The sequence below is a fragment of the Tamandua tetradactyla genome, chromosome 16, assembly GCF_023851605.1.
Source record: "Tamandua tetradactyla isolate mTamTet1 chromosome 16, mTamTet1.pri, whole genome shotgun sequence".
In the NCBI taxonomy this organism is placed as follows: Eukaryota; Metazoa; Chordata; class Mammalia; order Pilosa; family Myrmecophagidae; genus Tamandua; species Tamandua tetradactyla.
In genome coordinates this window covers 80553492-80624105 of record NC_135342.1, presented here as the reverse complement: position 1 = coordinate 80624105, position 70614 = coordinate 80553492, and the positions used below count along the sequence as shown (strand labels likewise).

At 54.7% G+C, this 70614-nt stretch overlaps 1 long non-coding RNA gene across 3 annotated transcripts; it reads right to left on the bottom strand.

The window, feature by feature from the left end:
• Window positions 1-24914: 24914 nt before the first annotated feature.
• On the bottom strand, window positions 24915-37870 carry LOC143660399 (uncharacterized). 3 transcript variants are annotated; one of them, XR_013164011.1, is made up of 4 exons: window positions 37357-37870; window positions 33546-33730; window positions 26171-26367; window positions 24915-25839 (listed from the first exon to the last, which is right to left on the bottom strand). It is a non-coding gene; the product is annotated as an uncharacterized LOC143660399 (long non-coding RNA). The 3 variants fall into 3 exon arrangements; XR_013164013.1 differs by lacking the exon at window positions 33546-33730 and adding an exon at window positions 26525-27054; XR_013164012.1 differs by having other exon boundaries at window positions 37660-37870.
• Window positions 37871-70614: the final 32744 nt, after the last annotated feature.

Here is a 70614-nt window from a genome sequence, read left to right as displayed (position 1 = left end):
TCAGGGATGAGTAAACTGAGGCAGGCACAGAGGGGGTATGCAGGATTCAAGGCCCAGGCAGCTGGAAGGACTTTGCTAACAGATTCAGGGACTGATTAAGCTCCTAAGGGCCCAAAACATGGAAAAGACAGCAGCAACCTTAAAATCCACCTTTTCAAAATTGCAGCCCAAACCCCACATGGCACCTGGCCTCCTTTCTCTGGTCTGTTTGGTTTTTCCAGGCCTTATAATCTCCTAACAGACTGTGTAATTTACCCATTATTTTCTGTATCTGGTGCCTAGAACAGCGCCTGACATTTAGAAGGTGTTTAATGATTACTTGTTGAATAAATGATTAGAACACCCTGTTCCTCATACGTAATTCAAAATAAAAACAACATAAATAGACTTTTCTTTCCTATTGTGCTTTTTCTGAATTTACGTATTGATCGACATTACATAGCTTTACTCAAGATTTTCTGATCATGGGGTTCCAGAAAGTTCACTTAAATTGAACTCTTCTTGCTTCTCTGTGGCCCCTGATTTCTGAGGGCCTCCAAGCCTGCTCCATGCACTGTGCTCCCCAGTTCTGTGAATGCCCACTGACCACCCCCTGCCCAGCTGAGCAAGTCAGACCCCTAAACCTGGGCCTTGCTCACTCCCCTTTCCCACCCTGAGCTCCATGTCCTTCCCCTAGAATCTGCTGCTCGGCAAGACCCTTCCCAGTTCCAAACAGCAAGCCCACTGGCCTTTTCCTTCCAGAGGAAAATCAAGCCAAGCCTTTAAATCCAAGCCCTATGTTCACGCCACATTGACTTCTCAGGCTGTCTGGGAGATGGCTGACCCTGTCCCCCGGCCCGCCTGCCACCCAAGCACCACCGTGATTTAATCCATCCCACATGAGGCCCTGGGAGACGCTGACCTTTGCCCATTAACCACAGACCCAGCGGCCCTGGCGGGAGAAGTACCGTCTGCCCCCTGATAACCCCCCAGACATAATTCAACTGGGCTCGCTCAGCCTGCGGAGATGGGGCGATAACAGTGCCCCCATTTAGGGGTCAAGTTAGCAGGGCACTGATGACAGCCCTTCCTGCCGACCACAAACAAAAAAAACCCACGAGCTGGGCTCCCTCAGCCCTTGGCTGGCCCCGCTCAGGCCTCTGCCTTCCCAGGGCGAGGAAATGGCAGGGGGTCCCCAGGACTGGGAGGAGATGCGACCCTGCAGATGAGGAGACCAGCAGTGGCCAGATCCCCCCAAGAAGTTTGTGGGGTGGAGGGAGGAGAGGCGTCCCATGTCATGGTGACTCAGCTAAGCAAGAACAGGCGCCCTGGTGCCCTGGTGCCCTGGTACCCTGGTGCCCTGGTGCCCCGGTGCCCTGGTGCCCTGGTGGGGGTTCTCAACTCTACAACCATGGTAGCGGCTTCGGGATGGGCTGGAAGAATTTTGGGGTGCATGAGAGAAGGAGCCAAGATTGCCTGGAGCAGGCCGTAGTGGAGCTGCCAGGGGGGGCTCAGAAGGTAGGGGGCTGCCACAGTCCCCAAAAAGAGGACTCCCAGGGCATGGGGCCGCTGCGTAGCTGTAGGAGCCCCAGAGCCTGGCCTGCACCCGTGGCTGCCCAGACCTTGATCAGCAGGCAATGAACGAACGAACCAAGGAGGAATGACACCGTGGAAGTTGAAATGCTTTGAAAGCATAAAATTCTGTACAAATGTCGTCTCCCCTGAGGGAACGAGACCCACGGGGCACCCCAGGGGAAGCTGTGCTTGACTCACTGTGGTTCTGAAACAGAGGAAAGGGTGCCACTCTTTTGAACCCCATTTCAGCAGTCAGGATTAAGACATTTAAAGATGCGCTGTCTGAGGTGGGGTCCCCGACCAGCAGCGGGGGGATCCCTGGGAGCTTATGAGAAATGCAGAGGCTCAGGCCCCACCCAGACCTGCTGAGACAGAGGCTGGGCCCGAGGCTGGTGAGCTGCGTCTCACCAGGTCCCCAGGAGATGCTCGTCAGATGCTGAGAACTTGTCTTCAGAGACAGAGCCCCAGGAAGTTTAGGGTGCCCAGTCCCGTTTATCTGCTGCGGCTGTTGCTGCTTTCGTAACGTGCCGGGTTTTCTTTATTCTCTGTACATTTCTAACATGTTTAGAAGCAGAGAGTATGACCCTTAAGTGCACATGTATATATACGTGAATACATGTACTGAATAGGAACATACACATATACTTAGAAACCCAGTATGCATAAAATTTCTTGATGTAGATGTTCTCATTCATTGCAACTCAATTTCTGGGTAGCAGTTTCCAGAACGCCGAACAGCAACGTTATTTTGAAGTCGCTATGCACGCATTCTTCTTTGCTTTTTTATAGTGCCCTACTGAAGTATAAAATATGTACAGAAAACATAATTAACCATAAAGCTCAACAAACACACCCATGCAAGTGGCCTCCACATCAAGAAACAGGATGTGCCCCCCCGGCCCCCTCGGACCCCCCCACCCTGCCCCCAGTGGGAAGCCCAACCTCCACATCTAACAGCCTAGATCTTAACCTCACACCACATTTCCTTCAAAGTTCTGGTTTTTCCCATATGATCACTTAGATGCCTCTCCAACAACACTCAATATACAACTATTTCAAACAAAAAAAATTCTGCCCCCGCCTTGCTGGGAATGGGCTCTGTGTGGGACCAGTAACTCTGGCCTGGCTGCTGGTCTGTGGCCGCTTGGTCCAGGCAGAGTCTGCCACTCAGGGCAAAGCCCCCATCTCTCTGGGAGAAACCCAGAAGAGAGAGACAGCCAGTGCTGCGGCAAGTCACAACCTCTCCAAACCTCAGTGTCCTCACCTGCAAAATGGGTGTCCTCTAGGGGCCTACCTCCCGGTGTCTGCAAGGTGAAACGAGCTGGCACGTCACCCCTGGCTGGGGGAAGACCGCACTGGGTGTGGGGGCTGGGGCGGGCGAGCTTGCATCCCCAAGCCTCAGCAACCCCAACTGTGAAATGGGCTTGCAGTCCCTGCAGGTGGGCGTGAAGGGAGAATTGTATTCATAGAATGGGCTGGCGTGGGGCATGTCCTGTCGCCGTCACCGCTGGTTTCCTCCAATACTGTTATCATCTCCCTGGCTGCCCAGTGTCACCTCCTGGGGGCAGGTGGTGGTCACCCACAGGGCAGCCGGGGAGGTCCAGGTCTCCCGGCACCCCCACCCCACCCAGGAGATAAAGTCTGACAAAGACCACCTGGGCTGGCTGTGTCAGTCCCGTGGCCTCTGGAGTAGGGATGTGTCAGCAGCCAGAGGCCAGCTCCCCTGGCAACAGATAACCCCAGGCCCCCTCTGAGATGGAGGAGACCCATGGAGGGGCTAGAGATCCCATGGGGTGCCCCCTGCACCGGGCGCAGTGGCTCTGCCCCTTCCCCGCTCCTGCCTCCCCTCCACCAGCTCCGGGGGATGCCCAGAGGCACTCATTTGAAGGCCTGAGCCCGGAAAGGCCAGTCCCCGGGCCCCTCAGCACATCATAAATCACCCCACCCGGATAATCCCCGGCAGTTTCACCTACAAATCGACCTCTCCTCTGTCTAGGACATTAGCCCCTTGGAATTCCACCTGCCTTTTAAGATCAGCCGAATTCGGGACCCAGCTATCTTACTTCTAGCCATTTGTTCTAAGGAAATCATTGGCAAAGAAGCAAGATTGCCGTAAAGCATCCCTAAATCGCCAGAGGCACAGGACAAAAACCATGTTTATGATTGTGGATACAGCAAATGTCTTACAGGGAGGGGAATGAATCCCCGGAACCAGGCGTGTCCGGGGTGGTGAAGCTGCTGTGACGCTGTGATGGTGGATACGTGACGTTATGTGTTGTCAACACCCACAGAGCCACACAACCCAGGCCTGCAGTGCACAGAGACCCTGAGTTAACAAAGACGTGTCAACATGGGTCCGTCAGTTATGATAATGCAGCTCACTGATGCAAGATGTTAACAATAAGGGAAACTGGAGATGCGAGGGGGAGTATATGAGAACTCTGTCCTTTTTGCTCAATTTTTCTGTAAACCTAAAGCCTCTCTAAAAGCTAAAGTCTATTCATTTTTTAAATGTCCTGCAATAATAACAGTGACGATAACCTCACCCACTGACTACTCGGGATTTGTTGAGAGTAGATGCAACAGCAATTTCCTTAAAACTCAAGCGGGTTTCCAGTGGAAGGACATGCAGCTGTAAGGAGGCAGGGCATGTGGAGCCCTGCGACAATGGGTCTTGAGAGCATTCTGCTGAGTGAAATGAGCCAGACACTTAAAGACAAATACCGCATGATCTTGCGTATACGAAATCCCTAGAAGAAGCAGACTTCATAGAGACACATGGCAGACCCGAGGCTCCAGGGGCTGGGGGAGGGGGCGAGGGGCAGTTAGTGCTTAGCAGGTGCCAAGGTTCTGCCTGAGGTGACGAAAACGTCGGGGTGGGGATGGCAGCGACAGTAGCATGGCATTGCGAGTGCAATTAATACAACTGAATTGTACACGCAAATGTGGTTAAAATGGGAACGTCTGAGTAGATACGTTACTCAAAAAAAAATTTTTTTAATAGTGTATTGCTTCATTACACAACGCATCCAGAGGGACTGGAAAATGTAAAGAAAGGGTTGGACACCCTGCCTGCCACACCACAGGTGCCACCATGTCCTCACTGGACAAAGGAGTCCTGCCAAGCCCACTGAGAAGAGCCCGGCCGGGGTGGCAGGGGAGAGGAGCCAGGGGTGGGGAGGCCCCAGTGCGGTGGCACTGCTGGCTGGACAGATGGGCGAGCCCCCCCGCAGGATTCCACGGCCCCGGGAGAGCAGAGCGCGCCTGCCCGGGCTGCCTCCCCTCTGCCGTCTCTCAGAGGCGATGCCCGCTCACAGTCTACCGCGGGGTGACAGACGGCCTCGGGACCCCACTTGCCCCTCCCTGCTGTGCCGACCCTCTGGGGGCTTCACCAAGCCCCCAATCATCTTCAAGATGGGTTCTGTTTGGGGTAAAGGGTGAGCACCCCAGATTTCCCTTCTGGAGCATCACACCCACACTCACGCGTGCACACACACACGTGTGCACGAGCGACTCCTGCCTCCAGTCACCAACTTTCAAAGCCTGGAACTCAGCAAGTCCAGCTGCCCGTGACTCAGCCAGATCACACGGCGAGACACTTAGTTTATTACAAACACTTTGTAAATCTTTCGTGGGCTCATGCTCAAGCAACAAAGGGGCCAAGGAGCCGACAGAGTTGTTTGGGACGAGGAGACTAGCTGAGCGCCACTCCCCAAGAAAGGCTACGTCATCCTGTCTTGGTCTGGTCCTGGCACCAGGCGACAGAGACCCCACCGTTTCCTGGGAAAGGCTGGCCAGTGATCCTTCTCCCCAAAGATCTTCAAAGGCCATCAGAAACAGTCGGGGGATTGGGACACTTGTGCCAAACACTCCACCTTCAAGCCATAAACTTCCTGTTAAGCAAAACAGAACAAGCTTCGTCCCGCTGAGCTCTGAAATGAATGTGGAAGCATCACGTGGCCAAGCCTCATAGCCCGCAGGCTCTCCAGGCCCGGCCTACAGAGAGAGCCGCTTGTCCTGGCCTCCCCTCGGGCACACGCATGCCTGTCTCAGACCCCACCCTTCACCCCCAGCCATCTCCGGGGAAATGACAAACACCGGATGGGACCCACGGGACCCCAGAGTCCGGATGCCCACCGACCAGGACTGTTTATGTCTGAGGCTGTCCCAGAAGACAAATGTGAGAATGCCTTTCCAGAACCTGGTGGCCGAGCGAGGTCCCCGTGCCAGGGAGGCAAACACAATGGAGCCGGGGGTAGCGGGGCGCAGAGGAAGGGCAGGGCTGGGCACAGCGGTCGTGGGAGACGGACGGGGCAGGACAGGCCCTTCCCTCCACTCCCTCTCCGGATGTGCAAGGGGCACCTTGGCTCCTTCCCCCTCACCTGGCACTTTTGTTCCACCAGTCACGCCTTCTTCCCCTAGACTCACCAAGGGGCGAGCCAGATCCAGGGCTGGCTTTGGCCATAATGACAAAGTTTGGGGCCGTGGACATTCGAGATGGACAGACAAGAACTTACTCATGGGAGTTACTGGTAAAGTACTTTCCAGAAGCAAACCCCTTCTTTATTCCAGCTCAGATGCTGTTGTCCCTTCCAAGGAAGTAAAAGATTTTTCCAAAGACAGAGGCAGGGTCTCTGAACCTATGCCCACGTATCTGCTGAGGCAATGCCCTCTCCAGACGGATCCAGGCTAGATTCTAGCCATGAGGGGTTATGGGACATGTGAATTCCCGTGAATCTGTGATCACGTCAGGTTCTGATGCAACGTCAGTATCACCAGTCTCACATCTTAATGAGAACCAAATTTCTTGGAATGTTGACCAAGATTTTCAAAATATGTGCCAACACACCAGTGTTTATTAAAAGCACATCTGCAAAGTGCTCTTGGTTAAAACTCATCCGTCCCAGAAAAATGGATTGATGTCTTTGTGAACCAAGAAAACGTGTCTTGGGTTTCCGGAAGTCCAGCTCTGGGTTGATCTTTGGGCCTCAAGTTCCTAATAAGTAGTAAGAGTTCTGCTTTTTCCTTAGCAGCATGACACAGGCACGTGACCGCGCTGCTCTCAGCCTCTCCTGTGCTGTCTGCACGCTGGAGGTAATGACAGGAGTTACTGCCCAACTGTGGGGCTGAGAATTAAATGAGATGAGTCACGTAAAACTCATAACCGTCCTCAGAGCCTCATCCATCCACATTAGAGGTTTACGTGTTGAGCTGTGTGTAACAGAGACCCAAGTAAACAAACATTTCATTCTTTCACTCTAAAAAGTCCAGACCCTGCTCTGCAAAAGCCCCGACGGCCTCCACCTTGCAGCTTCTCCCGGCAAGAAGTGTGTCCTCACTACAGAGCGCTCACCAAACCCCCGCCCGGCCCCCCCACCCCAATTTCCCCGCCCTGTACTCCCCAACCGTCATCACCACAGCCTGGTCCCTCTGCACCCCCCAATCCAGTCTCCCCACCCCAATGTCCCCACCCAGTCCCCCCCACCCTGGTCCCCCACAGCCAGGTGCCTCCCCTTCTGTTCCCCCCAGCATGGTCCCCAGACCCTCCCTGCCCGATCCCACCCCGAAGGGGAGGGAAAGGGACGCCCAGGCAGATGCACCTACATCGCCACTTCCCACTGTCCGGTGCTGGATCACATGGCCACACCTGGCTGCAAGGGATGCTGGGAAATGGAATCTTCCTTTTGAGCAGTCGTTCCTCTTGCTTCAAATGGGAGGGTTATTATGCAAAGCAAGGGAAGGTGGGCACTTCAGGTAACTGGCAGCCCCCACCCCCTTGGGAGGTAAGTCACTGCGTCTGACAGAGGCCGAGGCTGAGGCTCGTGGCTCCGGAGCACAGCTTCTTCTAAAGCTCTGGCTTATCCACTCAGCTGCCCCAGTCCCGAGCAGCTGCCGGGGGTGGGGACGTTGGCTCTGCACTGACACTTGGCGTTTCCCCCAAGAAGCAGTGCGGTCACTGGGGGGCCGGGGGTCAGCGGGAAGCATGGGGAGCCAGCGTCCACACGTCATGGGCCTTCCAAGGAAGAGAGACCACAACCTCCCGGGCTGGGAGTTCTCAGGAATGCAGCAGCTCCAAGGTGGGAGGCCGCCAGGGAGGCCCTTTAAGACATGGGTCATTTTTTCACCATCTCCAGGGATTAAAATAGCAGAGGGGGCCTCTGGAGAGAGCTGCGGCAGCCTCTGGGCTCTGGCCTGCGAGGGGCCCCTCCTAGCCCCCACTCACAGTGCCCAGTGGGGCAGGGGCTCGAGGACCACCAGCTTCCCAAGCCACACTGCACCCCAGAGGGAGGGTTGCAAAACAGACTGGCAGGGGAGCCGGGCAGAGGCAGGGGGGCCTGTGCGCTAAGCCCGGGACAGCTATGACCCCCTCCAGAGCCTCCTGCTCTTTGCTGTAAGGAGTTGGCACTACTGGCCCCTAACAGCTTTGCCCACATCATCAATTCGCAGCAACTGACAGCGGCCTAAAGAAATAGGGACTGTTACCCATTCCACGTCTTGGGAAGGAAATCAGGCAGAGGTGAGTCATGCTGTCCAGGTAAGCTCAGGCCCCTGCCTCCCAACAATGGCTGCCACTACCTGCCTCCTCTCCGGAAATTCTGGAGCCAGCCCTGGGGCAGGTTTTGGATGCTTAGAGATTTGGAATCTAAGACAGGTGTCTGTCGCATGGGGTGTTGCTTCCGACAGCCTGCGGGCAAGCCTCGACTCTGCTCCTTCCTGGCTGTGCATCGTCTACAGAGTCCCTTCCCCTCTCTGGGCCTCGATTTCCTCCCCCATAAGATGGGGTGGAGAGTGGTCACCCGTGAGGGCTGCCAGGAGAAAGCCACCTGGAGAGCAGTGACACGGCTGGCGTGGATGGCCTTGTCGAGGTCTGCCCAGCAGCCAGCCGAGGCCTCCTAAAGCTCTGTGTGCTTTACTGCACGCTGATGAGTGTAAGCAATTAAACACCAGAGCGCAGCCAGCAAAATCCAAACCGTAAAGACCCCACAGAACTGATGACCCAGTTTACTCGACAAAAATACTGCAAGGTATAAAGAGAAAAACAGTATCCTTCGAGAGGAAGAACCTGGCAAACGCCACCTGACCTCAGGGACCCAAACTAACATCACCAAGAAGGCGACAAGCTGACGCAATGTGCCACGGTCACAGCATCCCTCGGTGGGGTCCTCAACAGAGAGCAGACCCCGAATGCGATTGTGAGGCCATGCTAAGGCAAACCCACAATGAGAGCGTTCTACACAACTGCTGCTCCTCAAGAATGTCAGTGTCACAAAACGCACAGACTGAGGAATGTTCCAGATGAACGAGGAGTAAGGAGACGTGGTGACAAATTGCAGTGTGTGGTCCTGGACTGGACCCCGAACCAAAAAAAGAAAAAAAGCCAAAGGGCCTATTGAGACATCATAGCAGCAAGGGATAAAATCTGAACAGAAATGTGGGGTGATAGTAGGACTGGGTCAATGTTAGATTTCCTGATTTTGTTAATAAACTGTGGTTACGTAAAGTCCTTGTTCTTAAAGAAATGTTGCTCTGAAGAATCTTCCGAGCCTGTGAAGCAAGGAGCACGATGTCTTCAAATTACTCTCAACTGGTTTAGGAAAAAGATACATAGATTAGATAGATAGATGATAGACAGATAGATGATAGATAGATAGATAGATAGATAGATAGATAGATAGATAGATAGATAGAGATAGATAGATAGATAGATAGCTATCAATAGGCAGACACGGAGCCCGTGGTAAAGCTGAGCCTGTCCGCGTCAGCGTGGCAGCTTCCCAGGACCCCGCGGCAGGAAGCCGTCGGCCTGTTCAGGAGCCTGATTGTTGAGGAACGTGGACGGGACTGCCAGCCCCCGACCCCTTTATGCAGGCAATGAAACCTCCCCCCCTGGAATTTGATCCAGAGAAATCTATACCAAAGTGTATCCAAGTAGGTGGATGGCATTTTCTCTCCTTCCTTTCTCTTATCTGTATTCTTCTAATTTTTAAAAAATTTTCCTTCATAGCAAGAAAAGAGCAATGAAAGTAATTGTGAATTTTTAAAAAGACACAGAAATGCTTCCCCCCACTTGCTCCTGGAAGTCGGCTCAGGAGACCCACACAGCCCTTGGCATGGAATGTGGTCTCCTTTGGCCAGGCCCCCCACTGTCCCATGCCCCCAACCCCGTGCTCCCGTTCAGCCCATGTCTCCAGGTGACGCGTCACTAGAGATTTGCACGCCTCCTGGTGTCCGCTGGCAGCACGGGGCCACCGCGGCCCTGCTGGGAGACCCCGCTGCCGACAAGGCCCCTGGGAAACCCAGACGCCCCGCTTGCTGTGGCCGGCGTGGCACTGGCCCTGCCTGGCGCTGGCCTTTTCTATTTGGGACATTAGAGTCTGCAGGAAAGGCTCTGACCAAGAGAGGTTGCGCCCGCGGTGCCCTGAGCCCCTGTGAGCTCCACGGCCAGTGGCACCTCGAGCCTCCTGCAACGCAGGTGCTTGCGCCTCTCCCCCCACCCCAGCTGACCTTGGCTGTGGCACGGCAGCAGCCCTTGACCCCTCCCCACACCGGCCCTCCAAACGCCACCTGGCTGTCCACACCACTGCGTCCGCCCCGACGCAGCCCTCCAAGCCTACATCCCCACTCCTCTTTCGTTTACGTTTTTTCCTTACTGCGGCCCTTCTCATGTCCAACCCTCCCACTGTCGCCACCTTATCGCACCGAGACCGGCCACGGACACCAGTCCCTGATACCTCGTGTGAGTCACGGGATCAGAAGGCGATTGCTTTGGGGGCAGGAAGGCGGCGCAGTGCAAACTGAAGGGGAATGCTGGGTTCTGTAAGAAATGGTCGGGACGTGCATGGCCGCTTGACCCAAAAAAAATGCACTCTCATGTGAACAAGAATCCATGTGCAAGAATGACTGTTTGCAATCACCAAGAGGGCATCATACATCATTGGCAGGCTCACCCTACACCTGAGAATAATAACAATAATGATAATCATCACTCTCAGGCTCTGGCTCTGTGTCATGTGATATACTGAGTTTCCTACCTCAGATCCTCACCGTGACCTGAGAGCCACCATTGTCTTCACTTTATGTTGTTACATTTATAATGTTTCATATTATTTTATTCATATTAATGGCAGCTACCATTCTTATCTCCATTTTACAGAGGAGGAAATGAAGGCACAAAGAGGTTAAGTAACTTGCCCAGGGTCACACAGCATGGTTGGTCTTAATGGAGGAGCTCTGGTCCAGCCCTTGGCCATTGAGGCACAGAGTTCCAGGAAGTGGCTTATTCAGTATTTTAACCATTAAAATAAAAAAAAAGCAAAAAAATTTCTTGTCTATTGACAATCTAAAATTATTTCATGTTATCACCCAAGGACATAAGCTGGGCATTTTGGGAAATGCTGTGTGGTCCCACCTAACCCCCACAATGATGCTGTAAGGTGGGTTATTCTTATCATCCCTGTTTTATTGATGTGGAACTGGGGTTCAGAGAGGTCAAGTGACTCTCCTGATGTCACGAAGTAAGTGCTAAGCCAGAATAAGCATGAGGGCAACTGAATAAGCATGAGGGCTGATTCCTGGCAGAGTACGCCATAGCAGCATGGCGGCTGTGCCAGGACGGCCCTGAGAACCTCATAGTAGCTCTGCGGTGAGGGCTGAGAGGCCTCTGAGCATTTGCCCCTGGCACAGACCCAGAGCATCCTCCAGGCAGAATAAATTTAGAGCCACTTCCTGGAACTCTGTGCCTCAATGGCCAGGGGCTGGACCAGAGCTCCTCCATTAAGACCAACCATGCTGTGTGACCCTGGGCAAGTTACTTAACCTCTTTGTGCCTTCATTTCCTCCTCTGTAAAATGGAGATAAGAATGGTAGCTGCCATTAATATGAATAAAATAATATGAAACATTATAAATGTAACAACATAACAAAGTGAAGACAATGGTGGCTCTCAGGTCACGGTGAGGATCTGAGGTAGGAAACTCAGTATATCACATGACACAGAGCCAGAGCCTGAGAGTGATGATTATCATTATTGTTATTATTCTCAGGTGTAGGGTGGGAGCTAGAAAGATTACAAACTCTGGAGACCAAGAAAATTCTGGCTCAGCACTTACTGCGTGACATCAGGAGAGTCACTTGACCTCTCTGAACCCCAGTTCCACATCAATAAAACAGGGATGATAAGAATAACCCACCTTACAGCATCATTGTGGAGGTTAGGTGGGACCACACAGCATTTCCCAAAATGCCCAGCTTATGTTCTTGGGTGATAACATGAGATAATTTTAGGTTGTCAATAGACAAGCAATTTTTTTGCTTTTTTTTTATTTTAATGGTTAACATGCTTATTTCCACATTTATTAGAGGAAACCATGCCGAGCTATGATTTCAGACCCATCATCTTAAAGACAGTAGGATTAGGGCTGAGTTTCCTTTTGAAGGTACTAAAGAGTTTTCTAAAGTGCATCAAGCAAGGGGTCCGGGCGCCTGGGTGAGGCCCCTCCTTTCTCAGACAGCTCCCGAGGCCCTTTCCATGTGGCCTCCCCAAGGCTCCCCCACTGGGCTGAGCCCAGTTACCCACGGCGTGGCTCACTCCCTGATGCAGTCTTTCTCCTCCTTTCTTTCCTCTTTGTCTCACTTCCCCACTCCCTCTCTTGGGCTTTGTGGAACTTTCCTGTGGCTGCTTTATTAAGTGACCCCAGACTTAGTGACTTAAAACAATGCAAATGTATCATCTCATGCTCTGGAGCTCGGCAGTCCAATGTGGATCTCACTGGGCTAAAATCGAGGTGCTGGCAGGGCAGTTTCCCTCTGGGGGCTCTGGCAGGGAAGTCTGTTACCCGGCCTTTTCAGCTTCTAGAAGCCTCCCGCACTCCTTGACAAGTGGCCCTTTCCCTCCTCTTCAAAGCCGGCCTTGTACCGTCTTCAATCTTTCCCCGGCTGCCTCTTCCTTGCATCTTGAAGGGCCCTGGAACATGCTGGCCACCACCTAATCGGACATCTCCCATCTCAGGTCCCGAACTCCATCCCCTCTGCAAAGGCCCTTTGCTGTGAAGGTGCTGTCGTCCTGAGGTCATGGGGGTAGGACGTGGACTTTTTGGGGGTCCTCACTCTGCTGACCACAGGCTTTCCAGAATCATCTCCCAATAATCCACCTGCACCCATTGCCCTTGTCTCCAGCCCTGCTTCTGGGGGAGCTCCCTCCAACTCACCCCTGAGAACGCACGTCACCACCTGGCCCTTTTCGGCTGTTCTTCTAACAGCCTTGGGAGCCCACGTGACACCTCTGCGATTAATCTCACCCCACGCGTGTGGGATTCCTCGTAGGAGCCCAGAGCATCCACGGCCAGCCGAGCTTCCCAGCGGCTCGGGAATTTCAGCTGGCTGCTGCATGTCAGGTTTTCTTTCACAATTGATCCTGACAGCCTGTTTACGTAAAAGAATGATCCTGAATGAGATGATATTGGCTGCGTCTCCTTAAAACGCTCAGGGCCTCTCTGCCTCGGGTAGCTGGAACCCTCAGTTCCTTGGTTGAACCTGTATTCGGATCAGAGCAGACCCCCAGCTCGGGCTGAGGTGGGGAGGCCACAGGAAGTGGGGACCCCTGGTGTTGGAGGGGCGGGGGTTCCCCTAAGTTCATGGATTTTAGAGTGGTCAGACAGTCCTAGATTACAAACCCAGCTCTTCCACTTCCCAGCAGAGTGACCTCAGCAAGCCACGTGGTTTCTCCGAGCCTCCACTTTCCCACCTGCGGAAGGGGCGATGATATTTACCTCACGCCGGGGGAGTAACACCCTCTAGGACAGGCCACGAGCAGCCAGAGCAGGGGCCAGGCAGACACAGCCATTGTGGCCGCTCGGGTGTCCGTGGCCGATGACCAGCCCTGCCCACGGCATCGTGGACACCTGCACGGAAGGCACCCGGCGCTTAAAATGCGGGACACAGTCGAGAAATGGCAGCGGCCGTGATCACCCTGCCAAATGTCTTTAGGTCGCACCACTGCGCCGCGGAGGGAGCCCTTAGCTGGAGGCCAACTGGGCCTTTCCAAAAGCAAGTCCAAATCACAGCACGGCAAGGAGGCCCCCTGCGCGAACGAGGGGCGATGCACTCACAGCCAAGGCCGGGCTTGAGAAAAAGGCAGAGTTGGGTGCGGGGCTGGGATTTAGCTTGAAAGTCGGAGCACATGGTGCCTGAGGCTTGTACCCAACTGCTCAAGCGGAGCCTCGGGTCCTGGCACTGCTCCTAGGGACAGGGGGCCACATGGAGATGAGTCTCTGAAGCCAGAGTCCTCAAGAGGTTGGGAGGGCAGCTGGCCCAGGAACAACGGCCGTTCTGCTCTGGGAAGGAGGCCGGGAGGATGGGTCTGCTGGCCGCTCCGAACCTCGGGGAGGGACAGGGACGGTGTGACCCGGGGCACGGAGAGGGCAGCATCAGCGTCTGCGTGAGCTGCAGCCGAGCCCAGCTGCCCTGGTACCTCCCAGGGGACCTGCTCTCTACAGAGGCCCAGCCTGGCCCTGGAAACAATGTGGGATTCCTCGGCTCTGAGTCACTCCCGGGAGAGGGCCGGCAGGGACCGGTACACACGGCGGGTTCTTCTTTCCGCTCCGCGGGCCTGCAGGAGCATGGAGACGGGGCCTGGAGAGGGGATGGGTGCCCGACTCGGGGAGCCAGGCATGCAAACAAGGATGACAAAAGGACAGTATCAAGACCCAGCACCATCCTGGGCTGGAATCGTGGAGCCCGTCTTGCCCCCAACGAGCCCCAGAAACTCAAAGCTTGTCCTGTAGCAGCTCAGAGAAAACAAACAGAACAGCAGATTCACACATGATCACGAAACAAGGGGAGCCCCCTGTGGAGCTCCTGGGGCTGCGGGATCACTGGGTCCCCGAAAAGACACGTCCGTGACGTCCCGTACCTGTGAATGAGCCCTTATTTGGAAACAGGGTCTTTGCAGGTGAAATAAAGATAAGAGGAGCTCACGCTGGACCCAGATGGGTTCGAAACCCAAAGAGTAGTGGCCTGACAGGTAGAAGTGAGTGAGGACATGTTCCCCCGGGGAGGAGGCCAGGCGGAGGCGAGGCAGAAGTCAGAGCGGTGCAGCCACCAACCACGGAACGCCCGGGATGGGCCACCACCATCAGAAACCGGAAGAAGCAGAAGGAGACCCCTGGAGCCTTGGGAGGGAGCCTGGCCCACCAGCACCTGGATTTCGGAGTTCAGCCTCCAGAGCTGCAAGGGAACACAACCCTGCTGCTTTAAGCTGCCACATTTGGGGTGCTTTGCTAGGGCAGCCACAGCAAACTAATAGACCCTGAAAGTAGGTATTAGGCATCGTTCCCTCTTTACAGATGAGAAAGCTAGGGCTCAGAGAGGTTAAGCAACTTGCTCAAGGGTACACAGCCAGTGAGTGGTGGAGCCTGGACTCACACTCTGGTCTATGAGATGCTAAACGCCTTCAACACTTGGTGTATCCTCTGGTGCCTGTCATTAGCCCCAGGGAACAAAGCGAGTGGCCACCCAACACAGAAAAGCAGAAAGCGTTGTTGAGGAAGGAGGGCCTGAAACCAGGGCCAGGCCCATGGGCCGCTGGTGACTACTGCCCTCGGGCAGAGGGGATTTAACCTGGAGCAACCAGCCCTCATCGGACACTGGCAGCCTTCCAGAGTCTCACGTGGGGACCCAGGTGGACACCACCTAAGCAGACGCTGGCACTGGCTGCCCACCAGGACCAGCCTGTTTCAGTGCCCAGACAACTTGCATCAACCAGGGCTGGTGCCCCGTGCCTGGGAGCGTCATCAAGAAGTGCAGGAAATTGTTTCAGGCAAGTGCGAGGTGGGCTGGAGGCCGGCGGGTGGACAACGCTCCTCGGGGCAGCTCTCAGTCACCGATGGAGGACAGGTGCTGACTTGGAGCCCAGGTCCTTTCCCCCATGGGTGGGCTTCTCAGAGTCCCGGCTCCCACTCCCTCCCAAGGTCCCCAGCAGAATAGAGCTCCTGGCACCCTCAGGGGCTGCTGTCCTGCCTTTTCTCCCCATGGGCTGCCTTTCCACCTTACCCTTGCTGATGGCTCCTGCATCTCCCAAACAAGCAGCTTGCACCTGCAAAAAGGCTCTACTTTTGGAGGAAGCAAAACCAAGACACCAACATTCCCCATCAGGGCATGAGGACCTACGGTCGACCTCATGTAACAAATACTGAGCACCTGCTAAGAGCCCATGTGTGGTGATACAGCGGTGGACACAGGGCCTTGTGTAAGGGCAATTTCACACCAAGGCACCTCCTGCCGACTGGCCGATCGGCTGCCCAGGGAAGGAGGGGGTCACCTTATCTACCTTTTCTTAGGATGTGGGCTGTAGCTGGGCAGACCCACGGTTTCCGAATGGACCAACCCAATAAACAGACTTATAATAACTCAACTCACAAGAGACTGATACATATACTAGAACACAAATTTAGTGGAAGCTCTGCCTTTCCAGGGACTGAAGTTGCCCCAGATCCTGGGTGCCACCTTTTTGGCCTTTTGACATGGATATCAGATGACATTTGGATGAGCACAAACTCCTTCCAACAATCACAAAACTTTGATGGTTCTACTGTAAATCTGTCCCAAATGCTTCCCTTGTCTCCGTCACCTCCAGAGCAGGGGCCTTCTCCATCATGTCGACAGCTATAGTTTCAGGGCTTATAACACCGCTTGGCACTGAGTAGCTGTAAGAGTCAGGGTAACACCACCTGCTGTCACCGACAGACTCCCAAATTGCAATGGTTAGGCACAAGAGAAGTTTGTACCCCATGCATGTAACAGCCCAATCGGAGGTTCCTGCTCAGGGGTTGGTCCTGCCATGCAGTGATGCCAAGGCCCCATCTCCGGCCGGCTTGTGGCCCTGCTGTCCCCAGGGCGTCTGAGTCCTTGGCATTCAGCCAGCAGACTGGGCAAGACATGGGACCCGGACAAAGCTACCCCCTTCAGCACCTCGCCCAGGGGTAACAGCCATCTCCTCTGTGCACACCCCGTTGCTGAGACCCAGTCTGGGGCCTCGCAAGACACAAGGAAGACCAGGAAGTGCCCTCCCGGCAGACACTCAGGCAACATGGAAGGGACATTTTGGTGGCAGCTGGCCCTAAATGCATGTGAGATATTTGTCTGACTCATCAGTGGGTTATGAACTAATGAATGAACCAGGCAACCTTGGAGGTGAGAGCTCAGGCATGGGTGTGTCCACGTGGGCCTGCACCAGGGACCTCAGGATCACTCCTACCCCAGAAGAAGGATCCAGAGAGACTCCTCTTCTGAAAGGGTTCCCCTTCCGAGGACCCTGGCCTCTCCCCTCCCTACAGGTCATGGCACGCGGGTCACCCACTCATGAGGCCTCAGGGGGGTCTGGAGGCCAGCTCGCTGGTCTCTGCCTTCCCCGAATGGAAATGCAGGCCGGGACAGCATGGGGACACACGTGGGGCAAGTTTGTGAGGGAGGAGCCAGGCCTGGCCGCCTGACCCCCAGGCCGGAGCCGGGGCCTCTCAGGAGCGGCCGGGCCTGACTGTCCGGCTAATTGCTGCAGGCCCAGGCCTGTGGAGTGTCTGTGTGGGCGCCCGGTAAACATTTCCTCTTTGGGAGGGCAGGAAATGAAGGGATGACAAGGTCAGGTGACTTCACGGGGGCCCCTGCTGCCCTGCCTGTCGTGCGGGGCCGGGCCGGCCAGCTCACAGCCCCCTCGGAGGCGCCCCGCGGGGCTGGGTGGTGCACAGGCGGCGCAGTGGGGCCTCCTGGGCCCGGGGCCCTGGGCTTGAACTGCGCTCTGCTGCTTCCTGCTGGGTGCTCCCAGGAAAGTCACTCGACCTCTCTGAGCCTCATTTTCCTCATCTGCCATGTCCCCACCTGTGAGGCTGGGTGGAAGCACGCGGGCAAAGTCGCAGGCACAGGCCCCGGCACAGCAGGTGCTCGCTGGTGATTTCCGCTGAAAAGGTTATGTGCTAGCTTTCCCCTGCACGGCTGCCCACCTCCGCACACACCCACACGCTAATACACACGCACACTGAAACACACGCTCACATCCGCATGCTCACACCCACATTCACTTGAGTGCGAAGATGCCCCCAGAGCCTTGCAGAGACCTCAAGGCCCAGGGTGATGTGCTGAGATGTCCCCCAAACTCTCACCACCCTTCCGAGGGCCCGGGGGGTGAACATGTCAGTGGGTTAGAGCAGAGGGCAGGATCCGAGGGGAGGGGGCGGGGCGGGTGCCCTTCACAGGGAATAATGCAGGGGGGAGGGCCGATAACCCCGGGTCCAGAGCAGGAGTGGGCGAGGGGCGGGGCAGTGAGGGCAGGCAGAGAGAGGGGGAGGGCTGCCTTCCCCTCTGTTATCCCATGTACCCCGTGAGGGTAGATGGAGGTTCCAGCCTGCAGGAGAGTAAACTGAGGCTTAGACACACAGACGGTCTGAGCCTAGAGTCACACATCTGAGCCAAGACTCAGCCTCAGTTTCACTGGATCCAAGTCCATCCCAGTTCTCACAATTCATCAGTATTCATCTAGAATCTTCCCCAGGCACCGGGCTAGGTGCCCCTGACTAGCTTTTGTGCTGAAAGGCACTTTGGATGAGGTATTCTGGCATCCATTTAACAGAAGAATAAACAGATCAGAGGGGTTAAGTGACTTGCCCAAGGTCACACAGCTAATTAGTGCCAGACCAGGCCCTAGTTGAGGCTTCCTGCCTCCCGGCAGGGTGCCCCAGCCCCGCTGAGATAACTCCAGGGGCGTCTGCTCCAATGACAGATCCCTGTGGTAGGATTATGGCAGATGCCTCAGAGTTTTAAAAAGCTTTAGATACCGAGATCCAAGTTTGAGCCAGTTACAATCTAAGGCCCACCCACAGGTCTTCCCCATTCCCAAGGTCTTGAAAAATCTCTTTGATGGAAGAAAGTAATCAGACAATTTCCTGTGCATCAAATCAAGAGACTTTTTTCCCTCATGTAAAACGGACTATGGGATTTAAAGGAAAAAAATCCCCCATTAAACTTCCAAAATAGTTGCATAGGAGGGAAAAAAGAAATGAGCCTTTCTAGGGGGGCAGTGAGGATTCCAGGCTGCCGGGCACCGGGGCCCTCTGCTGGGCAAGGCGGCCGAGGCCTCGGGGCGGGGTTGGCACAGCAGCTCCTGCAGAGCCGTCAGAGGCCTGTGTCCATGTCCGGACCCGCGGGGGGTAGGGGCCATGCTGTTCACAGCGGCGGGGGGGGGGGGGGGGGTGCATTTCTTAATAACTGAAAGTGGGCAGAACTCAGTAATGCTTTTTTTGTTTTTAACCGTATAAATCTTTTTATTCTGAGATGATTTTAAGCTTACAGGGTGAAATAATATAAAATAATTTCAAAAATAATAGAATACATAGAACTTCAACACACCCCCCACCCAGACACCCAGATGCACCCCCTTTCAACATTTTTCCACATTTGCTCACTCTTTCTTTTTTCTCTTTCTTTCTTTCTTTTTTCTTCCTTCTTTTCTTCTTGTTTTCAGTAATGCTTCTAAAGCATGATCTTTTTTATTCATTTATTCTTCCATGAAAAAAATATTATTTACAGAGCACAAATTTGTGATGCTCTTTGAGTGCTGGGGATTGGGGCTGTGGATGGGCTGAGAGCCCCCACCCGGGGCCCCCTAAGCAGAGGACAAAGAGGCCAGGAGGGGCCAGGGCTCTGAAAGTAAAGGGTGGAGCCTGGTGGGTGCCGTCAGAGGGCTGCCTGTGCGAGAGGACAGCCAGGGCAGGCCATGCTCTGGGGCCTTGACCAGAGGCAGGAAGAGGTAAGGGAACAGCCCGTGCAAAGGCTCAGAGGAGGGCGCCTATTTGGTTGGAAGGAAAGCAAAAAGGTGGTTGTGGCTGGCACAGAGGGCAGACAGTGGTCAGTGCATCCCGGGGGTCGTCCTGAGGGCATCTGACTTGGAGCTGCAGCCAGGCAAATGCACTGCAGGGGCATCTCTGTCCACAGGGGATGGTGAGGCCCCTGCGGCTCGAGGGACTCCTTGACGATTGGCAACAGGGCCACGTGGAGTGCAGGCAGGGTCACCAGCATCAGATCTCACAGGCTGGGAATCCCGGAGCTTCCCAGGATTCAGAGGGGCCTGGAAGTCACCCAGGCCAGTCCTATACCCTCACCCCACATTTGAATATCACCCATGCCATGGCAGCACCCACTGCACACTCCCTTATAAACTGGCTCCGTTCTGCACACAGCTGCCCAAGGTTGTGGACACCCTTCACCGCCCCCCCACCCCCTTTTGCAGATAAGGCTCAGAGAGAGGAAGCAGCAGATCCAAGGTGCACCCAAGAGGCAGTGCCTGTCCAGTTTCCCAAGTCACCCAGCTCCCACCAAAGGGGCCCGTGGCCCTGGGTCTGGGCTGTATGGTGGGCAACTCCGTGCAGAAGGGCAAGGAATCGTCAGCCCCACCAGTGCCTGCACAAGGCAGGAAGGTCTGCTTTCTGGGATGGAGACACCCTGGCAACTCGTGGGTGCAGCCTGGGGCATGGATGGTGATACTCGGGCCAGGCCATTTGCCCCCTGTCCCAGCTCTAGGGCCACCACCGTTATGCCTACCTCGGCCCAGATGAAAGAAGTCGGACTAACTGGCAGGGTTGGGCCTCTCAGGGTCCATGCAACGGAGCTCACAGGCCAAGGTAGAGCCAGGTTTGGCTTGCTCTGCTGTGACAGTGTGGCGGTGCCAGCACAGAGGTTTCCCTACAGTGGGTGCTGTGTGATGGGTGGTTAGGAGCTTAGGAGCCAAATGTGGGCCCACCTCACCTGGGCACTTAGCGCTGGGCAGGCCAGGACCTGGGCACATATACACCCAGAATTCTTGCTTAATCCTCAGAGGCAGGTACTCTCAGTACCCATGGTTTGTGCCTAAGAAGCTGAGAATCAGAGAGGTTAAGTGACCTGCCCGAGGTCACACAGGAAGGAATTGGGGAAGGCAGAGTGTGACCTCAGACCTGAGTCCAGAGCCTGAGTTATGCCCTAACCCCCAGCTCTCACTGCAACATGAGATAAATGAATAAAAAAATTCATGTCCATTCATTTATTCATTCAACAAATATCTATTGAGGCCCTACAATGGGACAGGCAGGGTCTGACGCATAGGGGGGTGGGAGGGAAGTGAGGGAACTTTGCAGACAAGTGTCAGCTAAGGAACTTGAGATGGGCGACTGGGCTGGATGAGCAGGTGGGCCCGTGGGATCACACGAGCCCTTGGAGGGGGAAATGTTTCCCCCACGGTCAGAGAGGGACATGAGGAGGGAGGCAGGTCAGAGAGAGGCCATTTTAAGTATGGTTTTAAGAATGGAGGAAGGAGCCACACACCAAGGAGGGCGAGTGGCTTCTAGAAGCTGAAAAGGGCAAAGAAATGGCTTCTCCCTCGAGTGTCCAGCAGGAACCAGCCCTGCTGACCCCTTGGTTCTGATTCAGGGAGACCCGAGCTGGACTTGTGACTTACGGAGACCAGGCGGGGAGGCCTTTGTGAGTCTTGGGCCATTGGGTTTGTGGTGATTTGTTACAGCAACAATTGAGATCCACACAGTGACCGGGCCAGCCTGCTGTTCTGGGGCCAGCACTGAGCCTGGCCTTTGGATGTGTGCACCCCTGGGGGCTCCCCTCTTCTGGTTGCCCCTGGGGGCTCCCCTCTTCTGGTTGCCCCTGGGGGCTCCCCTCTTCTGGTCAGGGCTGGGCCCGTGGGCGGCCCCTCGTGCTCACAGACAGTGGGCCCGACGCTTGGCAGGTGCCACGCCTAGACCCTGAGACGGCCTGGCCACCTCCCCACTCGTGCGTGCAGCGGAAGCGATGCCAAGGCCAACGGGCTTTGAGGAAGCCACTAGGAGAGAGCTGGGACCCCAGGTGAGCCCCAGCCAAGCTCCTGGCAACACAGGTGTGTCGTCTCAGCAGGAGGTGCCCCAGCCCCACGCGAGCCTCCCGGTGACACCACGGAACAGAGACAAACTGTCATTCCTGCAAAGCCCACCTAATGTGCGGCAGAGTGGACGAGTCCACCCGTGGTGGCTTTAAGTCCCCAGGCTTGGGGGTTGTGTGTCTCACAAACTCTTGTCAGCCCCACAGTTGTCCCTAAGCCATGGGGATTTCCCTGCCTTTGCCCCCCCAGCCCCATCCCAGGTCACTCCAGGTGGAGGGGTCCTCGTGGGGCCTCAGCCAGGAGCACACAGCCCCCTAGCGTCTCTCGGTCACGACGAGGGGAGGCAGGCTGCATCTCAGCCTCTCGGTCCCCCCCGGGCTGCTTTCAAGCAAACCGTACCCCATCAGCCCTTGCCCGGCCCCCGGTCCCCAGCCCTGCCCCCCCACCAGAATCCGGCCAGCTGAGCAAAAGCCCAAGGCCCCAGCCCCCAAGACCTCTCACTACCCGACTCAGTTTTCCTTTCAGGAAGGGGCCTGGCCCCCCTGTGGCTGAGGGCGTGATGACAAGGGGAGAGCAGCCAACCCTGGGCCCAGGGCCAGCGGGCACCTGAGTGCACCCCAGGCCAGGCAGAGTCCCTGGGGGGCTCTGGCCAGGAGACAAGAAGGCTGTACCTACCTCAGCACGTGGGGTCCTGCCGTGGGGCAGGAGTCAGGGGCCACCCTTCCTCCCTCGGCTCTCCCAGGGCCGCCTGTCCCTTCACTTCTGGCCCCACCTGCAGTGTTACCTGGACATGCCAGAGGTGCAGGGTCTTAGGCCCCACCCAGACCCAGGGGAGAGCACCGGGCCAGCTGGTCATCTGCCTTTGAATGCGGCCTCCAGGGCTCCTGTGGACACGGAAGCCCCTGCCTGGAAGCCTTGAGCCCCTCCGGCTGCCATCTTCTGTCTGTCCTGTCCAGCTGTCTGTCCCTCTTACCCAGTGCCACGGTGTGAAGCTGGGGCCTCCCTTCTCAGCGGCCAGCCCCGAGGGCCTGCTCCGCAGCCCGGAGCCCAGGGCCGCCCTCCCCGGCTATGCGCCAGGCCACCTCTCCATCCCGGGGGTCTCGGCGTGGGTCAGAGATGCATCCTAAGAGATGAGGCACCCTGGGGCCTGCCTAGCCCAGCACCTGCCACACAGAACAGTGTTCCTCAGAGGCCAGTGATGGTTCATCTTTAAATAAGACAGAAAGCAGACAACTTCATAAATCTGCCAAGATTTATCCATTGATGACCTCGAAAAATGACAATTTCAAAGGCTTTAACAGCTAATGACAGATTTTTGGCTTCATATATATTATGTGAGATATATTACATATATAGTATATCGTCTATTTATGTATTTTATTAAGTATAATACCAAATCACTGTATTACCGGAAAACTATATATTGCTAAGCAACTGTCATCAATTATGTATATAATTACTATTCAATATAATAAGACTTACACTTACTGCGTTTAACACTCTCCTTCTAGAACAGCTTTGTTGAGACACAGGTCACTCGCCACACGCGTCACCCTTGGTGGTTTGGTGGCTCTCAGCACACCCAGAGCTGCGCAGTCACCACCACTGCCTACCCCGGGACATTTCCGTCACCCCACAAGGAAACCCGTCCCCGCAGCCATCACCCACGCGCCCCCCTCCTCCCCTGGCCACCGCGAGTCTCCTTCTGCCTCGATGGTCCTGCCTGCTCCGGGCATTTCCTCTACACGAATCAGACAGCCCGCGGGGCCCAGCATCCCAGCACCCCACTTCTCCACCTCACATAATGTCTTCCCAGCTCAGTCACCGCGAGGCAGGCACGAGAACGCTGCTCCTTTCCATGGCCGGAGACTATCCCACCGTAAGGACAGGCTGCGTCTTGCTCCGAGCTCCAGCTCAGGGAAGGGCAGGCTGCCCGTCCTGCCGCCGCAAAGATTCACGCAGTAGCAAACATTTGTTTTCATTTCCCTCGGGTGTGTACCTGAGTCTGATGGCAACTCTGCACTCGGCATTTTGAAGGACTGTAGACCAGTTTTCAAAGTGGCAACATAAGAATGATCACGCTAATAATGTTAATAACTAATGATATTGTTGTCACTTGAAGTGTTCAGACACTCCTCCATCACTCCAGAAACATCACAGAGTCCTACAAGTACTTCATGAGACAGGTGTAGCAGTGTCACTTGTGGAGTGGGGAAACTGAGGCAGGGTTGCTGACTACCTCACCCAGACCACCACAGCCCGCGTCCACGCTCCGGCCCCGCACTGGTCTGCTGTGGGTGCTGAGCCCCAACCACTGGCCGCCCCCTCGGTCAGCACCGCCTGCCAGGCCCAGGGCAGCTCAGAGGTCCCCCCCTTGCCCCTCCCACCAGATGCAAAGCTCCGGGATCCCAGCGCAGTGCCCCACGCCCCCCGCCTCCCCACCAGTCCCTCGCACCCTGTCCCTCTCCACCCTACCCAACCCTCCAGCGGGTACCCAGACCACAGTCCTCCCCTGCCTGAGTGGCCCTGGGGCTGTGCCTGGCGCCACCCCGGCCAGCACAGGGGCCCCGGCAGAGGAAAGTGGCTCTCAAAGGGAGGAAGAGGGCAGGGGGCACTGGCACACGTGGCTCCACCAGGCCGGGGGGCCGGGTCAGCCCCTGGGAGGCTGCGGGGCCCTGGGAGTCAGGAGTGGCCAGGGCAGCCCAGGGTCAGCTCGGCTTGGCTGGGGCACGCCAGGAGGGCTGCGGTGGGCACACGCCTCCCGCCCGGGCAGCCCCAGGTGCCAGACACTGGCTGAGGAGCTGGCCACACTTATCCAATTTTTAAAAATGTTCTGAAATTTTTCAAACAGAGAGAAATACAGAAGAAATAGTAAATGAAACGCCTGTTGCAGGTGGAAGGCCCCCCGCCCCCGCCCAGAATAAATCCATGTCCCAACGCCCAGAACCAGTGACATCACCTTAGCGGCAAAGGTCCTGGTGAGGCTGGGCCTGAGGAGAAGGTTTATTCTGCGTCACATGGGCGAGCCCTACGCACAGGTGGGCCAGTGCCACGATGGACGCACACCTGTGTCCGGTGAGGCGCCTCCCCCGGGGCTGGGCGTGGGGCCAGCCCTCCTGGTTCCCCGGCAACACCGACTCCAGCGTCCCCTGGACATCACTGCCTCCACGAGCCCCCCGGGACCCCTGGCTCCATCACGCCCCCTACTCGGTGGCCTCCCAAAGGGCGGCAGTGGTGTTTCTGCAGTGCCCAGCCCAGGGTGGGTACATAGGCCCCGGAAATGTCTGGGGAGCACGGGAGTAAGGGGGTGCAAACTTCAGCACCAGCACTCTCAGCCCTGTGGGCCAGAGGCCACTGTCAGCCAGCCCTCACCCCCAGGTCACAGCACGAGGTCTTGGTCACTGCCCCGGTGGCACAGCTTGTGTGTGACGAGTGAGGTGGATGCACCTGCGCTCCAGCGGGCGGCGGACAGGAGGGGAGGGGAGGGGCGGTGGGAGCTCCGTGGGCTCCTCACCAGCGTGGGGAGGCGTCACTGCCGGGCGCCAGAGAAGCCCCCGGGGAAGGATGCCCAAAGGGAAACTTGGAAGGCCACAGGTGACAAAGCAGCAGACACCCTTTCACCACAGACCCAGTGGCGCGAGACTCTGCAAGCCCAGCTCCGAGGCACAGCTTGTCCTCCAGCGCCCTGTGCGGGCAGCCGGGGGCCAGGCATAGCTTGAAATTGCCACTAGCTTAGTGTCCATCCTGTCCTTCCGTTTTCTTCACCCCTCACTGGCTCTTTCTGCGAGACCTGCCCCGATCGTTTGTACGGGCTCCGCTTTAGGGAACCCATCTCAGAGGACCCATTGGTTGTCTTGCCAATGACCCTTCTGGGAGCGCTTATAAAAGCCACGGAGCGGCTTCCCAGGGAGAGAGAATTTCTGTAACGTTGCATGGAGTTGGGGCTCCCCTGCAGTCCACCTGCACCCCTTGGAGCCATGAGCCCAGGTTGCTTTTAGAATTAGCTGTGCTCTAGACCCTTAGAGGCCTTTTGGGAGGGCCGGGTACATTCCCAGGCTCCAGATATTTGAAACCATAAATAGCAGCTACTTCCTACATACACGCTCATTTAAATCTGCATGAAAGGTCTTGGAGGGAGGATATCACCGGACAAGGAAACCCAGGTCTGGTTGGGGGCGGGGGCTGAGGCCCAAGGTCACACGGCGAGCACGGGGTCAGGGGGTGCCTGGGGGCCCGTGCGCGGTTCCCAGGCCCTGGAGAGCCGGTGGGGCTGATTCCATTCTGTCTGCAGGAGGCCCCGCGTGCCACCGACAGTGTCCACAGCTCTGCTGGGAAGAGTCCTCGAGGACCGGAAATCTGGATCTGTTGTCTTCTCATATCTTCTGCTGTTCATCAACCTTGGAAAACAGCTGCTAGAATATACTTCCGCCTCGTGGGTTCCCAAGCAAATCCCTCCCAGAGCTGGGGAACGTGCAAGGCTCTGGGCCGTCCACAGCCCTCATCTTTTCCTCTCTGTCCCAATTCAGGAACTGAGTGCAGTTCCTTTCTTCCCCGATGCCAGGCAAGGGAGGAAGCATGCGCAGGCTGGGACCCGGGTGGGCCGTGGGTTTCCTGCCTGTCCTTTGCCCCCTGGGGTCCCCACCCATCCTCTACCCATGACAGGGCTGACTTTGACCTCCCATTCCCACCACTTCTACCAGGCAGCCTGCCTGGATTTCACCTACGCACCAGCCTGGAACACACTAGAGGGCAGCCAGAGTTGGCAGCAGAGATCTCCTTTGAGACAAGTGGATGGCTTTCCCTCACCAGTGACTGCCCTCTGTGTCTCCCCCACAGGGCAGCTCCCCAATTCTCACAGGTTACCAGTAGGACACTACACCTGGCCAGTCCACTGTGCCGTTGATGCCTGCTTACTGGAGGAAATCCTAAAGCAAAACAAAGGAAATAAATCAGCTGCACTGATATCAATGAAATAGTATTGCTAACCAGTGATGAAGGACTTGGCAGGCTCGTTGTTCACAGACTCATAGCCTCGCCCTCTGCCCTCAGCTACCTGCTAGATCCTAGTCTCATTCCACCCACCTTGCCTCGTCCTGGGCTTGAACCACCAAGAAGCCAGTATCCAACTTGTATGCTTCTGAGAATGGGGAGCTCATTCCTTTCCAAGGTCAAAGAGGTCTTCCACATGATGAGATAAAACTTGCCTCCTGCCCCTTCCTTTGTCGGGCTTTTGGAACGTGGTACAGCAAGTCTGGTGGTCCTTCTCGTGGGCCTGAGTCTCCCTTCCTCAGCTCCTTCACCCTTCCCCACGGCCGTCACTGCCCTGGCCACCCCCTTACTTGGCCTGTCCTTCACGCCGAGAGCCCCAGGGATGTCATCTCACAACTGTCTTGCCACGTGGACGTGAGCATTTTCTGGCTTCAGAGACGGGGACATCTGCGTGGGGAGAAGTACTCAGGCCCTAAGCCCGTTCCCGACCTCAGCTCGTCCCGGCAGGGGACTGGGAGCCTGGAGGACGGGGGAGCACCTTCAACCAGCTGTGGGTGCTCCCCCAGTCACTGAGCATCCACAGGTTTGCTCGCCTGTGCCTGCAAACTGCCACCACCCAACGCCTGGGGAAGGAGATTCAAGGACAAGGAGCTGAGGGGGGAGGAGAAAATTCTGTTCGCTCTGTGTCCCTTTTCACTGTTTCAGATTATCTACCCTCTGTAAACTCGACCGCTTTGGAATATTTAAGTGGAAAAAATAAATAGTATGGACCCCTGCAGGGCAGTGGGCTGGCGGCTGCACCCGCAGGCACGGCATGGGGCCCTTGGCAGGGAAGGGCCTGAGAGCTGTGTGAAAGGGGAGGGGGTCGAGGGGTGGGGAGAGCAGAGCAGAGAGGAGACGGCGTTGGGGAAATTTGTATTCAGAGCCATCCCTGCGGAGGGGGTGCCGAGGAGGCCTCGTGGGCGAGGAGGGTGCTGGAAAGAGCCGGAAGAGAGCCAGAGGCCCGCTTTGCAGCTCCCTTTCCCTCCGCGCCCACGCCGCAGAGATGCGCCAGCAGGCTGACCACTCAAACCATCCCCTGGCGGACACCACTTGGAAAAGGTGAGGGGCATTTCTCCCTTGGGAGGTGCTTGGCCCTTGGCCGCCCCGCCCCCACCGGACCCCCACAAGGCCCTCGGGCAGTGCCCCAGCCGACCCGTAGGAGTGGCCGCCCCGGGCGCCCTGCCAGGCAGAAGGGCCTCTCCGGACCCCCCACCCCGCTCAGGTATTTTTCCTGCCGCAGGTGCCAACTCCCTCCCCAAAACTCCTCCAGCTACAGCGCGGATGCCAGGCTGCTGCCTTTCATCAGTCCTCGGCCTGGGGTAAAGCTGAGGGGCAAAGAACACCGAGACAGCAGGGCGTTAGACTGCGTCCTAAAGGACAGCGCCCACCCTGACCAGAGAACCCCAATCCCTACAGGATTTGGTGGCCCCAGCATGACTCATCAACAGCCTTAAAGATACCCAAACCCTGGGCCTGCCCGGCCATGTCGACAACTGAACCCAAGGACACCATCCGGTGAGCCCAAAATCATAACCCCAAGGCCGTTTGCCCCAGAGCAGTATAGTTAGGAGAGCAAATGAGGGAGCCAAGCAGCAGTGGGTGAATTCGGGGAGTTTAGAGCAGAGGCTGTGGGACCCCTGCAGCCTTTAAAAGTGTTGGTGGGGGAGGGCTTTAGTGGATGTGGAGAGGTGATCTCGAGATGCCAGTAAACAGGAAAACAAAACTGCAAGATAGATACAACGTGACTACAGTTTTGTAAAACACAGCACAGACATGAAGAGAAAAAAGAAACTGATTGGAATATCATTTTAGCCATATTCCAAAATACTCATAGGATTATTTCTGAAGGCTAAGACCATAGACGGTTTATTTCTTTCATCTCTGTTAATCTGTATATTCTAATTCTTTGGATGAAGTGAATAGCTATTTCAAAATCAGTTTGCGAGTATAATTGGCAAACAATAAAATGCATTCATTTTAAATGTGTTTCGACAAGTTTGGACAAATGTATGCCACCCATGTAAATATCATTACGACCAAGATATCGACCATTTCCATCGTGCCGAAAAGTTTCCTTGAGCCCCACTCAGGCAGCCTCCACCGCCCAGTCCTGGGCCCAAGCCACCACGGAGCTGTGTCTCTCGCTACATCACGTGGACTCCCACCGCCTGTTCTCTTCTGTGTCTGACTTCTTACATTCACCGAGGTGCTTTTGAGCTTCTCGCGTATCACACGCATCAGAAGCGCCTTCCGGTGCGTGGCTGAGCGCCGTCCGATTGTACAGACGTGTGCGCCCACCACGCATTCACCTGGTCACGGACATTTGACTTGGTTCCAATCTTTTAGCTCAAAAGAGAGAAACCACCGTGAGCATTCACGTGCAAACCTTTCTGTGGGCATATTTCTTCATTTCTCTTGGTAAATACCTAAGAGTGGAACTCCTGGGTCACGCAGTGTGCTGGTTTGAAAGGATCTGCATCCCCTAGAAAAGCCATGTTTTAGTCCTAATCCCGTTTTGTAAAGGCAGCCGTTTCTTCTAATCCCTATTCAGCATTGTATGTTTGAAACCGTAATTAGATCATCTCCCTGGAGATGTGATGGAATCGAGAGTGGTTGTTAAGCTGGATTAGGTGACGACATGTGGGTCTTGATTAGTTTCTGAAGTCCTGTAAAAGAGGAAACATTTTGGAGAATAAATGATTCAGAGAGAGCAGAGCAGAGCGACATAGCCACGAGAACCAGAGACCCCACAAGCCAGCGACCTTTGGAGATGAAGAGGGAAAACGCCTCCCGGGGAGCTTCATGGAACAGGAAGCCAGGAGAGGAAGTTGGCAGATGACGCCTTGCTTGCCATGTGCCTTTCCAGCCAAGAGAGAAACCCTGAACTTCATCGGCCTTCTTGAACCAAGGTATCTTTCCCTGGATGCCTTTGATTGGACATTTCTATAGTCTTGTTTTGATTGGGACATTTTCTTGGCCTTAGAACTGTAAACTAGCAACTCACTAAATTCCCCTTTTTAAAAGCCATTTCGTTTCTGGTATATCGCATTCCAGCAGCTAGCAAACTAGAACACACGGTAAATGTGTGTTTATTTCTACAAGAAACTGAAATTATTTTACGAAGTGGTTAAATCACGGTGCCTCCAACAGCACTCCAACTCTTTAGTCTGCATTTCCCTGGGGACTGATGATGGTGAGCGGGTGTGGTGTGCTTATTTGCTGTTCATGTATCTTCTTGTATGATGTGTCTGTTCAAATATTTCTCCCATTTTAAATAGGGTTGTTGGCTTCTTATTGAGCATAACCGTTTTTTGTTTCTTCAAACTATACTGAAAACAAGTTCTTCATCAGATAGGCATGTTGCAAGGGGTTTTCATTTTCTTAATGGTCTCTTTTGAAGAACATTTAGTTATAATTTTGATTAAGTCCAACGGTCAATGTTTTTCTTTCATGGTTCATGCCTTTTTTAATCTTCTCTAAGACATCTTTGAGTGAAAATTTTCTATGTTGTTTTCCCATAGAAGTTTTACAGTTTTGACTTTTACATTTAGATCTATGATCCGTTTCTAAACTGGTGTGAGAAAACAGTCAAGGTGCATCGTCGTCCAAGATGCATGCCCACCGCCACACGTGGCTACTGAGCACTGAAGTCTGAACTGAGATGTGCCACAAATGTAAAACACGCACCAAATTTCAAAGACATGGTGCCAAAAAATACAAAATACCCCATGAGTTGTTTTAATATTGATTAAATGTTGAAAAGATAATGTTTTGGATCTATTGGGTTAAATAGAATATATTATTAAAATTAATTCAATTATTTCATTTTACTTTTTAATGTGGCTACAGGAAAGTTTAAAATGGCATGTGCAATTTGCACAACTGTTGGACAGCAGTGGCCACGTGAATATCCAGTTGTTCTAGCCGTGCTTGTTCAAAGGACTCTCCTTTTCCCGCTGATTCCCCTTGGCACTTCTGTCTAAAATCAATTGGCCATACATGTGTAGATCTATTTCAGGACTCTATTCTGTCCCGTTGTTCTGCCTATCTCTACTCCTGAGCCAATACCACACTGTTGATTACCATAACTTTATGGAAAGAGGAAATCAGGTAATGTAAGTCCTCCAATTTTAGCCTTGTTTTCCAAAACAGTCTTGGCTGCTCTAAGTCTTTTGCATTTCTGTATAAATTTTAGAGTCAGTTTGTAGTTTTTAAATGAAAGAACTGTTTGAACTTTATTAGGATCCCATTAAATCTATAAATCAATTTTGGAAACATTGATATCTTAAAAACACTGTAACTTCCAATCATGAACTGGATATCATCATTTCACTTCTTTAGGTTCTCCTTAATTTTCTTTCAGAGGTATTTTTTTTTTTCATAGGCAGGCTCCGGGAAACAAACCCGGGTCTCCAACATGGCAGGCAAGAAATCTGCAGCCGAGCCACCGTCGCACCGCCCTCTCAGCAGCATTTTATGTTTACTCCATCCCTAAATATTTTGTGGCTTTGATGTTATTTGAAATGGTGCTTCCCAGTGAAAACTATATTTCTCAGTTATCAATTCTACTATGTAGAAACACAATTGAATTTTGTAAATTGAACTAATTAATATCCTGCTATAGAACTACATTCATTAGTTTAGTAGTTTTTTGGTAGGGTCCTTAGGATTTTCCTTGTACAATCACATCATTTATGAAGAAAGCAGCTTTTCTCATTTCTTTCCACTTGATACTTCTTTGTTTCGCCTTACTGTGTGGGACCTCTAGTAGAATGTTTAATAAATGTGGTCAGAGTGGATATCCTTGTCTTGTTCCTGATCTTAGGGGAAAGCTTTCAGTCTTTACCATTAAGGAGAACATCAGCTGTTGGTTTTGCACTAATGCTCTTTATCAGATTGACAGAATTTCCTCCTATTCAAAAATTTGGTTTACTGCAAATTTATATTGTGCACTGGTTTCAAATGTTTTAAATGTTTTTCTGCATTCATAGAGATGGTTTATATGGTTTTTCTCCTTTATTCTGTCAGAATAGGTGGTTTCATATGTTCAACCAACCTTGCATTCCTGGGATAAAACTTACTTAATCATGGTGATTTAGCTTTTTCATAGACACTGGATTCGACTTGATAATACTTTTTAGGTCTTTTTGCATCTTTGTTTCTGAGAGATACTGGTCTGTAGTTTGCTTTTCTTTTAATGGCTTTGTCTGGTTTTGGTTTCAGAGTAACACTGGCCTAACGTTTACTTCAATGAATAGGTTTATGTATTTTTTTCCAAACGGAGTTGACAACTGGCAGTATTCTCTGCCCTCAGGTCTCAAACTCTTTCACGAGGAGAGATTTTGACGCTCCTTGGGATGATTTTCCACCCCTCCCCTGAATAACGTGGCTATTAAAGGGTCATTTGCCCCCAGACATCCCTGGCTGTACATGCTGCGAATACACACGAACTCCTTGCGCGGGGCGTGACTGTGGATGGGGCCTCTCACTCAGCACCCAGTAAGGGCAGAGGCACGGGAACCCGTCAGTCCTGGGCTAGTGAGGTAGGGTCTGGACTCCACCATAACCAGCAGTGTGCCCTCGCCGAGTGCCTCAGTTTCCTCATCTGTAAGATGGGCACAACATGCTGCCCCCTCTGCCTGGGATTCCCCTCACAGGTCCAAACTCTTAGGTCTTTGTTCAGTGCCCCTCCTGCCCTCAGGGAAGCCCTCCTGACGCACAGAGCCAATCCCCTTGGGACAGTCACTCCTTCATGGCTCACACCACACTTCCTGTATTTATTTCTGTGGTTATTTCCTCAGTGGTATCTTCTGCCACCAGACTTGAATGCAGTAAGAACGCGGTCTATATGGACAACATCTAACACAACATCTGCCATGCTCTAGACAGCCTATAAGTATTCAAACAGATGACCACCTACCCCGAGGCTTGCTGCGGGGCTCACAGAGGGGCTGCCTGGAAAGCCTCCAGCACAGCACCTGGTGCAGAGAGATGCGCTGAGTGCTGCGCTCACGATCAGTAGGAGATGCCGGGGAATTTGTCACACCCCCTCCCTCCAACGCATCTCCCTTTATGAGGATATGACCCCATATCCCGTGGGCTGGCTCTGCGGGTATCCAACTGCCTAAAAAGGTGTCCCTCCAGAAAGAACCCCAACTCAGGAGGCCCAGGAAGTTAGAGGCAACCACTTGTCCTTATTTTAACTGACCTCCAGGGCACAAACCACACAGCATGGGCAGTGGCTGTGACTTTCTCAGCAATAAAGCCAGAGGTATTTTCTTCTCTTACATTGTTGCAGCTACTTTGAAATGATGATATTTATTAGCCCTGCTTCTAGATCTTGTCATTTCATCTGTTAATAGAGGCACATATGTATCTTATCATAAATTTGGTCATTTTTAATGTTTTCGGTACCCATTTTTCTACATAGTTCAGTGTTTTGGGCAACCCTATACATTTTTTTTTTTTTTTTATACATGGGCAGGCACTGGGAATCGAACCCGGGTCCTCTGGCATTCCAGGCAAGCGTTCTGGCCTGCTGAGCCACCGTGGCCCGCCCGCAACCCTATACATTTTAACAGCTGTGTCTAGAAACATGACCCTTTGGAGGGACTCCCAGGCTCACCTGGACTGTCCAGGCTGCAGAGCGGCTAGGAACTCTGATCTTGGAACCCAGGTCGGCCCATCTCTGCCCCTAGCAGAGTCGTGCGCAAAAACCACCGACCACACAAGCCGCCCACAAAGGGCAGCCTTGCGAGAGGGACGGCTTGGGGGGTCTGGGAAGTCAGGGGCCAAAACCAGCTGGACAAAGCCAAGTCGGAATGGGTCATCTGGGACCCAGACCTGGAAGGGGGGGAGGTGGCCCCTCTGAAGACCCCAGAACCAATGGCCAGACTCTGAGACCCTAGCGCCACCCAGGTGCCTCATTCCCCTTTGGCTTGCATCAGACCGAGACACCCTCTTCCTCACAGACCCCGAGGCCCGCCCCACCTCCAGGCCTGTGCCCAGTGGTTCCCCCACCCCAGCCCACCCACCCTCAGGCCTGACCCCTCCCAGCCTGTGCAACCCGCACCAGCCTCCAGGCCTCGGCTTGGCCCTCTGGGGCCTTCCTGGCTCCCCAGGCATCAAGGGTTGAAGTGTGTTGCCGAGTCCAAGTCATCAGCCCCGTTCAGGTCATCAGACCCTGAAATAGGGTCCTTGCGGATGTAATTGAAATAAAGTCATACTTTTCTTTTGGTCTCCAGTGTCTTGGAGCAGCTAGAAGAAAAAATGACAAATCATGAAACAGTAACCCGTATCAAACTTTAAAATCTGTTCCATAACTTGTTAAAACATACTTGGAAATAGATTGCTTTTTTGTACATATATTATATTTCACAATTTTTAAAAAGTTGAAAAAAAAAGTCGCGCAAGATTCGGGGGGCCTTTAATCCAATGTGACGGGGCTTTGTAAGAAGTACGAAGTACGCAGACGTGGAGGGTGGCGGCCCTTGGAAGGTGGAGGCAGAAATCAGAGCAACGTGGCTGCAGAGCAGGGCCTGCCCGCTCACGCCAGAAGCTGAAGCAGGAGCAGGGGACGCACAGCCCTGCAACGCCTTGACTTGAGGATTCTGGGCTCCAGAACTGTGGGTGCACGCCAAGCTGTTCGGGGAAGTTCGTTACAGCAGCCCTAGGAGACGAAGTTTCTGTGCTGGTGTGGAGCTCAGTATCCCAGAAAAAGCATGCTCTTAATCCCAATCCGTTCCTGTGGGTTGGCCCCACTGTAAATAGGACCTCTGACGAGGCTCCTTCAGTAGAACAGGCTGGGTTAACCCTACCAGTGGAGTCCTTTATAAGCAGAATGAAATTCAGACACAGATAGAGCTGTGGAGGAAGCTGGGAGCCGACCGCACCGAGGAGTGGAAGGAGGCTGCCACGCGCACGCGCACCGCTGCTGTGTGGCGGGACTGCCCAGGACCAGGCCCTCCCCAGCCAGCCTCAACGCCACATGCTCTGGGAAGAAAACATCATCTTGCTGATGCCTTGATTTGGGGTTTCCCCTAGCCTCAAAACCACGAGCCAATAAATTCTGTTGCTTAACCAATCCATGGCATGATACTTGTTTTTGCAGCCAGGAAACTAAAACAGACACCAGGAATCTCTGTGCCATGGCACTTAATAGTCCCCTTTGATGCATGAACTTGGCCGAATCCCAGCCCCACTGCAAGCCCAGATCCCCATTTGTTAAATAGGAATAAGAAGCCCTGATCTGCCAGGGTTGGTGGGAGAAGCACCCATCATCCGCAGGATGCGAGCACCCTTTCCACATGCTTTGCACTGAGAGCAGGTTTCTGCTCGCGCACCATCACCCCCGCTACGATGGCCCCTCCCGGAGGGCAGGAATTGTGTCCATTTCACACGCTGCGCCCAGCTCCAGGCACATGCCAGGGCGCAGCAGAGGCTCAGGACAGCACTGGGGAGATCCTGGCCTCATTCAATCCTTTCCTTTGAGAGCCAAGAAGTCTGGGTGGCAGCGAAGAGCAGAGGCTCACCCGAGTTAGGGTCAGGGCTGAGCCTGGCTCCCTGTGGGCTCCGACAGGAGCCCTGTGCGTGCTGTGCTCTGAACACCTCCCATGGGTCTGTGGCCGCATTACACACGGAAGACATGAGCGTCTGTGTTTTCAGGGAAAGCACCGGGCAGCCCTGCCCAGGCCAGGCTCCTGCCCTCGCCCCCTGCTCCCAGGGCCAGAACCCACAACAGCAAAGGGAGAAAACCCAGTGCCCACCAAGAGGTGACTGGAGAAACCAAGCGGGGTTCATGAAAGAGACAAAATCAAGTGTCAGTGAGAGATTTCAGGCAAAATGAAGAGGTTGCTGTGGAGGTTATTCTTATGCATGATATAGACAGCCCTTTTTAGTTTTTAGTGTATTCAAATAACTTGAAGGCAGTACCTGAAACTGTTGAGCAGTCCCAATAGCCTTGATTCTTGAAGGCGATTGTATAACTATATGGCTTTTACGATGTGACTGTATGACTGTGAAAACCTTGTGGTTGACACTCCCTTTATCGAATTTATGGACAGATGAGTAAAAGATAAGGACCAAAAAATAAGAAGAATGGGGGGGATGAGGGGTAAAAGAAAATTGGGTCAATGGCAATACTAGTGGTCAATGAGAGGGAGGGGTAAGGAGTATGGCATAAAAATTATCACAGTGATGAAGACACAACTATGTGATGATTTTGTGAGCCATTTATTGTAAGCTTGGGATGGATTGTGCAGTACATGACAATATCTCGATAAAATATTTCAAGGAAAAAAAGGGGTCTACCCACAACGGAATATTATTCAGCCACGAGAAGGAATCAAGTATTGATACAGGCCCTAACATCGGCGCACCTCCGAAACTTGATGCTAAATAATATTATCTGGTTCCTCTTATATGAAATATCTAGAATTAGTCAATGTATAGACACAGAAAGTAGCTGAGAGATGACCAGGGGCCAGGGAAAGGGGGAGCTGGGGAGCTACTGCTGAACGGTGCAGAGCTTCTGTTTGCTGAAAACTGTTTTTTAGTGGGTGATGAGGGTGGTAACCAAACACTGCGACTGCAATTAGTGCCACTGAAGTGTACACTTAAGATGGTGATGACGGCAAAATTATATATAATTATGTGTTATACACATACACACGTCTTTTCCCAATAAAATTTTTAAAATCAAAAGCATGGCATGGCTCCTGCACTTGACAATGCCTCCAATTTCCTCTGGTAGTTCTAGGGCCGCCCCATGGGAGTCCCGACCCAGAGCAGGTGGGGGGTCCAGCGCCAGTGCGGTGTGGGGTTTCCCATTAATTGCACTTCCAGGGTCCCTCACAGGTGGAGACACATCCATATTTTACACCGTTTCTACACGGGCCTGGCCCAGCAGCCTCCGCAGACCCCGTGGCAGGTCGGGGGCCTGCACGGGGCTGGGACTTGGTGCAGAGCTGGAACCCTGGGTCACCCATGTCCGGTTCAGCTCACCCCCGGGTGGTCGGCCCGCAGCACCCTCTCAGGATGGAGGCGTGCACATGACTGACTGTCTCCATGGAGCACCCTCACGTATTCCAGCATCGCCTTGGGGAGCCATTTCACCCCGTGCCAGCAGCGGGCTCAGGAGAGGGGAGTGGGCGGGGCGCGTGGTCATGTGGGGGCCCTCACCCCACACCGCTGCGGGGTCCGTAAGTCTGACCTCGAGGGCCCCTGGGAAGGAGCTCACAGGGCCTGGGGTCTCTCACTTTCTGCCCACCCACCCCCGCCCCAGCAGCTCCAGTTTTACTAGAACCAGCTGCCTGCAGACGAGTCTCCTTGGGACAAAAGACGCTGATCTCCCTTGCCCGCCCCAGCCCGGCCCTGGCAGAGGGAATGAGAGCAGTGAGAACCAAAGCTGGGTGTGTGCACCCCTGCACGCCTGCTCCTCTTTCCAGGGGAGAGGTCCACGGCGTTCGTCAGACGATGAAAGGGGTCGATGAACCCCCAAAGTTAAAAACCCCGTTGCAAGGTCTGTACCCTCTCAGATGCTCGGGGAATCGTGCCCTGTGGGGCCCAGTGTGAGGGTGTGCTGGGTCCCCCAGGTGGGCATCTGTGTGGCCCCTGGGTGCTTGGCAGGTGCAGAGAGGGGCTGCCCAGGGCCACCCAGGAGCCTCCCTCAGGCCCCTGTCAGCCAGGACAGGACGAGGCCAACAGGTCCAGCAGAGCAGGTGCAAATGGCTGAAGGCTTTCTGCAAACATGGAAATCTGGATGAGTGTGCTCGAAATCGGGGATTCAGGGGATGCAGATGCTCCTGCATCTTTTCTCCCTGGACTCCGCGGGGACAGGAAGGAGCCCGCTCGGTGCCCAGCTCCGAGGCTAGGCTGGAACTTACGCTCAGAGAATGTGCACCATCATGAGCTGCAGCTTCGCCCATCAGACAAGTCCTGGAACGATCCCACGGGCACACCTTGAAAGCACCAGCTTCTGCAAAGCCCTCGTCAGCAGCTTTTCTTCCAAGGAAAGGGCCCTCCTGCCTTTTTATCTGACCCTCTGGGGCCCAGCAGGGTCTGGGAGTATTGAGGAATTTGCCCACACAGAGCGTGGGCGAGAGGGCGACCCCCCCCACGCGGCTAACCGAGCAGGGGCGGGGCTGGGCATCTCTCCAGCGGGCCGGGCCGTGCCGAGCGGAACCTACTCTGTGTTCCGGCTCCAGGATCTGACCCGCTCACGGGAAACCTTGTTTGTGAGCTGCTGCTGCTGCTGCGTTTCCTCCCCGCAGCCTAAGTTCCCGGATAGACACTGACGGAGCCCTGGCTCCCGGGGCTGGCGGGAGCACGTGTTGAGCAGTTCCTGGGGCCGGGTCCTCTCTCGGCCGAGCCCTCGGATCTCACTCCAGCCCCTCCCAGCCCCCGGGGTCACCGCTGTCATTGGATCCACGTCACAGAAGGTGGCGTGGGGCCGCCAGCTCGTTCCCCTGCCCGTCCGCTTCCTCCCAGGGGTCCAGCCGTGAGCTGCGGGGCAGCGTGTGGGTCCTCCCCTGGCGCCCCGCCCTGACCGAGCGCCTGGATATGTCAGTGCCTCTCATCAGCCTCATCTCATAGATGAGGAAACCGAGGCACAGGGAGGTTACATTCTCGTCCAATAGTGCACGGTGGCATGGCTGAGGCCAAGTGGCCTCCCTGGGAAGCCGTGCTCCTGCGCTCGTCGCTGTGCTCAGCGCGGTTCACCGGGTGAGCGGAGAGGCCACGGGCGCCGCTGAACCGCGGCGGGGTCTGATCGCGCCGCCGGGCCGGGAGAGGGGCTGGGGGGTGGGGAGGTGGGAGCAGCGGCCGTCCCGGCCCCCGCCCAGCATCTCCAGGCCCTCCTGGCGGCGCCGGGGAAGACGCATCAATCTCTGGGACCCCGGCTGGCAGTCAGCAGCCAAAAGGTCGAGGCTGCGCAGGGCGCGTCGTTTTTGGCACGAAGTGGCTCCAGAGGCACAGGCCCTGCGGGGTATCCCCTCCTCCGGGGGGCTAACGACCCCCACCCTCGCCCCCACCCCGGCAGACCCTTTCCCAGGCCCCTGCTCATCTCATGCGGAAGGAGCAGGGTCAAGAGCCCGGAAAGGGCCTGGAGACAGGCTGGCAGGGCCTGGGAAACTACTTTTGCAAACCGAGGTGCAGCCTTCACATAATGCACCACCCGAGACCTATGCTGGCGGTCCCCGAGCTCTTGTACAGGTTTGCACCCATGTAGTGCCTCCCAGATCAAGGTACCAAATATCCCCAAGACACCAGGTAACTCTCGTTTTCTTCCCACCCACCCCAGTCGGTAGCAACCGCTGTTCTGATTTCTTCACGATCAATTATTCTGCCTGTTCTTGAACTGGTTATCAATAGAACCATAACGCGTGGCCTTTTGTGCCTACGTCCTTCACTCAGCATAAGTGTCTAGATTGATCTCTTCAGGTGCTTAGGTGGATACTTCATTCCTGTCCATTGCTGAGTGGTATTTCTTGTGACTATGCCTCAATTTGTTCAGTCATAGATTGTTGATGAATTCCTGGGTTATGTCCAATTAGGAGTTTTTATAAGTAAAGCAGCTGCAGACGTTTTTCTACAGGCTATCTGGTGATCTCCGCCCCCATCTCTCTTGGGTGTAACCGAGAAGGGGAATTACTGGGTCGGCTTTCCAAGGTGTCCCCATCATTTTACAGCCTAGCATTTGTCGAGAGTCCAAGCTGCTGCACATGCTCACCAATACTTGGCATTTTGGTATGCTTGAGTGTGATTTTAGTTTGCATTTAGTTTCCCTGATGGGTAATGATGTTTAGTGATATTTTATTTGCTCACTGGCCCATTAAACATCTTTTTTTTTAGTTCCAATTCTAGGTATTGCCCAGTTTCTTAACTGGGTTGTTTGTCTTTTTCATATTGATTTGTAGCTGATCTTTACATATTCTAGACATAAGTCCTTTATCAAGTATATGTATCTTGATTTTCTCCAGAATTTTTCTCCAAATCTGTGGCTTGTCTTTCTACTCTCTTCTGATGAGCAGAGGTTTTTAATTTAGATGACATCCCTGTGCTGTTTGGGTCTCTGTAAGAAATCTTTGCCTATTGCAAGATTGTGAAGATGTTCTCTTCTATGTTTTCTTCCAGAAACTTCATAGTTTGGGCTTTCACATTAAGACTATGGCATCTCAAGCAGAACCCTCTTTTTCTCTGCTTCCAAATTTACCTTTAATTTAATTAATGTCATTTCATGATAGGCAAAATGTCTGCTGGGAAGTGCTGGCTGGAGCTTGCCGCTTCCCACAAACGCCATCTCCCGCACTTCCCATCTGTCCATCCTTTTTGGATCTCAGACCCAGCCAAGCTAACCAATGTTTATCCCCATTTTATGGATGATTGACCCAGAGAGGCCATTCACCCGAGGGGCTAGCCAAGGGGGAGAGACCACCAGATTTCAAAAGCACAGGCTCCCCCGACAGCTGTGCCCTGGACCGGCGGGAGCTGAGGGTGGGGGAAAGGTGGGCGTGAGGGCACCCCAGACAGACGAGCCGGGCAATGGCTCCCCCACCTTGAGGGGAGCCCCTCAGAGCTTCCTAGGCACCAGGACGCACGTTATGGAGGGAGGTGGCCGCAGACCCAATCCAGGAGAGGCAGAGGAGTGTCCCGGCTGGTTGAAAAAGGCTTTGTGGTTTGACCTGGGTTCGCATCCCAGCCCAGGCACTTGCCATCTGCATGACTTTGGACATGTGACTTAACATCAAAATTTCTCGGTTTCCTCATCTGCGAAGAGGGGCTATGATAGAACCCCTTCCTCAGGCTGCTCCAAGGAGTGCTTAAAATAAACCACTTAAAGTCCCAACCTGGTCACAGCAGACCCTGCTCAAACACCTTCAATGGCTCCCGTGGCCCGCTAGCTAAACCCTGAGTGACTCACCTTGCTGCGGCATTCCAGCACAGCTCTCACTGCCTTTCCCCTCGTGCCCGGGCTCCTGTCCTTTCATTCCCCCATCCCCACCCACAGCTCACTCTCTGGCCCCTCCAGACTGGCCACGTTTCCCCCACCTCCCTGTCCTGTTCCTTCTCCTGCCGTGCCCTCACATAGCCAGTGACGCCTTCATATGTCACCTCCATGAAGTCTTCCCTGACTGCGTGGTCAGAATTAACCGCCCAGAGCCCAAGGCTCTGACACGCTATTCCTTCTTGCGTCATGTGACTTGACCCATCCACCCCTGGTCTCGTCCCCCCATGCTCCTTCTCCCCTGCCAGGGACAGAAGACCTGAACCAGCCTCAAGAAAAGCTTTGCTGGCTTGCCTTGAAGTTTCTATTCTGTCGAGGGTCTGTCACGACTGAAGCCCCTCCAGCTGCACGTGACACTGTGAAGAGTAGCCTGGGCTCTGGAAGTTTATTTCAGTCTACTTGGAAGAATTCTGGCCTGCAATAAGGGTTTTTTAATTTTTTCTTAAAGAATACACTGCGTACAGAAAAGGGCACAGACCGCCCATGAACAGCTCATGATTTTTTGCAGAACAAACCCTGCGGGACCTGCCTGGGGCCTCCCCTGCCACTTCCTCAGAGGCCTTCTCCTACGCCTTGACCACCTGATGTCCCTTGACCATCCCTGAGCCATTTCTTTTCCTTCAGGGCCCCCTAGGCATTTGTCTGTCCCCTTCAACCCCCTACCCAGCTCCTTAGGGCACAGCGTCCCGCGGGCCTATGAGATGTGCTCTCGTCACACTCCCAGCCCCTATGGGCGGGCAGGGCCCATACCGAGTGCCCCCCCAAAACCGTGGCTGGAGGAGTGATTAGGAGGCCTCCCCCAGCCCAGCTGCGCCTCGCCCCCGCCTTGCCGCCCAGATAAGGGAGGCCGGGCAGGCCCTTTGATCAGCGGCCTGAGGCTTTTAGGCTGCATCCCTGGGGAGGCAAGACTGCAGGGAGCGCTCCCAGGCCCGCGATAACTTCCCCACTGCCTCCCCAGGGAGCCCGCCTTGCAAAACACCCCAGCGCAGGCGTCCCCTGGCCTGTTGGGGACACCGGGTGTCCTAGGGAGCTCAGACCATCTCCAAAGGGAGATCAAAGGCCTGGACTTCCACTTAAGAGGCAGGAATTTGGATGGCGGAGATAATTAGGTCACGGGGTGAGCCAGCAGAGCGATAACGGAGGGGAGATAATTAGGTCACTTGAAACCTTTCCTCCTGGGGCGTGTGGGCAGACTCTGCCAGATCTTCACATCCTGGGATTCTGGCTGGATCTGAAGCCCCCCGTTGGAGGACTCAGAGGGAAATGACTCAGTTTCCAAGAGCCTGAAAGAGCATTCCAAGAAGTCCTGAGCTTCTTGGCTGCAGGCAGGAGTTCATATATTGGGGCAGTGACTTTGGGAAAATGTTTGCTGGTATCCACCAAAGCCAAACGCGGACGCTAGTCCCTGTGACCCAGAGAGGCCACTCCTACACATACGCCACAGACCTGCGCCCATATGGTCACCAGCAGGCGTGTTCTAGAACACTCATGGCAGCACTCACTGCAGGGGAGCCCTCTACAACTGCGAAAGTGAGGGCACCATTGCTGCGGGCAGCTACAGGGTTAAAACCCACAAAAGACGTTGAGCAAAAGAAGCCAGGTGACAAAAAAGAGTACATACTCTAGGACTCTATTTGTATGAATTTCATAAGGCAGATAGACTAATCTATGCCATGGGAAGGCCAGCAAATCATCACCCTTGGGGCAGGCAGTGCCAGGGGTGGCACGAGGGGCTGCAGGGACTGGTCGTGTGCCGTGTCTGGGCCTGGCTGCTGGTCATTTAACTGTGCTGAGTTTGTGACACACCACTGAGGCGTCTCCTTATCTTTTGTGCATCTTTCTACATGTATACTATACAGCAATAAAAAGTTTCTTTTTAAAGAGGGATGGGTTGGGGCCTTGGTATCAGAAAAACCTGGGTTTACACTCTGGACCCCTGGCAAGTGACATTGCCCTCTGGCCTTTGAACCCCACCCTTATAAAATGGGAAAGGAACACTGCCTGCTTCCCTGGTTTGGGATCAGAAAGCTGAAAAGAGAAACTGTACTAGGTGTGTGCCAGGCATGGTGTAAGAGCCTAGTAAAACTCTCCTTCCATTTTTGTTTAGAAAAAATGATAATACCTGGGAGGTGCATAAGCTAGAAAACCTCTCATGCTGGAATTTTAGTTAAGCATGGCATGTTGAGGGTTTTTCCTGAAACCTAGTTAAACTGCACAGATACTTATTTGTATTGCTACAAACTCTGAGTCAAATTGACTCTTGGTTTAAGGCTGATGGGTACAGGCCACCTGGCTTTTCTCGTAAAACTTGTAGTTCTGGGACTTTCCGATCTCAGCCCAGAGCTCGGTACCACGACGACCAGGGCCTGCAGGTTTTCCTCTTTCCAGGGGATCCTTGAAGTATTTGGAAGTCATGAAGATGGCCATGTGCTCTGAGAATGACCTCTTCCGGGGGACTGGCCCTTGGCCTCTGACAGGGGTGGTTTACAACCTTTCCTGTGCCCTGGGAAACTGGAGCTCCACCCTGTGTAATATTGCAATGTCACGGGCAGCAAGGGGGGCATTGAGCTGTGGGGACACTGTGCATGCCTCGAGGGAGGACTTTGGAGTTGCAAAAGCCAGTGCCCACTCGGGTCTCCCAGCAAAATGACCAATGAGGGAGAACATGGGGACAGCCGGGCAGCTGAGCAACTCAGCCCAGAGTCACGAGCATGATTAGGGACCTGGAAGATGGGTCCAGATGCAGGGACCCTCTGAGGGCCTGGACAGCAGAAGGAGGCAGAGCGTCCATCTTTTAGTAAGTCAGCCCCTCTTGGCCAGAGCATTGATTGACTGGCAGCCCCTCAAAAAAATACGTCTACATCCCAGAAATTGTGAATGTGATCTTATTTGAAAAAAAAAGAGTCTTTGCAGATGTAATGAAGTTAAGGTTCTTGAGATAAAGAAACCATCCTGGGTTATCCAGGTGAGTCCTAAATCCAATGACAGGTGTCCTTTAAGAGACAAAAAATAAGAAGAAGAAGAAGATGGAGGGGAGAGATGCAAAGAGGAGAGGAGGAGACCTCGTGAAGGTGGAGGCAGGGGCTGGACCGATGCAGCCATAAGCCAAGGCAGTCCTGGAGCCCCAGAAGCCGTAAGAGGCCGGGAAGGCGCCTCCTCCAGCCTTCGGGGGATCACCCTGCTGACCCCTCGATGTCGGACTCCTGCCCCCAGAACCATAAGAGAGCAAGTCTGCAGATTCACACTCACAGGAAACCCATCAAGTCAGTGCGGTCACCTCTGCCCCGGCCAGCCGGCTGCTGCAGCCCATCCTGGTGGGAATGGCACAGGCTTTGCATCCCTGTTGTAACTGCTCCCTGCTGTAACCTGGGCACCTGGCTGTCCCCCTGCCCCTCTCATGGCCAAGCTGCTCTTCTCACCTACTGTCTCTCATTGCAGGTAGGTTCAAAGAGGAAGACTCCGGCTGGCCTCCTGCATCCTCACCGCCCTTGATGAGCTGAGTCTTCACATCCAGCCTGGAAGGGGTCCCTGGCTCCCGCAGAGACTGGCTGCCTTGAGGCTTGGTGGCCACACCTTCTTAGAAATGACCCCTAGAAAGCAACAAACCAATGTTTGTTGAATGAATAAATGAACTAATAGGCACCGGAAAGTCTTTGGCGTGGCATATGGATGGGATCCAGGGGTTCTTGACCTGGATCTGAGAGCCCTCAACAGTTCTTCACTTGGGTTCCCCCAGAACTAGACCCCGAGACCCAGGATTGAAGCATGAGTGGTTTCTTGGGGGCTAGGGGGCACTCCCAGGAACCCCAGTAGGGTGAGAAAGTGAGGCAGGGAAGGAAAGAAGATCAACCAATGTTGTGTTGTCAAGCCAGCTAGCAGCGTGGGCAGCTGGAGCTCCATCCCAAGGGGAACAGCGGGGGCAGCACCGAGTGCACCCTCAGAGTCACCCCAGCCGAGGCTGGGGGCAGCTGGGGCATTTATCCACCCCACCCCCCAATCATTCATTTAAGGTGCTTCAGGCATGTTCACTTTCTAGCCTTTCTGGCTGGCCCTGGGACGGTCTGGGGAAGCTTCCGTGGCTAGAGGAAAGTCCTCGGCAGGCTCTCAGGTATGGGGAGAAATAGGCCTGGAGAGGGAGCGGCAGGTCCCAGCGGCACCCGGCCTGATCTGTAGTGACAGATGCACACGCAGTGTCGTCTTAAGGGTTTGAACACATTCGGAGAGGCGCCTGCATGCGTTTTCTGTTGCTGCCGTGACAACTCGCCACCAGTTTACTGCATTGAAACCACACGAATGTATTCCCGGCCCCAGGTCCCGCCGGGCTAAGGTCCCGGTGTCGGGGGGTCTGCTGCGTCTGTGGCTCTGGGGGGGACTGGGTCTCCCCTCTTCCTGCTCCTACAGTCTGCCCCGTTCCTGGACGTGCGCCCCGCTCCTCCATCGTCCAAGCCAACAGCACCTGCAGTCCCTCCCGACGTCTGCTCCCATTGTCACGTCTCCCGCTCCGGCTCTGACGCCCCTGCCCCACCCCCCTTCTAGGGGACCTGTGATGGCACCAGGCCCCCGCGGACCATGCAGGACCACCTCCCACCTCACAGCTCTTGCCCTCTTGCCACGTACAAGCACGGCTTCTCGGCACGGGGTTGGGGCGGTGGACACCCTGCTGTGGGTAGGGCCCCGCCACAAGCCACCTCCAGGAGGGTCCAGGGCCCGGACAACCTCAGACCCCTCAGAGTCTCAGACAGTGAAGGTCTCAGGAGCTCTGCTGGTCCAGAAAGCGCCTCTGGGTCTACCCTGGAACAGGGCCTGGGGAGAGAGGCGCCCCTGCAGCGGGTTTAAGCGAAACATGTGCAAATGAATGAGCCCATTTGCAGGGCGTGGCAGGGGTTAGGGTACAAACGAGGGGCATCAGGGCATCGGGCACAAAGGGTTATGGATGGCAGGAGATGCTGCCACCCCAGGACCACAGCGTGGTGGAGGAAATAGGGTCTGGGGGCCGGGGACAGCCGAGGAAGGGGAGGCCAGCGCCGTGCAAGCTGGGGTGGCAGAGCGAGGGTTCAGGATGAGAAGGGCCCCCCTGCCTTCCCCTGCCCACGGCCCCCTGCCAGTGGCCACAGGGAGCCCATGATTGGGGGGGCGAACATCCCTTCCCATAGGCGCAGGGCAGAGGTGGCTGCAGAGAGGCGCCGGTGAGCAGGACGAGGGGACACTCCCCACACGCGGGCTCCCCATGCCCGCAGGGTCAGGTGGGGGGGCCCCCTCCCCGGGGCACGGCCTTAGCTGACCACAGAAACCTCCTCGGAAGCCAGCGGCCCCCAGGGCTGAAAATGCAATGCACGCCCCGATGTGACAGCGCCCTCGGAGTTCTGCTCCGGGGCTGAGACAGAAAAGTTCAAACAAGGAGCAAGAGAACAGAGACCTTTGGTGCAAGGGACAGGTCCCCTTTCAACAGGAGGATGGCCTATTTATTTGACTAAGAGCTCTCACAAGTCTCTTTTTATCCCCTTAGGGGCATATTTTATGTCGCCAAGTATTTGATGACTATTTAAAACTGAAAAAAAAAAAAAGATCCTTTTAAAATTGCCTGTTTATAGCAAGGGGCAGGCAGGTTTTCAAAGCAACAGGATGGCCAGACTGCAATGAGCGCTTTTCAAGCTGAGCTGGACACACAGCTCCCTGCAGCCCCCAGTTCCTCTTCTGGGAATAAACCAGTCTCCATGCCCTGGGGCCACCGAAACGAAGTGCCACAAACTGAGTGGCTTAAAAGAAAAGAGAAGTGGCTCTCTCCTAGCTGCTGGGAGAAGGCTGCTAGAGGTGTGGGCAGGCGGCCCTCTGCAGCCTCGAGGGGAGGCGCCGTCCTGGCCCCTCCTGGCTTCTGAGGGTGGCCGGCAATTCTGGGAGTTCCTTGGACTTAGAGGCATCCCTGCAATCCCTGCCTCCGTCTTCACGTGGCCATCTCCCCTGCATGTCTGTTTGTCTGTCTATGCCTGAACTGCTCCCGTCCTATCAGGACACCCATCACAGGTTTTAGGATGCACCCCAGTCCGGGATGACCTCACCTCATCTTGATGACATCACATCGGCCAAGATCTCCACATACGGTCACCTTACAGCTGCTCACTGGAAATGAATTTGGGAGGCACAGTACAGCGTTCTTAGCTTTCAATTTAAAATTATTTTAAGTTTATGGCAAAACTTTACAATGATGCCTGACTAACCTTAAGCGAGGACTTGAAAATTCACCCCAAGCATCTTTCTGGAGAATGCCCTAGCAGGATAATAGCCAAGGTGCCCCCCTGGCAGCCACGCTGCCCGCTCCCATCCCAGGCCCTACACACAGAGCCCAGGAGGGCGTCGTCCATGCCACGGTGGCTTCGTGAGAATAAAACTTTCCACCTAGCAGGGTGACCCCACCTTGGGCAGTGGAAAGAGTTACCAAGATCGTAACTACCGGCCCAGTTTTGCAGGAGCTGGCGGGGAGGGGGGTTTCTCTCCCCGCGTCCTGGTAGGGGCTGCGCTGAATCTGTTATCTGAATTTAGGTCATTAAAGTGAAACCATCTCACTGTTGTCCTATCTGCTTAGCACTTGCATTTTCTCCCTTCTTACTGTATGTCTTTAAATCAGCATCTTTTAACTTAAACATGTTCTTTAAAAAGGGAAATTGAATATTGCCATAACTGGAAAATCGATCTCACTTTCCACAAATAGAAGTTAGTCCTAAAAATTAATATAGGTCTATAATCCACTATCCACAGTTCTAAAACCCAAAAAAACTTTGAAAGGCAAAATGTTTTTATTTTGGTTTGGGTTTGTTCGGCTTTTTTTCTTGTTCTGTTTTGTTTTATTTTGTTTTTGTTTTGTCCATGTGGGCCTTCTCATTTGGCTGCAATGCATGACCTGACCTGACCTGATTCTCTTTAATTCTATTTATTCCCCTTAGCATGGGACTATCAGCCTCACTGAAGAAAGGGAAAGAGGAAAGAGTTGATTACTGGGTGTGCCCCAGAACCCACCAGATATATTAAGAAAACCACTATGAGCACCACGCAGCTGTACTAAAATCATATACATATTTATACATGAATTTCAAAATACATCTGGCTCAAGATTTTGTCCAAAAGCTTGTGTTCCTATACAATGACCACAAAACAACAATGTCAGATTCCTTCTTGGTGCTCTTGCTTGCCAAGAAGTTCTGGTCCTGAAGCCTGTTTTTTCCCTTGGAGGGCAGATTCAGTGGGAGGCATTAAAGACGCATGAGCATCCTTAGTAAGCAGCAGAGTTTGGATCTTTTGGACTCTGTGGCTCCTGCTCCAAAGCAAACAGACAAATAGGCAAATATTTGGTTATTAGAAAAGAAGTACAAGCTTGGAAAAATTCTACCAATATTCAAGCCTATGAAATATGCTGGTTTTAAAACATGCCCCTGAGTTCTCTGATACTCCTCTCATGAGGAAGCAGGGGCTGTCTGCGAACCTTGAGCCTGGGCAGGTGCCGGAACCATATGGCAGAAAGAGTTGGCAGAAATGATTCCGATAACTTCCAAGGCCAGGTCAGAAGAGCAGGCAGCTTCCTCCCGGTTCCATCAGGATGCTCGTCTAGGGGTCCCACCTCGCTTAAGGGGTCCAGCCACCCGGAGGCCGCCAGGCTGGAGGGGCCCCTACACAGGGGCTCCAGGAGGCAAGCCTAGCTCCTCCCCACTGGTCACCAGCCCTGGGAGGGGGCCATCTGGATGCCCAGCCCAGTGGTCACATCGTAGCAGCACCGACTTTCCTGGGGAGGGTACAGGGAGACATGTGCATTCATTCATTCATTCACACCTTCCTTTACTCAACAAAGTTCTATGCAGCACCTTCTCGAAGATAACTCTTAAGCCAGATGAATTTTTTAATTCTTTTTTTTTCTTTTTTTTTTTTTTAGAAAGATATTATGGTGCCTTTTCAAGTAGTTTTCACTTCAATGATGTGTGTAAGAAAGTGAAATTGTAATGAGACTTTGCCAAAGGGTTATTGCGCGAAAAGCACAACTCAAGGAAATAAGTGTGCCAGGCACCCTGTCCCGGCCTTGGTTTTGTCGGCTTGGTCCCTGACATGGGTTTGAGAAGCCTGATCCCAACCCTTGCCCTCCCTGGGACGCTCGAATGAGAGTGAGACTGGCCTCAAGGGCTGGGCTCTCACAGGACAGTATTGGACAAATGGAGCGGGGACACACACTTTGGCAACGCTGCCCTGTACGGCACATTGGCTTCGTCCACACAAGAAAGCAGCAGCGCGGGAGAACGGGTGCCTGACTCGGTGACTGCCCCCCAGAGAGGACAGGGCCTGGCCCAGAGAAGATGCCAGATAAACCACCATTCATCTTTTTTGCATTAATTTTTGCAAGGCTCTTCTAATTAAAAAAAAATTGAACGTTTTTCAGTTTGTTTTGGAGCATGGGCTATGGAGTCCAAAAGATCCCAGCTCTGCCACTTGCGACAGGCCTCGCAGACTGACTTTCCCAGACTTAACCGCTTCCCGGCTGATGTGGCCAAGCTCAGGCCTTTTTGAAAGACTCTCCCATCTGTCCATCTGTGAACGTGTCTGTGGCAGTTAGATTCAGTGTCAACTTGGCCAGGTGAAGGCACCTAGTTCTGTTGCTGTGGACATGAGCCAATGGTACATGAACCTCATCTGTTGCTGATCACATCTGCAGTGGGCTAGGAGGCGTGCCTGCTGCAATGAATGATGTCTGACTTAACTGGCTGGTGCTTAAATGAGAGAGCGCAACGTAGCACAGCCCAAGCAGCTCAGCATTCCTCATCTCAGCACTTGCAGCTCAGTCCAGGCCTTTGGAGATGCAGAAAGGAATCACCCCGGGGAAAGCTGTTGGAACCCAGAGGCCTGGAGAGAAGGCCAGCAGAGATCGCCCCAAGCCTTCCTGCGTAAGAAAGAATCTCAGATGAAAGTTAGCTGCCTTTCCTCTGAAGAACTGATAAAATAAATCCCCTTTTATTAAAAACCAGTCCGTCTCGGGTGTGTTGCGTTCCGGCAGCTAGCAAACTAGCACAGCGTCCCTCCCCTGGGGTCTGGGCCGTGGGCAGGAGGAGAGAGCTGCCCGCAAGCCCTGCTGTGAGTAAGTGATCTGGGGAAACTCCTGGCCCTGCTCCGTCCCTTCCTTCCCCTGCTACAGACTGCTCCACGGTGGGAAGTCCAGAAGCGTCCAGCATCCTCCAGTCAGTCTTTCTTATGCCAAGTGTGGGTCCAGAGGGAGAGGAGAGCCTCAAGGGCAAGGGACGGCAGTCATCCTGGCCTTTGGAGGTCCCTCTGAGACTCGCAAGGTCTGTGCTCAGCAGACCGCCTCGGACTTCTAGGTGGTTTCCAGCCTGGAACTCATCACTGTGTTTTCCTTCTCGTCAAATGTGGAGAAAATGCCCTGGCTCCAGGCCAGCCTCTGACCAGCAGCTGCTAATTACCCACGTGTGGAGGGGCGCAGGGAGGGGACCCCGAGACAGCATCCTGTGCCGGGGGTGGGGGGCAGGAAGCCCAGGGCCTCTCTGCTCCCCGAGCCGCGCGGGGCCTGGCAGAGAGGGCCAAGGCCATTTAGGGGAGCCGGGCCATTGTGGCCACGGCAGCTCCACCTCCACAGGTGGCCATGGCCTGGAAGGACAGCAAAACCCAATCCCCCTGCCCAGGACCATACTAGCTAAGGCGACGCCAGCTGCTATGACAGGCCTGCACATTTCAGTAGTGTAACAACAGAGGCTCATTTTTCACTCAGGACGCCATCCAGGGGCCAGTGAACAGAGAAGAGGGTCCATTCAGGGGTGCAGGTTCCCTCCAGCTGGGGTTCTGGGGCCCTGGCATCCCCAGTTTCCTCTCCCGAGTGCTGTGTGTCCCTCCTGCAACTGGGGAGAGGGAGAAAGTGGGGACAGCGCCCACCCTGCCCTGACAGGCCACATCACTTCTGCTCCCAGTCCTCTGGCAAGAATAAGTTGACAGTCCCACCTAGGAGAAGGCACTTGGGCAGGGGGCCCTGAGGGTGCCCAGACAGTGTGCGGCTGAGCCGCAGGGGCTCAGTGAGCCCCGGGAGAGATGGACCGGCCTCTGGGCCCCTGCCCCAGCAGCATTTCTGGCTGCGAGCACATCAGATGCTGGAGGAGCGCCTCCCACCCCTGAGACCCCGAGGCTGAGTTTGGAGGGCACTCTCTGTGGAGTGAGGGCCACGTGGGAAGCTGCTGTCCCCACTCAACACCGCCCACCGGCCTCCCGCCTCGTGGTCAACTTCCCCTGGCCCTCGAGCCCTCCCTTCTGTATTCATAGGTGGCATCAGGGCACAGAAGGCTGCACGTTCCATCATCTGTTCCGCCTGGGGGCGGGAAGTGTGTGCAAGGGGCCTCGGCCCGCGGGAAAGGAACTGGGGTGGCTCTGGGGGCCCCGCCCAGCCTCCCCTCAGCACCCCAAATCCACCGACCCAGCCCAGCCTCCTCACTTTGGTACTAGGGGCTGGAGTTCCGGGATGCCCACAGAGACCCAGACATCCTACCTTCTCATTTAACTACCCAGACAGTACGGTCCAAAAGATGGAATGCAAAACCTATGCAGCTTAAAGTTTTCTAGTTGCCATATTTTTAAAAATCAAAAGGTAATATTAATTTCAATAATGCATTTTATTTTAAACCAAGATATTTCAATACCAACATGTAATCAATACAAAAAAATATTAGTTATTTTACTTGTTTTTCATGCCAAGTCTTCAAAATCTGGTGTTTATTTAAAACTTTCAGCACACTGCCCTTTGGACACTAAATTTTCATCGGAAAAATTTTGTCTGCATTTAGATTCACAACATTTACAGTGGAAGGGGAGACACACACCTAAGCCATTCCAAACGCACTGAAGAGTTTTCTAATAACCAAACCGAGTATCAGTTGTCAGGTGAAGTTAAAACGAAGTTACGGTTTTAAATGCAGGTCCTTGGTCACACCGGCCACTTTCCATGTGCTTGGCGGCCCCGCCCGGCCAGTGGTGGCCAACGCAGCTCTGGAATCGGGGAGAAGCCCACAGACCCCTGCGGTCCCCTGGCACAGAGAAGACCTGCGAGCATGGGGCTTCCCGAGGCCCACGGGAGAAGACGGCAGACGGACGTGGAGGACACTGGGCCCGCGGCCACTCACTGGTCTCACCTCCGTGCGGCCGAGCCTCGACTGTCCTGGCGCTCTCGTGAACGCACGGTGACATCATACCACCCCCGGGGCCCCCCAGCGGGCGGCCGCCTGGGACCAGGCCCAGGCAAGGGGTTGTGGCGAGGGGACCTGAGGACGGGAGGAGCCACCTTGAGCAAAGCCCCGGGCACGCCAAGACCCACTTGGCACAAGAGCCCCGGGGTCCGGGGTGGACGGGGGCAGCCTTGGGGCGAGGGAGGCTCAGGGCACCCCAGCTGCTTCCCCGGCTGCTGCAGCACAGCACCCCGAGCCGGCGGCTGCAGCACAGACCATTTCCTCCCAGCCCCGGAGGCCAGGAGCCGGAATGGAAGTGGGGCAGGGCGGGGCCCCCTCCCCAGGCCATGGGGGGCCCCTCCTGCCTCCTCCCGCTTCAGGGGCTCCAGGCGTCCCTCGGCCCGCAGCCGCCTCCCTCTGCCTCTGTCTCTGCATGGCACCCTCCTCCGCCTGCATCTGTGTCCCCGTTTCCCTCACCCTATAAGGCCGCCAGCCCTAGGTTTAGGGCCCGCCCTTCTCCAATACACCCTCATCTGAACCCCATGACAAGTTAGGGGTGGTTCTAGTTTGCTGGCTGCCGGAATGCGATATACCAGGGACGGAATGGCTTTTAACAAGGGGAATTTGATGAATTGCTAGTTTACAGTTCTAAGGCCGAGAAAATGTCCCAATTACAACAAGGCTATAGAAATGTCCAGTCAAAGGCATCCAGGGAAAGATACCTTAGTTCAAGAAGGCCGATGAAGTTCAGGGTTTCTCTCTCAAGTGGAAGGCATGTGGTGAACAGTCAGGGCTTCTCTCTCAGCTGGAAGGACACAAGGCGAACGTGGCGTCGTCATCTGCTAGTTTTCTCTCCTGGCTTCTGGTTTCATGAAGCTCCCCAGGAGGCGTTTTCCTTCTTCATCTCCAAAGGTTGCTGGCTGGTGAACTCTCTACATCTCATGGCTATATCGTTTTGCTCTCTCTGAATCTCTCATTCTCCAAAATATCTCCTCTTTTATAGGACTCCAATAAACCAGTCAAGACCCACCCAAATGGGTGGAGACACGCCTCTACCTAATCCAGTTTAACAACCACTCTTGACTAAATCACATCATCCAGGGAGATGATCTCATTACAGTTTCAAACATACAGCCTTGAATAGAGATTATTCTACCTTTATGAAATGGGACTTATATTAAAACATGGCTTTTCTTAGGGGGCATACTTCCTTTCAAACCAGCACAGGGGTCCAGCCTAAGTCTTTGCACCCCACCAGAGAGGCGCCCTTCTTATCCGCAGGTGACGGAGGGGGAGCGGGGCAGTGGAGGGCGTGGCGGTGGGTGCACCAGGCCCTCTGCCAGGGGTGCCACGTGCAGAGCTCGTGTTAACAGGCTCTCACATCTCCCCCAACACGGTCCCGTCCACCCCTGTGGCACAGGTGAGGACACGAGGCTCAGCGGACACGCCCGGGTGGCAGCTTCGTTTCGGGCAGGGCCCTGCCAGTGCACCGTGCAGCCGCCCCTAGTCTCCCGGGGCAGGCTGCGCTCGCCTGGGGGCTGCACATAGAGGCCAGACTGGCGCCAGGGGCAGCAGGAGACATGCAAGGCCACTGGCAGCAGCTCTGGGGACACAGGGGCAGACGGACAGAGCTGCAGGGGCCGACCGGGTAGGAGTCTCTGGACACCCAGAGCCATGTCAGGCCCCTTTTGAAACAAAAGCCATGATGCATTAGTGCAACCCTGTGGGGCATCAGACTCCCCGAAACCCACCCAGTCAGTGCTGTGGGGAGCACCCCCTGCCTAAGCCCCTGGGACTCCGCCAGGGGTATCGGTGCTCCCTGCTCTGTGGTACTTCTGCGGTTGGAAGTAAGCCGGAGGTGCCTGAGGGCGACAACTGAAGGAACCCTGAGCCAGAGGGCCGGGGCGAGGGCAGGGAGCCCAGTTCTTTGGGGTCAGGGTCCACTCGAGGCACAGTCTGCCCCCCAGAGCTCCCCAGGGGCTCAGGACAACCCACCCATCAGGAGGCCACCTAAAAGCAAAGCCTTCCCTGGCATTTCCCTGTCTCTGTGCTGCTTTCTACCCAGTGTCTCCTGGGGAGCTTTGCTAGCAAGCCCCTGCCACAAAAATCCTCCTCTGGGGAGCCCTACCTAAGGCAAATCACAAGGGGGAAACTCCATCCAAACAACTGGGAGGCGGGAGGGAGGGAGGAAGGGAAGGAGGGAGGGAGGGAAAGAAGGAAAAAGGGGTGAGGAAGGGAGGGTGGTGGGAAGGGGCAGGAAGACAGACAAGGAAGGACGCAGGGCTGGAGGGAGGGACGCCGTCTGTCTCAGCGGTTAAAAGGAAAATTTCAGTTCCCTCTCCGTCCCTCGCACCTCCAGCAGCAGCTGCTGCCACCAGCACCTTTTCCCCTTGGTGCTCCCATGCCCTGCCTTTGCCGACAAGAACCCCTTCTTTCAACTCTCCCCAGCCATCCGTCGGCAGGGCCCCTGGGTCTCCCTCGTGACCCCACCGCTCCACGTGGCCCCTCACTCCCACCCTCACAGGCCACATCTCAGCCCCTCCCCGCACCCGCCCCCCCATGGCCCTGGGTGCCCGCCTTTCACCAAGTCCACTCGGCAGCCGCTCCCAGACCCCACCTGTCCCTGGACCTGGGCGGGACTCGGAACGCTCCACCCAACAGCAAATGGCAGAAGAGACCCATGTGACCTTGTAGGCTGAGTTGTAAAAAAAGATTCAGCTCCTGGGCACGAGGAGATCAGTGGAGACGCCCAGGTGTTCCCAGGTAGAGCCCCAGGTGTTCCCAGGTGGAGCCCCAGGTGTTCCCGGTGGAGCCCCAGGTGTTCCCAGGTGGAGCCCCAGGTGTTCCCAGGTGGAGCCCCAGGTGTTCCCAGGTGGAGCCCCAGGTGTTCCCAGGTGGGCGTGTGTGTGAACCTGGAGGTGAGGCAAGACCCCAGATGGAGCAGAAACACAGGGAGCACCTCTGAGGCCTGGCGCACAGAATCCAAGGCCATAGTGAATGGCTGCTTTGTCCCCCCGGGTTTGCGGACCCTCCCCCAGCCACGCCACCCACATGCCGGCCTCTCTTATGTTCCTTGAACTCTGAACTCACCCAACTCTTTTGCCCTCGCTGTCCCGCTGCTGGATCGCTCTCATCACCCCCTCCCACCCACACCTGCACCCCCTGCACCCCTCCTTTTCCTGCACCCCTCCTCTCCTTTAACTCTCAGCCTGAATGCCAGCACCTCAGGGAGCCCCCCACCCCACCCCCAGCCAAAGTGTCCTGCAGTTCTCTGTCTGGTCCTCTCTTGCTCCCGTCACGGTTATAACTACGTGATGTTTGCAGCCTGCACGTCCCTGCCCGTCTCCTCTGGGAGGCAGGTCCCCTCTGTCCTGCTGGCAGCTGTATCCCCGGGGCCTGGCATGGGCCCGCCCACACGCAATGCCCACACAGGCCCAGCCACGTTCCTTCTCCTCTCGGCGCCTCACCCGGGCAGCCAGGAGGGTGGCCCCTCAGTGCCCAGCGTGTGAAAGTTCCGGGACCCTCCTACGGGGAAGGCCCTGGGCGGCGGGGCAGGGCTGTGCTGTGCCACAGGCCTAGACGCTCAGCCTTGTCTAAAAGGCCCAGAGCTCTCCAGGCTCTCCAGGCCTGTGATGTTTTCTATTCCATCCCAGACCTCCAGGCGAGGGAGGGCCGGAGCCCAGCTCAACCCCAGCAGTGGCAAAGCTGCCCAGCAGACCCAGAGGAGCCACGATTCCGTCCAGCACAGCCTGGTCGAGCCTCCGCCCTGGCCCAGCTCTGTTCCGGGCCCCAGAAACCTGGTGCTGCCTGCCCCGGGCTTGGTGCTTCACAGGCATCATCGCACTGACCAGCAGGGAGACAAGGAGGTCGGCACCACCACGCTCCCCTTCGCAGAGGACACGAGGCTGGGGCGGCTAGTCAGCAACACGGCAGGGATCCAGAGCTGGGCTTGCTCCAGCACCAGCCCCATGGCCCGGGATACCCATGGCCCAGGACGCCCATGGTCCAGGACACCCCGTTGTAGGATCCCAGCACATCTGCTCAGGTTCAAGCCTCTCCCACTAAGTGCTCGTGCACCGGGATGACAATTCCAATTGATTGCAATCCTTCTCCTAAGGAACTGACCAGAATTTTGGAAAAAGCAACTTGATATTTCTTTGCTCCTTTCAGCCTCAACTAACCTGGAGCAAAACATGGAAAACTCCAGGCCAACCTGTGAAGACGGAATTTTCCTCTGCTTAGCGAAGGCGAGGTGGGCCTGGGAAGGCCTTGTCTCTCCCTGAAGAGTGGCCGGCTGGGCGGTCATTGGGGCTGCAGTGAGCCCACGGAGGCAAGCCGCACCCAGCGCGCCAGAGGCCACGTGCTCCCCGCAGAGAGTGGACGAGGCGAGCGGAGGCGCAGGAGCCCTGGAGAGAAGCCCGCCGGAGCCCCCCACACTCGGCCACACGGGCTCCGGGCAGAGTCTGAAGCCGCCGGGGCCATGGAGCAAAGCCGGAGTGGAGACGGGACTCCTCATCCAGCCTGAGGCCCTTCCCGGGCCGGGGTTTTAATCACGCCTGCCTCGGCTGCCTGGTTCCCCACCGCTTTCCCTGCATATTATTATGGGAGCGCTGTGCAGCCAGGATATCGGACAAGCCCGGCATTCTCTGGGATGACCTAATAAAGACTTGCAAAATTGCGCTGCTCTCATTTTTGTAGAAATGAGACCTTCTCCAGTTACTCCCAGAAGAAAAGGCTCTTAGAAAATACCAGAGTGCCGGCAAGGGCAGGCTTTTCCTGCCTGCTCAGGGAGTGGGGCTCGGAAATCCCAGGCTCGTTTTGCAGATCACCCCTGAGTGCGGGCTGTGTGGCGCTGCGGGCACTCCCTGAGAAGGGTGGAGGCCCTCAGGGGCACCTCTGAAGGCAGCGTTTTCCTCCCACAGGATAGGGGAGCTCTTGTCTCGCAAATTGGCAGGTGAAATTGAGCATTAAGGAAAAATTGGCCTGGCCAGGTCAGGGTGGAGACAGAAAGAATTTGGCTTTGGTAGGAAAGTGAGAGAGAGAGAGAGAGAGAGAGAGAGAGCCTGCAGGGGGGAGGGGGTCTAGGGAAGGAGGGAAAGGGGGAGGGAGAAGGAGAGAACGCTTTCTCAAGCTGCCTGCGCTCTCCGAGCTGACTGACCACTGGCTCTAAGGGACCAGGACTGGCCCTCGGGTGTGACGGGCGAGATCACCCCTCAAAGCTGTCACTTCCCTCCCCCACCCCAAAAGAGGTGAAAGGAAAACAGGCTTCCCAGCGAGGGGCTTTGGGAACTATTGAGCTGGGTGCCCCAGGAAGGCAGTGGGCAGGAGGTTTGTGGGGCCTCCAGAAGCAGGGACAGGGGACAGGGACATGGGAGAAGCTCCTGCTCCCCCATTCTGAGCTGTCCTGTGGGTGCCTGAGCTCTGGGCCTTGAGATGCGCATGCTGACCGGTCACTGGTAGGGGCTGATGAATGCCACCATAAAGGGGCCATAAATCACACAAAGTGGAGGTACACCTCGGTCTAAGAATTAGCTTAGCATCGCAATGATGCAATCTGTTGTATTAAACTGCTTATTTTTAATGAATTTATTTTCATAAATTGGGGGTATCTTTTGAGATAAAATCCCAATGGACTCAGAAATGCCAGACCCCGTGTATTAAGTTTCCCTTTCTCCCTGCAAAGCCCACCTACCCCCATGCATCAACCTGAGCAGGCATTGCTAATCGATCCCAGACTGCTTTCCAGAGTGTGTCCCGCGCCCTCTGATAGGCGGTCCTTTCAGCAGATGTCCCCTCTGGCAGACACACCTTCCTTTCCCTACCTACACGTGGTTGCTTCCCCTCCAGGCCTCAGTTTGCATTCTCTTCCTCCTAAATACTTTCCTGGTCACCCCAAGCTGGGTCAGCTGTCTCTGCTCTTGCTGCTGGAGGGCCCCAGACTTGCCCTCGGATGCAATGTGCCACACTGCACCACATCTGATATGATAGGGGGATTGCTGGAAGTTTCTGGGAAAAAAAAAAAAAAGCTGCTCTTGGAAACCAGCTCTCCTCTCCTTGGGATTGGGATAATGGATGGAGGTGAAATCTAAAACTGCTGCAGCTCTTTTGCACCCAAGAGGTTAGCCAGTCTGAGCAAGAGCCAGCACTGCACAAGGTAGAGTCGAGTCCTTGGCCAACACCACCAGGCTGCTGAATTGACCAACTCTGACACCCACCCCATCTCTGGAATGTCCATTTACATGAATCCACACAATGGGTCCCTTATCATTTCCCCCAATGTCATTGGGTTCAGCCCCAGGTTCCCACTCCTCTGACTCAGACACGTACCTGGGGTCACTTTGCGTCCATGGTCTTGGAATCCACAGGTCATAGAAACATATGACCTGGGTTCAAATCCCAGCTATAAACAGACGATCTGGGTTCAAATCCCAGCTATAGCCTTTCCTTGCTGTGGGGCTTCCGAGAAGTCTTTCCTCTTTGAGCCTCAGTTCTTCAAATCTAAGGCAAGGTTGAGAAGAAGGCGAGGCGGCATGCATCAGTTCTCCGTGCAGGGCTGCCAACCTGCCAAGCCCTGTCCCTGGCCCCTCAGTGCACCCAGCATGCCTGATGGTCATCAGGAGAATGGACACCACTTAAGCCCCAGGGCGCAGTGAGGGACTGAATGCAGGACCGGGAACTCTGGTGACCAGCTCCTTCTAGGACATTCATGAATATTTATTCTACAAACGCTGATGTAGCACTTCCTCAGTACCAGGCTCTCTTCTAAATGCTTTGAAAATATTAACTCATGTAACCCTCAGCAAGTCCAGGGAGTGGCTACTCAGAGGCTGCCCATCTACAGGGAAGAAAACTGAGGCCCAGAGACATCAAGTGACTTGCCCAAGGTCACAGCGCCCGTGGGCGGGGAAACTGGGCTTGAAGCCAGGAAGCCTGTGGCTCCCGAATTCAAACCCTGACCACCACCTCACGTCATCTTGATGATGTGCATTTTTCCACAGCAAGCCCTTTCCTTGAAATATCTCAGGTATTCTTCACAGCAGCCTCCTGAAATTAGTACTGTTGTTATCCCATTTTACAGATGACTAAGTCAGCTCTGAGAAAGAGGAAATGCTGCATTCCTGGCGGGGGGGGTGAATAAATGAATGAGTGGGTAAATGAATGAATGAGGGCACAAATGATGCCTGGCGGGACCTGTCGAGTGGCCTTGGCTTGATCCCTTCATCCAGGCCGGGTCAACCCAGGAAGTCCCATTGCCCCCAGAGTGTACTCTTGGGACTCAGGGCCTCATCCTGCCTTGGACCCTGAGAGCAGCACTGGGCACCGAGTTCCCAGTAGCTTCAAAGGCAGCCGGGGGCCAGCTGAGCTCCCGGGGGGGAGGGACAGCAGGAAGGCCAGCCTGTCCCTGGGTGCAGCCGCCCCGGCCCGGTAGCCAGACGTCAGCAGCAGCAGCGCGAGGCAGCTTTGGTCTCAGGCCACGGCCAAGGAACCAAGCCGAGAGCAGGGAGCCGGGCTTCTGGGAACCTGGCTGGCATTTCCTTGTTTTGTAAACTCCACCAAAGCGCCCCGAGCAGCTGCAGACAGAACAAAGCCTCCGGGCTGCTGCCTGGAAAGCGAGAGGATTAGAGACAGGGAGAGGGGAAAGTGTTGCGGGGGCAGCGTCCTCTTGGGCCTGGGAACTTCTCGGGGCCTGCCTTAAAATGTCTGCAATTCAGCTACACCGAGATGTCTCAGGGACATTGCGTTAGAATTAGCACAGTCCCTGGGGCTGCAGGAGTCCCCCGGTTTGCTCAGGGTGGGCTTGTTAGCTGGGGGTTGCCAGGTGTGCTGGGAAGTTAGCAGCCTGGCCCCTCCGCCTCCAGGCCCTCTCAGGCCCCACCTTGTCCCCATTTTGCAGGTGAGAATAACAAGGCTTAATCATTAATGGTTGAGGGCGGGTGGTGAGTCAGGCTTAGACAAGTCTGCTTGATTCCAACGGCCAAGCTCAAGGTTTGGTAATTTGTTTTACTTTACAGCATGGTTTGAAAACCAGAAGGCAGAAAACGTATTAATGAGAAGTTCCCCATCCGTGCCCCCGCGGCTTCCCACTGTTCATCTCTCACAAATTCTGAGTTTCCTTCAGCAGCGATGAGCAAATACAAAGACACAGTCACACGTTTATCCCTCTGCCCACGATCATTATATGTTGGTGACTTCCCCCTCTCCGCACAGAGTCCCTCGGTCCTTTTTACAGCAGTGTAGTAGCCCACGGAGGGGACGCACCATGCCTTATTTAGCAGTGGACATTCGCACTGCTCACAGTACTCAGGGCTGTTTCCCGTGCGTGTCGTCACAGCCACCGCTGCAATGCGTGTGCCAGCACACACGGCCGTTCACATGCCAGCAAGGCACCTCGAGGACAAATCCCCAGAGGTGAAACTGCTGAGGACGAGCGTCTGTAATTCTGACAGATATTGCCAGACACCTCTTCCCCGCTCCCAGGACCGACGGCAGGCCAGCCTGCCCAAGTCTGTCCCCCAGTGTGCAGCAACAAACCGTGTCATGGGGCTCCTGCGCATCTCACTGGAGAGTGTGCCAAGTGTCTTGGCATCCTCTCCAACACCTAATCCTCAGAAGGGGGCTGGCTGCCTGCCCATGCTACAGCTGGAAAAACTGAGCCTAAAAGGAGGGGAAGGGTCCCCTCCCCACACAACCGGTGGGGGGCCGGGGGGTGGGGTGTCCAGCAAAGGACCACCAAGCTCCAGGTCCAGGCCTCAGGCCACCGCCATACCCATGCTGTCCACTGTGTCCCAGTCTTTGGGACATGTGAAGGGGCAAGTACAGGCCCTGCCCTCCAGGGCTGGGGCTTCCAGAAGGAAAGACAGGACAAGTACATGTGCCTGGACCCCCAAGGAGAGGGACAGGATGTGGGAAGGAAACCCAGGGGAGGAAAACAGCAGTTCATCCAGAATAGGGGATTGCTTCCTAGAGATGGTGTTTGCACAGGAGAAGGCTGGCAGCCAAAAGCATTTGGGGTGGAACAGACAGGGTCTGCCTCATCAAGTCACCTGGGACAAAAGCCCCCTGAGGGACCCAGCAGCCCTTGCCCTCCAGAGCCCCCATGGGACCTGCTGGCACCAGTACCCTGCCTGACATCACCCCTTGCTGCTTTCCTCTCCCAGCCTGTCCTACCTCCCCCTACTCCTCACCCTTCTCTCCCATGAGTTCCCACTCAATAAATCATGTGCTCGCAGTCTCTGTCTCAGGGAGTCTGCTCTGGGGATCTGCATGAAGCTTCTGAGTCAGCAGAGGTACAGCAGAGGCACAGTGGTGCCCAGGGGCTATCATGGGTGCAGAGAATTTAAAAAAAACATCAAGGGGCTGCAAGGGTAGTTCAATGGTAGAATTCTCACCTGCCATGACAGAGACCCTGGGTTTGATTCCCAGTCCATGCACTTCCCAAACAAACAAGAAAGCAAGCAAACAAAACAAAACAAAAATTCAGCAAATGGTGCTACAATAGGGGATTCTCACATGAAAAAAGAATGAAATGTGACCCCACCACACAGCATACAAAAAAAACATTAAGACCAACTAAAAATTAGTCTACATTCTATGATTACCGCCTGCTGGCAATTCTAAACAGTATCCATGATAAAATGCTCTTCCCTACCACGACAGAACATGTCTCTCCTACCTCCACTTAATATACCACTGTCGATCAGTTATGATTACGTTTGGCTATTAGTACCAGAAAAACTTAAAATCATAGGATGATTTGAACTACATAAGTCAGTTTTTCTTTCATGTTCAAGTCCATAGGTTGCAACCCAGAGATTTAGAGACCCAGGGTCCTTCCATCTTGCCTGCCCACAGTGCCTTGATTCTATTCCCAAAGTTACCTCATAGTCCAAGAGGGCTGCTGGAGTCCCAGCCATCACGCTCACATTCTAGTTAGCAGAAAGAGGAAGAGAGGGATAATGGCACCCCACGCTCTTGAAGGGCACTTTTAGTGATGTCCCATTGGCCATAATTTTGTCCCACTGCCTTGACTAGCTGCAAGGAAGCTTGAAAATGTGGTCTTTATTCCCAGTGGCAGCCATGGGGCCAGCTAAGCACCAGGAGTTCTATTACTGGCAAGGACCCTGGGGAGAGCTGTCAGTTTCTCCCATGCCACTCACTTCTGAATGACTCACTTCTGAATGACGCATTTCATTGGCCATGGCGATCAGGGCTGCCCTGCCACTTCTGTCCCCAGCCCTCTGCTTGGAATGAGGGTGCAGGCCTGGGCAGCTCGGTCCCCGCCCACCCACCCTGCTCATGTGGGACCCCAAGAGGGGGCTCCCCAGGATGGAGAACAGACTCCTCCAGGGAAGGAAACACAATACAGGCCCATAGGCATGTGTGTGCACGCGCGCGCACACACACACACACACACACACAAACACAAACACAGGAGAGAACCAGCACTATACAAGCATGTACTCGTGCTCACAGCTGGGCCTGCCTGCACATACACACACACACACACACACAGAAGAGAGCCAGCTATATACAAGCGTGGACTCATGCTCAGAGCTGGGCCTGCACACACATACACACACTCACTCACTCTCTCTCTCTCTCTCTCACATTCTCTGTACCCCACAGTCTGGCCCCCAGGTCCCCACTGGCTGCTCTGGTCTTGAAGTTCCAGCGAACATGGGGTGCTCTGCCAGCACCCAGGCAGGCCAGTAGAGCCCCAAGTGAGAACTAGACAGAGAGAGGGAGATGGGGAGCGTGCGTGCGAGTGGGTAACGGCTTCCCCCCGTTTTTGCCTGCAGGGCCTGCTGCCACCCGCACGCTCCCGGCCTCCCTGCCTCTGTCCCACCCCACTCCCTCCCAGGGGCCTGTCCAGCGGACACTTCCGGTGTCACCCGCTAAGGAGACCCACAGCAGATCCCCTTTGGAATCTGGACTCTCAGGTCCCTTGGAGCCTGCCTGGCCCCACGTTCTGCAACTGGCGGCACCTGGGGAGGCAGGAGGGCTCGGGAGCCGGGGCCCCAGGGCTGGGGCAGGGGCAGAGGCCAGGGGCAGAGGGCAGAGGGCAGAGAGCCAGGGGCAGGGCCAGGGGCAGAGAGCAGCCAGCCCTTCTCTGCCCGCCCCGCCAGCGTGGGGAGGGCGCCTCCCGCCTGAGGCCTCTGCTCCTTATCAGGCTTCCCCACAGGCCCCCCACGGGCCCTCCCCACGGGCAGCAGCTCCCGGGCGGCATTTGCACGTCCCCCCCCCCCAATGGAATGTGCAGAGGGACCCGCTCTCCAGGAGATAGCTCCTCCTGGGTCTGATTTTTCAAAACTTAAAGAGCCCCCAAACCTGCTGCTTCTCCTTTCTTCCAGAATGTGAGCTTTATCCACTCCCAAAGACCCCACATTCTGCAGCAAAGGGCTGAAGCTGACAAAGAAAGTAAGGTGCTGCTGGTTGACTAATCGGCCAGTCAGGTCTGCTTTGAAGTGGGGTCAGTGAAGCCCCCAGCCCCGGCCTCCTGGGCTGCTACAAAAGAGGGTGTGGAGACAGGGGACAGTGGGGCAGGGGGCACGGAGAAAGGGAGAGGAACAAAGTGATGGTCAGAGGAAGCAATGGAGAAAAGCTGGGACCAGCAGAGGCCTGGGGAAGTCAGAGATGGAGGACAGGGAGGGAGGAGGGAGGAGGGAGGGGCAGGAGGGAGGGTAGGAGGGAGGGAAGGAGGGAGGGGCAGGAGGGAGGAAAGGAGGGAGGGAAGGAGGGAGGGGCAGGAGGGAGGGAAGGAGGGAGGAAGGAAGGAGGGAGGAAAAGAGGGAGGAGGGAGGAGGGAGGAAAGGAGGGAGGAAGGAAAGAGGGAGGAAGGAGGGAGGAGGGAGGAGGGAGGAAAGGATGGAGGAGGGAAGGAGGGAGGAAGGAGGGAGGAAGGAGGAGGGAGGGGCAGGAAGGAGGGAAGGAGGGAGGAAAGGAGGGAGGGGCAGGAGGGAGGGAAGGAGGGAGGGAAGGAGGGAGGGGCAGGAGGGAGGGAAGGAGGGAGGAAAGGAGGGAGGAAGGAGTGAGGAGGGAGGAGGAAACAGGATACAGGGAATGAGGGCGGAGGAAGCCTCTTCCTCACGAAAGCCTCCATGGACGCCTCTTTGAAATCCATCCCCCTAGCGGGCCCCGTTTCCCCTCTGCCCAGAGGCCCAGTGCTGGTGGAGAGGGTCCTGCCCAAGGTCTCCCTCTCAGGGTCCTGGACCCCCGTGCCCCCCAGGCCAGGTCACACCAGTTGTGAGCAGACATAGGGGCATTCCTAGACTCCCTGAGCTGGCTGACCGGCCACCCGCCCATCCCTATGGAACCCCCGGCCCCTCAGGTCTCTTGCTCCCCCCGCTGCTCGGAGCAGGACAGCTGAGACAGGGCCCCACCCCATGCCAGGCGCCTTGAAATTAGCTGGGAGCTGCAAGCTGGCAGTGTGGGCACAGCTCCAAGAACATTTCTAAACAGCTAACAAGCCGCCTCTCTCCCCCCTCTACCCATGGCAGAGGGTCTGGAGAGAAACCTGTTGGCGAAGTGGCTGCCCAAGCTTCAGGCTGGACCGTCCACCTTCGTGGCCCTGCTGTGGCGCCACAGCTGCCCCAGAAGAGGCAGAACACGGCGGGCGACTGTGGCCTCTGGTGCCGGGCAGCCTGCATCAAACCCCGCCTGCCACCTCCTGGCTGGGGGACCCTGGACAGGTGACCTAACCTGCCGCGCCTCGATTTCTTCATCTGTAACAGGGACGATGATGTGCGTCGTGGAGCTGTCATGGGCACTAGGTGAGTTAATATGTGCAAAGCAGTTGGGACAGCATCTGGCTGAGAGCAGGAACCACTCCCCAAGCAGTAACATTGTCTGTTTAATATTTTATGAAGTTGAATCACCTTTTAACTAAATTTTTTTAAGAAGACATGATTGTGATAAGCTACATATGTATAATGTAGTACTCAGGATGACCACTAAATCTATTTAAAATATATATACTCAAAATAACTATAGATCAATAAAAACGGTACTCTGAAAAATGTTCAAGCAACCCATAGGAAGGCAGGAAAATGAAAACAAAGGGATGAAAAATAGAGGGAACAAATAGAAAACAATGAAATGACTTAAACCCTAACATCAATAATTATATTAAATGTAAATCATCCAATATAATAACTAAAAAGACCGAGATTGTCAGAATGAATTTTAAAAGAATGACCAAAGAAACTCAGCTCAAATGTAATGATACAGGTAGACTGGAAGTAAAAGGATTGAAAATATATATAACAAGCAAACAGAATGCAAAAAAAACAGGAAAGTTTATAATAATATCAAATAAAGTGGACTTTGGTGCAATGAAAATTACCAGGGACTAAAAGAAACATTGCAAAAGAGTCAATCCACCCAGAAGACATAGCAATCTTAAATATCTTTGCACCAAAAGAAAGACTTTCAAAATACAGGAAGCAAAAACTGATAGAACCAAAAGGCAAAAAAGACAAACTCACAATTACATTTGAATATGCTGACACTCTCTCAGCAACATCGGAGTCACATTTCATTATTTTTCCATGTGAGTATCCCATTATTGCAGCACCATTTGTTGAAATTTTTTGTTTGTTTGTTTTTTGTTTGTTTTGCTTTGTTTGCTTGTTTTGGGGTAAGTGCCTGGACCGGGAACCGAACCTGGGTCTCCCTCATTGCGGGCAAGAATTCTACCACCGAAGCACGCTTGCACCCCCTGTAATTCATGTTTATAAAGCTCTTCACCAAACAACAGCAGAAAACACAAAAATTCTTTTCAAGGGCCCAGAGAACATTCACCAAGACAGCCCACATCCTGTGGCATAAAATAAACCGCATCAAATGTTAAATTATTAGAAAGAACTTTATATCACATCTTTGCCGACATGGCCAGCCCCAGGGAAGTAACACCCTCCAAATAAGCCGAAGGGAAAGAAGGCAACGCCATCGAGCCGACGGCGAGGGGGCCTAACCCTGGCCAGGCCGCGTCTCTCCTCGTTAGAAAAAGCCTCCAGCGGGCGCCTCGGGCTGGCGTGCGGGGACAGGAAGCATGGCGGTCCCGCCCAAGACACAGAGCCAGGATCAAATCACAGGGAAGCATCCGACAAGCCAAATCCATCCTGCAGAGAACCGGCCTGGGCCAAAGCACTCAGATGTGTCACCTGAGTCCCGTGTGCTCCTGAGCGGAAGCCTTGTGGCACGGCTGGCAAAACCTGCGTGGGCTCGAAGGATGGAGGCAGCTATGCATCCCCATCAGTTTCCGATCTTCTCGGCTCTCCTGTAACTCTCTAGGGGCATGTCCTTGTGTGCGGGAAAGTTCTGGAAAGGACTCAGGGACGGCTGGCAGCTCAGCAACTCACACGCTGCGATCCGGTGGTTGGGTTCTTGTACGGGGCAGCTCTTCTGAGACTGTTGCAACATTTTTAATTGTGAAGATTAAAAATAAATGAATATGACTGTAATGATATCGTGAGTTACTGATTATATAACGAATGGAATGATCACATGGTAAGAATGTATTTGTATGTGGTTATGTTTCATAAATAAATAAAAATAAATACATAAATAAATGAATATGTACCTGAAGCAAATAACAATAAAATTCTGAGGGAGATGAACAAGGGATAGAGAGAGTTAAAGACCCATTGGTGCCACTCTGAGCCTTTCTCCTTGATGTGGTCAGAGGTCCTGAAAGTGGTCGTCTCTCTCCCAGGTGAGCCAGTGACTTTTAGGTCTTGACCCAACCCCACCTGCCCCCCATTTGGGAAACTTTGGGGGGATAGAAAGGGAACAAGCTGTGCTGTTAGATAAGCCTGTCTAAATCCCAGCTCTCTCTAGCTGGGTGGCCTTAGAAAACGCATTTACCCTCTCTGAGCCTCATTTTCCTCATTGGAAAAGAAACAGGGCTAATCCCTGCCCGATGATGAAATGAGACGAGCCTTCAAAATGCAACCGATGGCAGCCCCCGGGAGGCCCCTTCCAGGAGCTGTTTTCAGGTCTGTTCTCCCAGACCCGGATTCTTGCTGCCCTTTGCTCTGTCTCACACATGGCCCCCAGCCCACCCCCACCCAAGCCAGCAGCCTCTTGAGCCAAATCCAGGCCGCCCGGGGCCGGCTGGAGTCCCCTCTGGAGCCACTGGGCTCCATTCCGAGGCCTGGGGGCCATAAACCTGCTCCCGCCCCTCCTGTCCCTAGGGGTCCCGCGGTTATCAGAATCAAAGCTGCCTGGTGATGGATGGGCCTGGCAGGATCCGGGCCGGCAGGCAGCCCCCTTGCTGTTATATGGAACTCAGGGCAACCCCAGGCCCCTCGCCAGGAGCCTCGGCACAGTTTAATTTGGGCCCTTGGGAAAGATGGCTATCTCTCCTGGAGAGGAGACGGTCTGCGGGGATGTCAGCAGGCAGGCGGCCAAGAGGCTGCGCTGATAGTGGAGGCCAGGAATGGGGCTCAGCCCGGCTCCCCCACAGTCGCTCAGCCACGGAACAGATGGCTGGAGCCCTAAATGGGCCCCAAATGGCTTTCAAGACCCAGGCAGCCCTGAGCTTCCATTTTGACAACGAGAGACAGATCTGCAGACTCAGAGGGTTTTATTTCAGGTGCCTTCAAGGAAGAGACAAGGGGAGTGGCACTGTAGCCTCCTGGGAGAGAGACCCCGATGTGCCTTGGTCGGAAGATTCTGGAAGGGCCTGGTCCATCTGGGAGCTGGGCGAAGCCTTGGCCACGGGGCACCCCTGAAGGATGCGTCATTTTGACCCTCGCAGGACCCTGGGCTTGGGGCCAAACCCTGAGCTGAAAGTAACTCAGCCATTATTGTCAGAGGGAGGTCATTTTCCTTCCTGCAGCCAAAGTTCTAATCCTGACTCCCGCTGTGTGACTCTAGGCCCATAACATCACATCTCTGTGCCTCCGTTACCTCATCTGTAACACAAGTAAAGAACACTGTCAACTTCACAGGGGTTCTGTGGAGATTACACGAGTTCCTACATGTAAAGCACCGAGGACAGCTCACTGTGGTCGGCAGTCAGTGCATAATTATTATAAGATCTTAACATTGTCATCTCTGCAGAGTTTCCCTTTTAAAGACCTTTGGCTCTCTGACTTCAAACCCACAAGCAGATTAACTTTATCCTGTGGACACTTATGTATCAAGTGGAGCTTTTATCTCCTGTCACCTCAGCCATGTTGCTCAAACTCTCTGGCCTCAGTAGCCTCCTCTGTGAAATGGGGCATCCCCAGGAAAGAGGGTTATTGAGAGGTTGTAGTGAGTTACGAGCTTAGCAGAGAGCTTAGCCTGGCGCACGGGAAACACTCAATGGAATGCTAGCTGTGACTAGTATTGTAGCTGATTGCGTTTCCCTTCTTGCAGTGGCTGCTAGGAAACTCAGGTGCAATTGCCTCCAGTCCGCAGATGGTACAGGGCCTGTACCCAGCCTCAGCTTCCTAGTCCTGCCTTTATTTTCCAGTCACTTTAATTCCTCATTTTGTAAAGCTTATTTCACTGCAGTTTATGTACCTTTGAAAGCCAGCTCAAATCCTTTTTTATAAGGACTCATATCTCGGCCTTACCATTTACTATCTGTTGATGTTGAGCAGATTCCTTCCCCTTTAAAAAGCTACTTTAGGAAATAGTTGCAATCTCAAAATGATGAAAATATACTCTTGGCACCAAGATGTACCTTGCAGGCTAATAAAGCAGTTTATGAAACAACTTAAATGTCGAAGCACAAAAGTGGTTAAATAAATTGTGGCCCAGCCAATCAGTGGAATATCAGGCAGCTGTCAAAACTGACTGTCGGGGTCAGGATTCATGGTTGCAAACAGCAAACAGTGATTCTGTGAACAAATGGAGGTTATTGGTAGTCTATTGGGCAGGGGTCTCATTGAGGAAAGGAAGAATGAGAGCTTTCCAGAAGGCTCCATGCACCTCTGCTGCCCCTGCAACAGACACGGCCTCCTACCCACCCCATGTCTCTGGATCATGCACCAGAGTCAAAGTCCCAGGATCACGTGGGTGCCAGCCCCAAGCAGTGCCAGGCCCTTGCGTCTGTAAAGCCGGGAGGAACCCCTCACCTGGGAGATGCCCACGAGGAGGGGGGGCGCGGCTGGAGAGTTAAGAGGCGACACATGTCCTCTGCCATGGTGATGTGCGATGGGGGGAAGCACCGCGGTTGAAGCAGGCATTCTGGTGCCCAACAGCCGGAGGCAAACCCAGCTCCCCCACTCCTGGTTGCAGGCCCTGGAGCAAATGATGTCGCCCTCTGTGCCTCAGTTTCCCCATCTATGAGGAGGATGGAATCATGGCTTCTTCAAGGGCTTTGTAGGGACTTAATGAGCTAGTGATGCGAAGGTCCCCACAGGGCCTGGCCCACGCTGAGCCGAATTCTACTAGCGTCGTTATTGTTACTAGTAATATTTTCAGGAAATGGCTGTGATATCATGTTACCTAAAAACCCAAGTGACAGCACAGGGCCTTCAGGGGAGGGTGAGGGGGTCTGGAAGGAAAGACACTGAAGTGCCAACAGCAATTGGGTTTGAAGGGCGACTGAGCTTTTATGACTGTGTTTTTTTCACATCTTTGCAATGAAGACTCCAAACCCATCAACTCTGTAAAAGCCTCCCTTTGCAGCCAGGAGTGGGCATGGCAGTGGCCAGAGGGAGGCTGGCCCCTCGGACAACAGGCGTTGCCTCCTGGGTCTGCTGCCTGGGGAGAGCTGGGGTCCCGGAACGTCCCCACGATTGGCTGCACCTAGTCCATGTGCCTGCGCCAGGCAGTGACCAGACGGGTCACCGGAGCTTGGCACAGCCGTGCCATGTGTATGGCACCCCAAGCCCAGGAAGCTGCCGTCCCTGGGACCCCTTGCCCGCTGCCCTCCCCAGGCACCTGCTGTCCCTGGGTTCCCCGTGCCCAGCTGCCCACCCCGGGCACACCCTGTCCCTGGGCCCTACATGCCCAGCTGCCCCCCCACCGAGGCACCCACCATCCCTGAGTCCTCCATGCTCAGCTGCCCCCACTCTGGGTCAGTCCGTCTCATTGGGCAAAATTGTGCATTCAGCTTCGTCATCTCCTGAACTGACCACAGAACAACTCAAGCATTAAAACCCTTGGGGGACATCAGCGGGTGACATGAGAAGGGCGAGCATGGCCATTTAGAGGAGACGGATGTTCACAGCTCTGGTCTGGAGGGAGAATTAGGGGTGCAGGGGGAACATGTGGGCTGTGGAGACAGCAAGGTCTGGGTTCAAATCCTGCCTCTCCTGTGGTGGCCCTGGGCACACTACCTGATTCTCAGAGTCTCAGCTTTCCTCGACAAAACTGCTTAGCAGTTCTGCCCAGTGCGACGGTGGTGTGGGCCAGACAGATGACCTGGGAAAGCCGCGGGCGTGCGGGCAACACTCATGGAATGCAGGTGACATGGCCATCTTCCAGGCTCTCCAGTCTGGGTCACAGCAAGTGGCTGGGGGCGTTTGGGGACATGAAGGCCACCAAGCTCTGTGGAGAAAGGGCTGCCCTGCGGCTGGATGGGGAGAGTGCCCAGATCACCTGCTGTGCCTGCAAAGGAGGACGCGCCCAAAGAAGGCTGGAGACGCATCCAAAGAGGGCTGGGCACGCGCCCAAAGGCAGATGAGCCGCCCTGCAGGGCTCCTTCAGGCCACACCACGGCACCCTGTGCGTCAAGGTAAGCGAGAATAACGCGCCATGCCTGGGTCCACTCCTGGGGGCTCAGAGTCAATGGTGCAGGGGCCCCGTGGTGGCGACACAGGCGTCAACCAAGCCCCTTGCCCTCACTGCCCGCCATGGAGGTAAGGATCCCATGCTCAGGGAGGTGAAGCCACTTGCCGAGCCCCCCAAGGGGCAGAGCTTTATCTTCTCCACCATCCGATGACATGTCTGAGAGTGTATTTGTCCCCGACGCCATGTTTCGGCACCAAAACTCAATGATGCCACTA